Source organism: Lactuca sativa, chromosome 8, assembly GCF_002870075.4.
Source record: "Lactuca sativa cultivar Salinas chromosome 8, Lsat_Salinas_v11, whole genome shotgun sequence".
Taxonomy (NCBI): Eukaryota; Viridiplantae; Streptophyta; class Magnoliopsida; order Asterales; family Asteraceae; genus Lactuca; species Lactuca sativa.
The window spans coordinates 72,596,346-72,668,434 of NC_056630.2; the positions used below are offsets into that span (position 1 = coordinate 72,596,346).

A 72,089-nucleotide genomic window follows, 5' to 3' on the forward strand; every position below is an offset into this window, starting at 1 on the left:
TTTCTACAACTCGAAAAAAAATCCGTTTGGGTTAGCAGAATCAGTGCACTTAGATCTATCATTTGCCATTTTCGAAAAAAACACTAGACTTCGGGATCTTGGTACATAAATATAGAATAGTTTTAATGAGTTTATGGCATTAGTGACATCACCTAACATGGCCACCTTGTTGGCATTAGGAAAAATAAACCAAAGGCCTTCCCTTGGCCATATACCCACTATCTCAACTCTCTCATCACTTCCTCCCTCACCTTCTTGTACAAGTATGGGTTAGTTCTTTGAGTGTTTGATCATCCAAGACAGTATGATGAATAACAAGGTTTTCAAGCTTGCATGGGGTTATAAAAGAGACCCTTTGCTTCTCATTTAATCACAACAAATGATCCATTTAATCCTCTCTTTCCTTCCCCCTTGCTTTCTTCTTTCGGCTGGAAAAACCACCATCGAAGGTGGTTTGAACTACCGGATGTCGAACTATCGAGAACCACCAAAGCCACCGTCGCCCCCACCTTTTTCCTCCTGTGTCCATCGAGCAATAGTAACCCCAAAAACCCTCCGCCATTGCTTCCTCCCTTCCCCTTCATATATTTTGTCGACTACAAGAAGAAGCAGTGAAGAGGCTGCCGGAGCAACCTCCAGCTATCCCGCTACCGCCGATAGCCACCAACGTTCTGGTGGTGCTCCATTTCCCCTCTTTTTTGATCCATAAATAGCACCCATCCCTCCTCATTTTTGTGGGTTAAAAAGCAAAACAATGTTGGTGTTGGAAATGTTGATTAGCGGGTCTCGAATGAAGCCTAGCAAAATCTTTCCGATCTTTGCGTCCAAACACGAAACCATGCATCAAGGATGATTGTTTATGGCCCCCTTTTAAAGCTTTTATATATTGGGGGGTTACATGTACTCACTTATCTCGTTTATGCAAAACAAACACATCTCGTTTACGAAAACTAGTTGTTAAATAATACATTGTTTACTAAAAACTAGTTATAAACTTGATATGTATATATGTTATGGTTGTATAACATGTTACAACTAATCAAAATAACATAAGTTGTCTTATTATAAAATGTTATGATTTTATGTGAAAATGTATGTCATAAATTGTATGTCATGAAAAGTTAACCTTTATAACATTTCAAAGTTCATATCATCCATGCACATGTGTGTGTGTATATATATATATATATATATATATATATATATATATATATATATATATATATATAATGACATCCCGTTAATTTCTATCTTGCAAAAGTCAACCCAAGATCAAACATGCGAAATAAAAGTCAAAGTTATTGTTTTGTTAATTTAATTAAGTTAAATTGATAATATTAGTGTGCATAAACCCTTTAGTAAAACTGTTACAAAAATTAGGTGTGAAATGCCTTAAACCGAAAACCCTCTCAATACTCTTCTTTCTTCGGACCAAAAACCGAAGGACAACAAACTGTTTACGGCCGAGAACCCTCGGACCGCAAACATGCGAGGCAAAAGAAAACCTCGCAACCTTATCTCTTCGAGCCGCAAAGTCCTTTTCCTTGGTTTGTTGTGTTGGACAAAAATCACTTAAATATCAAGATATTTGTCTAGATATTTATGCAAAAACCGCCACATTACACACCTATATATATATATATATATATATATATATATATATATATATATATATATATATATATATATATATATATAAAAGGACCAAAAACACATCGCATTCTCTCATATTTTAGTCGAAATCTTTACCTTTTCTCTCAAGATCATCAAACTGAAAACTCCTCTCTCCTCTCAAGAACATGCGAAACCTCTCATTTCTCATGAATACCATGCAAAAATCTTTAGTATCTTCTTAGAATCTTGCAAGGTATCATTTTTTGTTCTTGATAGCATTCATAAACACCTTCCAATCTCCTTATATTGGGCCAAAAACACTCACGTCTTCTTGGTTTCACTAAGAACACCACTTGAATCATCAAGTGGCCAAAAACTCAAGGCTGCTGAAAACTCCAAACAACCTCACGAATTACTTCTAACACTCCTTTTGTAAGTGATTCTTACATCTAAGACTATTTCATAACATATTTGTCACTACTTTCGTTAATTACGTACTCATATATTGCGTGATATGCTATTAGGACTCGGTATTGTTATAGGATCTTACTTGTGGAATTAAAACTACCATTTGGGATCTTCACTAGAATACTCACATAAGGTGAGTTCATACCCCTGGGTTTTTTTACTATTTTTCACTGTTTTTGAGGGGGGGGGGGGGGGGGGGGAGGATACAAGTCTACACAAATAAATGATTTCTAAATATTTCTAAAATGACTCTAACTTACTGAAACTCTTTCAAATATCGTTAAACTCCTTTAAAATGTTTAATAAACTGTTTTTAAATTATATTTTACAAAAATCATATATATATATATATATATATATATATATATATATATATATATATATATATATATATATATATATAAGATTTAAAGAGCTTAGGACTAATAATTCACTTTATTTCCTTTTCCTTGTTTGGATGTGGGTTTAGGGTAAAGTTATTTGTCCGAATGTTGTTTAAAATTATATTATATTATATTATATTATATATATATATATATATATATATATATATATATATATATATATATAAGTTACTTCAATCATATATAAATTCCCTTTTGTAACATGCCAAGCAGGGGATAATTTCACGAATAATTCATATCAAACAGAATATATATATAAATTATAATAGGTATAATTTATGGAACTTTCACACTATTTTCACTAGTCAGTTATACAAAGTTTAACATTATACGCTCGTACAAATACTTTACATTTAAGTATACTATAAAAGCATCATACTATCAGTACATTTATTTTAGAATAACTTTTCATCATTATTATACACATAATTTTCAATATGCTTTTTGTGAGACAAAGTTCACTCGCTTAATTATTTAAGTAATACTTTTAAAGACCTGATAATTATAACCATAATATCTCGATAGAGAGCGAGACAAATGTGTACAGATCTATACGGGATTGACAATCCCGTACTCAGACTGTTCCTTACAGTTAGGCTGGTATGCCTGTGAGTGACAAATCTAGTTATAGTTCTAACGCCCGTAAAGCGTTGTATCAGGCTTACTAGTCTTAGTATGGTTATAATAACTCAAAAAGTTATGAACAATACGATTAGTGTATAAATAAATAAACCAAAGAGTACAAATACAAAGTACTGGTTTTACAATAATATGATTTACAATATAATACTACGACTTACAATTATAGCTGGTGGAACCAGACACACTCATAATTATAGGGTTTTCATAGAATACAATTACAACATACTAGTTACAACTAAGAGAAACATAAATAATACAGAAAACATTTATTTTTATAGTTTTACTGTGAACTAAAACTATGTTACACTATTTTATAGTACAACAACAACTACACAAAACGGTTTTATGGTATTAAAACTACTTTTCAGTTATATTAGAAAATATTGGATTTTCTGGAACAATAAACATGATTAATATTTCAAGAAACAAATAACAAGCTTCTAAACATAAATACTTATGAACTCACCAACTTAAATTTTGATACTCTCTTTTTCAAAATACTTGTATTCTCAAGGAACCAGTAGACAGGTACATTCCCAGGATTTTCAGAATACGGAGCAGTATAGACATGTCTTCCATCTTTTTTTATATATAACTTTCGATGTAAAAGTTATACATTATTAATGCAATGGTTGTTGTACTTTGATTACTATGATGCATTTGTTGTGATACTTAACATGAAGTCATCCACCCTCGTACGTTTCCGCCGCTCCGGTTTAGGGGTGACACACACACACACACACACACACACACACACACATATATATATATATATATATATATATATATATATATATATATATATATAAGTTATAAATATTATAACTTGGAATTCATACATGTACTTACGTACACTACCATGAGATTTAGTACTTTATTAAAGCAAGTACCTTACACCTTTATGTATATACTTATCGAGCATACTCAACTTTTATAGTCAAACTTTATTCAACGTAAATCATTTTTCCTAGTGACTTATCCTTGTATACGTTAGGGCTATTCATTCTCGATCATTACTCCTCGGATGCTTGTCCACATATAAGATAGGGTGGGTTATTCGTGTGCATTAGTTAATGGCTTTTATAGTGAGACGCAATTCATTACCAACTTATAAACACTTAGTATACCCACATCTCTATAACCATTAATCCTCGGAGCAAGATACGTATGTATACATCTATACAGGTTGACACCCCTACCTACGGTTGCTAGCTACAACCATGACGGTTAAGTCGAAATTGGTGATTATTATCTTTAGTAATTTCTACGACATCCAACAAAGCGTTGTTGGGGGTACTTCAGTCACATAGCTCGGTTATAGGGCTTACTATAAACATTAACTGAATCTTTCTCTCTCTCTCTCTATCTCTCTCTCTCTCTCTCTCTCTATATATATATATATATATATATATAAACCATGGAATTGGTTTCTCTCTCTACAAAACATTTTTAAGTATGGTTTTACTTAAAAGAAAATACTATTTGATCATTTTAAAAGTATCATTACTACAGTAGAAGAAAACCTGTAACTTTCACCAATATTGTGTTGACCCTCAAAACTACATGTATTCTCAAGAAATCACTATAAACAAGCATTACAGATGACAAAATAATCATGGATTTTAGGTGACCTAGTTTTTTACTTTTTGTTATATCTGCCTACTTGTTTAAGGCAATTCATATACTATATTATTATCTATAAAAAACTTTGTATTCAAACTTCCATTCGGAATACAACTATGGTTTTGTTTATGGTTATACTTGTGCTATATATCCAATTACATGTGATCCATGAACTAAGTCACACAACCCGACATGTTCCACATCCTCGGCTGGGGGTGTGACAACCCTAAGACCACAACCAAACAAGGAACAAGAAATAAGGCTAAATCAAACATTTACAGGCTATAAAATCTTAGTTATGTACAACTATGATGCATACACTAAGCAACTATAGTAATGATGTCAATTTCATCTAGCGTACAAGAAGTTCTCTTAGGCTATCAGGGATCATACCTCTATATCATGCAATTCCTAAAGTTCCCTAGCTTACAACTAGCATGCAATTCTATCATCATCATCATCATAAACAAATAACAGTGTGGGTATCTTGGGGAATACTTTCTTGCTACAACTGGTCGTACACATCACATCCTTCCTTGATTACTTTTGAAAATAATTTGAAAACTTTTGCAGATCCTTAGTTTGAGTTTGGATTCACACGAATGTTCATCCAATTCTCTTAAAACACGGCTCTGGTACCAACTTGTAACATCCCAAAAATCAAGGTAATCATTTTTCAAAAACCAATCCAATCCATAAGTCTTAAAAAACATAGTTTCCAAAAGTCGTATACATAAATCAGAGTATCCCAAAATCATAATATCATAAAAATCTAGGATGACGTTGATGTGCATGATCATGCCTTTGCCTTGCCCCTGTCTTCTGAGGTACCTAAAATCATAAAAGTCAAACTGTAAGCCAAAACTTAGTGAGTTCCCCTAAAATACCCCACACAATAGAACATATACAAACATGCATGTTGGGTCCACAGTCATCAGACTAGATTACCCCTGACCCACAATCATCAGACTGGATTTCCTGTACACTGGGTCTATAGTCATCAGACCGGAATGCCATGGTCTGTTGGCTTACATACATAACAGTAAAGCCTCAACCCAACCGCACTATCTCGATATATGCAACAAATAAAACACATAACGACAAACAAATAATCATGTAGATCTAACAGATCACTACATCATAGTAACATCCTATATACTAGGATACATAACCTAGTGATCCGACATTGGTGCCTTCGACCCACAAGTATAGTGAGGAAAACTCACATCACATTCTGAAAATAGTTGAATAGACGACTGCTCCAAAATACCGTCTCCACAGATCACATATACAATTAACAGGGTCAATATACTATTTAGATTTACCAAAATACCCTTAAGTAAAACTTGGTCAAGTTTATGGTCAAAGGTCAATAGTCAAAAGTCAAAATCTCAACCACGCTAAGTACGCTCTGTGTACTCCATCTCTACGCATGGCATACATAGTATCCTACACAAAACATGGGGGTCCAAACCAGTACACCGTGCGTACTCCCATGGTACACCCTACGTACTTGGCCAACCTCCAATATTCTCATTAAGTGCTTATTCCGTTAAGTCCTTACATCCAATTCTAAGATCTAACCCCAAATGACCTCTTAAATCATAATGTTTCCAACTTTATGAATTTGCATGACCAGAAAGTGTCTAAATCTAAAAACCCTAACATAATATAAGATTCTAAGCCCCAATACTCATGCATAGATGAAAGAAAAAGATCAAGTTCACATTTTTATGAATCCATGCACCTTAAAACATCTTAAAAGGCTACTCCTAACGTCCGGAGTAGCTCATACTCAACTAGACCAAGATTATGGGACTAAAATACACAAAACTTAAGAACCAACAAGATCTAGTGAAGCATTCGTCAAGTCTAGAATTGTATACCTTCTGGAGGTTTCTTGAGAGGTGTAAATTTTAGATATATAATGTTTGAAGCTTTTTAAGTGAACTCCAATGATCTTCTCCCTTAAAAGATGACCACAAAACACTCAAATAGCTCAAAAACTATCAAATGGAAATTAGGGTTTGCAAGGGGTCGTTTAGGAGGATGGAGGCTGAAGGTGGAAGGGATTTATGAGGGTTAAGTTGCTTAAATAAGTCTCAAAACCCCAGATTTAGGGTTTGTATATATGCCAAGTACGCCCTGTGTACCCATTAAGTACGCCCTGCGTACTTTTAAACACCCGCGTCCTTTGTTAAGGGCTTACGCCCTGCGTACACAAGGCGTAAGGACCATTTTTGCAATAACTTAATACTTTGTGCTAATAATGGAAATACCTGTTTGGTTGGGTATTACAGTTGTAGCATGTGTATAATATGTAAAAAAATATTAAGGGAGGTTACATTTGGGCTAAACAATATGAGCTTAGGATAGGGGCATATGGTGTTGACCTTAACAACAACACCTACAAATGTAGATCATGGCAGGTAATAGGCTAGGTGTACCATGTTTGCATACAATGTCAATTATATCATACCTCCACAAGTATGTAGAGGAATTTATTGCACCACGGTTCACTACATCCATTTTTGGAAACTGTTACATGGATACTATTAGGCCGCATAACGGAAATTCCATGTGGCCTAAACTTAAACACGAAAAGGCATCAATTTTATTACTTACATATCTTTCATACTAGGCAGTTTAAACTCCATAACAAAACTAATTTAGATATAGAAGTTCAAGTGGACCAAGAAGTATATGTAGATGTGGATGTTCAAGTGAAACCAGAAGCTCAAGGACCCATGAGGTTCCCACCCCAACTTAAGATCAATATGAAGTAGATGCTCTAAATGTGTCTTTCTCTCATATTGTTGAAAGCCTAAGAAAACACTCATAAAGAATCACCAAAATAGGGTTGATCGGTACGGAAGTAGTGGTGAAGGATGGACTTGGAAGTAGTAAAGAAAAACCACTTGCAATGATACACTCTTATAGTTAAATTTTTTGGAAATATGCAAGAAAAATGTTGGTTTTTTTTTATTATGTCCATGGCACATGTGGGCTCAACTTTTGTAATTGCACACCTTTTGTAACCATATGATACTTTGTACAAACTTTTGATATATATATATATATATATATATATATATATATATATATATATATATCATGTAAGTTTGTCGATTAACATTACATTTAGATAAGGAAATGTCATTAAGGGAACTGTGGTTTTATGTCATATATAGCCATTAAGCAATACTATATTCCATGAAAGTTTGTCAAAAAATAAATTTAATAGTCGTTAAGCCATTAAGCCAACTCTCATTAATCCAAAATAACAGCCAAAATATGTTAAGAAAATACTAATAGCCACTTCATGACTACTAACTATCATTAATCCCTAACTTGAATACATTATACTTAACCACAAACATAATAAACAACACAAAGAACATTAATTTATGAGTGAACAACTTCTGTAACAACCAAAACATTTAAAGAATGAACAAATTTCAGGGAAAGATCATAAGCTTCCATTTCATCTATCTTCCTTGACTTCAACTTCTTATTTATGTCTTTTGGATCGACCGACTCCTAGAAGTTATATTTTTCCCTTGAGTCATGGAAAAAAATGGTTAAAGAAGGAACATAAAAAAGAAAAGGGCATAGTTTGATTTACCATGGACTTAATTAGGGCACACATTGAACCTTCTTCTAGGTTGTCTTCGGTCCAAGATGTCCTAAATCGAGAAGGTAATCTATAATTACACATATTTTCAATTTGAATCTTGTATTACTCTTAAATGTCGTTGTAACGACCCAAAAATCAAGGGTAAATTTTTCATTTTTATTATAGCTAAAATATTGATACCATTTATTCCAAACATTTCAAATCATCATTAAGTAAAACATTATTCATAGTTCATCCCAAAATCATTCATTACGGAAATCATAGGTGTGTGCACTGCGATCACTCTGAGCTCTTCGTTTCCAAATCAATGATACCTGAAACTAAAACGGTAAACCGTAAGCACAAGGCTTAGCGAGTCCCCCACAGCATACCCTACACACATAACACATAACCTGTTAGCTATAAAAGCTATCTCTACCGCATACCACATAACATATTAGTTATAAAAGCTATCTCCATCGCATACCACATAACATATTAGCTATAAAAGCTATCTCTACCATGTCTTACATATCAATTAGCTATCAAGCTATCTCTACCATCAGCCACGAAGGCTCTCTCTACCCTTATCCGTGAAGACTATCTCTACCATTAGCCGTAAAGACTATCTTTACCGTTAGCCCCAAAGGCTATATCTACCGTTAGCCACAAAGGCTATCTCTACCGTTAGCTAGAAAGGTCATCTCTACCGCATATTACCACATACTCAAGCCACACTCCTCTACACAACAAGTATACCAACTATCATAAAATGGGCCGGCCTTGGTGCCTTAGACCCGTTGGTATGGTGAGAAGACTCACCACGAATGCAGAAGCTTCCTAAATAAATCCTTAACTACTACCCTGTCCACTTCCTGAACCATCAATATCGATCAATATATCCAATTAGCAATTGGGTCCTATACCATAATCCTGAATCCATGCATGGGGATAAAATGGCCATTTTACCCCTGGCCCAGTATGATCCAAACTAAGGCCCAAACCCAAAACAAATGCCCAACACTGGGTGGACTTTCCAAGTCCACTAGTGGTCCACTAATGTCCCAATTTGCTCAATTGGGCCCAATCCCTCTAATGTGCCTTACCCTAAGCCCTAACATATTCTTGGCCCAAATTATCTGACTTCTGATGGCCCACTAAGGCCCAAAGAGCTAAAGTCCACTGCATGGCCCAAACACATTAAGCTCATAACTGATGAGTACGTTGGGCGTACTCCCATGTACACTAAGCGTACAAACCAAATGATTCGTACGTTGGGCGTACATGCACGTACGCTCATCGTACTCCCCTATTAAGCTACTTTCCCATTAAGTGCTTAATACTCTACTCTAGAAGCTACAATCACAGATCCAAGTCCTTTTTAACGTCTTAAACCATAAAGTTGCTTACTTGATGGCTTTGCATGACCCACATAAACTCAAACTCCAAAAATGATAATCTACTTCCAAGGAAATGGTCTTAACTCATGCATGAACCCATTAAGGCTTCCAAGATGGCAACTTTCTGCCTTAGGGGCTCATTTATCACTGAGAGTGGCAACTCAAAGCCTAAGAATCAGATTTCAACCATAAAGTTTCATCCTTGGGACCAAAAAGATCTAAAAACCTCAACATAATAGATTTAAGCATTCAATGGTCAAGTTCAGGGCTTTATACCTTCATCAAGCTGAAAATGAGTAACAAAAGCCAGATCCATAAGCTTCTTCTTGATCTCCAACTTTGCATCCAACTCCACCTTCTTGAAAATGAGCCAAACACTCCAAAAATGGACTCCATAAGCTCAAAATGCCACTATGAATGGTATAATACGATTTCTGGGGTTTAGAGGGGTGGAGGCTGAAGATATTAGGGTTAGGTTATGAGATAAGGAGTTTAAATAAGGTCCAAGACCCTAAAATAGGGTTCTGATCTGATTGGAGTACGCCCAACATACTCCGGGGAGCATTCGCGACCATCCTGGTCAGTATGCCCAGCGTACTCCAAAAGTACGCCCAACGTACTGCCTTCTTCACTAGTATGCCCAGCGTACTCGGCTAAGCCTGAAACTGCTAAACTTCCAAAGGCCATAACTTCTTCGTTATAGATACGTTTTCGACGATCCTTATATCCACGGAAAGGTAACGAGAAGCCCTACACTTCTATCAACTCATATCTTTCTTAAGACCTTCCGAACAAAAATCCATTTTCCACAAATCCTGAACTGCCACTTTACCGAAATACCCCTAGGCTCCAAAACGTGAACCGAACACCCGAATCACTTCTAATACATCACCCGCACCTAAAAAGGGCCTAGATATTACCTTCCCAAGAGCCATAATCCTTATAATGACCAACCTTCGAGTCACTGCCTCAGACTAGGAATCAATTCGGAACAGAGCGTTACACTCGTGTAGATGTAAATTAGATTTTAACCTATAATAACATGTCGTAAATGTATTTTTTGAACACAAATGAAAGCTTACTATTGTTACAAAATATAGTGAAACGTGAATAAAAATAAAACTTCGCTACCTCTTAAATCTTTTCCCTTAAAACAAAAACGTTTTTCGCTCTAATAAAATGAACTATTGCAATCATCATATACCACATGCTACATATATTCGCCTTCCACCGATGGATTGGCGCATTTGGCAACCATCCTTTATCTAGCACTATACCATGTCTGTTTGCCTAGGGGCTCGTCAATCCCTCTTTATAAAAATGTTGTTTTTAAAAAATAAAGATTACATAAGTGTATTCTCATTGAGCCAATTAAATGAAAGTTTACATATATGTTCATGGGACACTCAATATGCCAAATATGTTGCCCTATATCTTGACCTAGTCAAACAAAATGTCATGTAACACTCTTCTTGTGCTACTGCACTTATTTGTAGCATTATCAGCATATATTTGCTATACATTAGACAAATATGTTCCAACAAATGCTGACGATCCTTACAATACTTACAATACTTCTGCTTGTAATGGCACCATATCTCCAACTCTCCACTCGTACTGAACTCTTATATATACTTATCTGTTAGACACAACTTTATTCATACCCAAAACAAGAAAAAGAAAACCCTAAATTTAAATGATGAAAATGATGAGAAAAAGGAAAGACATCGAGGGAGAAGAGAGAGAAAACGGTGGTAATGGTGAAATCATCTGGGATCACACAAATGGTGGGGCGCTTGCCGGAGGAGCTATCAGGGCACGAAAGAGGTTCGTCGGAGTTCGCCAGCGGCCCTCTGGAAGATGGGTAGCCGAGATTAAGGACACCATACAACAGATAAGAGTATGGTTAGGCACATTTGATACAGCAGAGGAGGCTGCAAGAGCTTACGACGAAGCCGCCTGTTTGCTCCGGGGAGCCAATACACGTACCAATTTCTGGCCATGTAATCCATCGAACAAATCTCCTGCTCTTTCTTCAAAAATCACTAATCTTCTCCTGCAAAGACTAAGAGCAAGAAATGCCGCCAATCTTTCGAATGGCTCATCAATGGCGGCAATCACACATTCTTTCCAACATCAACAACAGTTTCAAGAGGTAACTCAGGTTCAAGATTCGGATTTCCAACAATTATTTGAAATCCCAGATGCTAACAGTGATTGTTTTATAGAAAGAGAAAGTTATGGTTCTAGAAATATCGTAGGCATAGATCATTCTTTAGGTGTAGATGAGCCGAAAGTGGAGGGAAACGCAGAAAGTACTGATCTGGGTTTGACGGATTTACTATTTGTTGATGATATTGGATCGTATATGGGCTATTCGCCATTTGAAATTGCAGAAGAGATAACAAAACCCATGGGAGACGATAACTACAGTGACAACCCATCCATGCTTAGTGAAGCCATGAAGAGAATGAAATTTGAAAGAAATATTTCGGCCTCTCTTTATGCTTTTAATGGGATATCTGAGTGTTTAAGGATGACGATTGGATCGGGAAGTGATAAGGAAAACCGAAAGCCTGCACAATTATCGAATCTTGCTGTTAAGAATGATAAGGTTTGGGAGGATAACAATGGAGAAAATGATTTAATTACTATGGAATCGTTTTCGTCTTCAAGTAGCAAGGAAGGAGATGAGTCGTTTATTTGGAGTTCTCTTGATCTTCCTTCCCTAGATATGTTCTTTAGTGGGTCAAATTAAAGATTTGATCTTTTTAGCACCCTTTGATAGGTTATACAATATGATTCAGCAACAATAGTGGTGTAACTGTATTCTTTATTTCTTGAATTAATAACAGTCATTCGTTGTTCCTAACAATCATTGGTTCAAGGATTATATAATTATCAAGGATTATGTTGCTATGTGTATGTGTAAGAAGAGGTTATACTTTTATGCTTTTATGCCTGTTTGTTTTAATTAGAATCGTGTTTCCTGGTTTAATGTGTGCATTAGAATTTGTGATCAATTTTTTGTATAAAACTTTTTATCATCTGTGGTAGATCTTGATAATTCAGTCAACAATATACAAGTGCTATATTTTATTTTATGATTGTATACTTATATATGCTAACTTTAGACATATGATTTATACATTGCATGCCTTGGATTTACGGTTAAATATCTAACTCATTGTGTAACATCCGGGAATTTTACAATTAAGGTGATAGTGGGTATGCAAAAAACCTAAACCAAAATATTTTTTTTTAAGAAACGCCAAAAACCAAACTGTCTTGAGAAAAACTCGATGTTTCGATTTTCTGTATGTAAGAACCGGAATAACCAGATTGATTTAACATAAAGTGTGATAAAAATTATAAATAATTAAAATACATTTACAACTTTTATTGATAAATAAAGGTAATAAGTAGCATGTATTTACTTCGCTCAGTAATGTTAATTTTAATAAAATACTTTTGCTTTTAGTTAAAAGTTTTCATAATTGTAATGAAAAAAAAAACCTATAATTTTTTTTTTCAAATTAAAAACCGAACTACTACAGAGGATAGATCATCATATTGATATTTCTCGGTTCTAATTCAGAGTTTCGGACGTAAGTCACGTTTAATAGTTGGTAACAGAGAAATTGTTGATTAGGAAATATCTGTCTGGGTAAGAAATCTCGACTAAGTAAGAAACCATTATGTTTGATTGTACATTTGAATGTTCCAAGTGATCGAAAATGATCATTTTACCCTACTCCTTAATTGTACATCTGATTAGATACAAACATTTGATTTCAAACCAAACAAATACGGAAAAATACGATAGAGCAACAAAGGTCCAACATATATAAGATATACTTATCAGTAATATATATCAACAATATTGTTCTAATTCACAAGGTGTAAGTGCAGATTTCAATATATATATATATATATATATATATATATATATATATATATATATATATATATATATACAACGTTATTATATTATTTTTTTTAATTATCCTTGAACTTGATTTTGCAGGTGTAAACCCAAGACTAACAATGATCACATGTGTCATTTGTTTTTGTGTGTGCTGGTAGCAACAAGAAGAATCGCAATAAACTAGATTTTTTTTTAATCTTTTTCAGTCATTTGTGATTACAACTAAAGTATGTTTTTTTATCTTTACATTTTCCTTTATTCATTAATGATTCCAGATGTATTGGTTTTCTATATTTGTAAATATACTTTATACGTTTATGATTACGACTGAATTGAGTTTTTATTTTTAGTTTTTTTTTATGGTGCTTTACTCATTCCATCTTTTATTGTTATATATAATCCTTCTCAATTAACATAATTAAATCAAATAAAATTCGTAAAAAAATAATTTAATGTATGTTTTCGTTCATTTATGAATACAAAAGAAAAAATGTTTTTTCAATCTTTATACATATAATATCTGATGAATGATAAATTAAAAAAATTGACTTTTTTAACAAAAACTTAATAAAACTTATTTTTGTCATATATAATAAAAAAAAATCGGTTATTCTATTAATTTAAGTAACTATAATTAATATTGCTAAAATTTAGGAGATTAAGATTTGTTATAATTTAAATTAAATATGCAATTACTAATATACCCTTGTAAAATAATTGGTCCAAAAGTGTTCTCGCATTCTCAACCTTTTTGGTTTTCTCATTTGATCATTTTCCTATATATATATATATATATATATATATATATATATATATATATATATATATATATATATATATATACCCGAAATTAGGCTAAACCTCTTAATATATATAAAACCTAAATTACCCAAAATGCCCTTCCATTACTAAAGATCTCCCAACTATATTTAGCTCAATTTAATTAACTATTTTTCCATTTTTACCCCTAAAAAAACACACTAGGCTAAAGTGGATGATCCCAACTATATTTAGCTCAATTTAATTAACTATTTTTCCATTTTTACCCCTAAACAGACACACTAGGCTAAAGTGGATGAGTAGCAATTGAACTGATCAACCAAATAAAGCAAAATAATATTTTAGTAAACTACAAGTCTAGAAAAAAAAGCCATTTTGTTTATGCAAAGTATGAAATAAACAAAACAACAAAGAAATAAAAATGAATGAACTAGTCTAGATCAATTAATTCCTATGGAGCAAAAATGAGTTTAAAAGCAATCAAGTTATACAGACAACTAATACACAATACTAAAAGCAAAAAAATCTTTAGAGTATCGTAATCTCAAAGCTTTTTCAGTAAGCTAATTCATGCTCCCAAGGAAAACAATGCTTTTCAGGAAAAAAAACTTTTGAAAAAGCTCATATACTATCTCAACCATAGGCAACAAAGATGAAAGAGAAAAGAAAAACCTTGTGATTGTGGTCAGCTGAAAGTCTGGACTCCAACGCAGAGCAACAACAAGATGAGAGGTATCAAGTATTGGAGAGAGCATCAGGAGGCATTTTGTGATGGAAACTCATGTCCACCGAATCAAAGAATTAATTTCAAGAATCAATTTCAAGGAAGAACGTGAAGACAAGATGGAGAACTTGCGATTGAAGGACATGGTTCGATATCAATCAATTCAAAAACGGATTCGTGAATCAATTTCAAAAACGATTTCATTAATCGATTAAAGAAGAAGAATGGAGGCGATAGAAGAAATCCCCAACAGGAAGAAGCATAATGTAGAGGGATGAAATCGATTTCATGATGATCATATGAGAAGGCGTACCTGATGAAAAGAGGAGAGGCAGAGGCATGAAAGAGGAACGTAGGGAAAGGCACAACCGTAAATGTTTCTCCCTTTCTCAGTCAGTCCGTTGTTTTCTTCTTCCTGAGCCAGACCTTTCTTTCCGAGTCAGATGGAAAAAATTGATTTACCAAACAGCTTTAGTTGACCGAGTCAGCCAAAAATATTTGACCCGACTCGGTTAGACACAAATCAAAGAGGACTGTACCCTTGAGTCATCCAAAATCCTTTTTTGCTTATCTACCCTTGAAGTTTCCAAAGTTGCCAAAATATTATGCTATAAGGAATTGTAACCCTCCAATGCAAACATACTAAGTATAAAAATATTTTGCTTTGAAATTTGTTTGTTACAAACATTTAACAACTTTACAATGGCGTGTCTGAAAGGTGTACTACGTCGGCGATTGCACAGGTCCATCATCATAAGGGAGCCCTATTGTGTTTTACATACACCGAGTCGAACACAAACATCACAAGTTGTATACAAGTTTTATATTGTAACACCCAGAATCAGAAAGGCCAAGAAAGGAAAGGAAAACCCTAAGTCAAGATGGGGTCAACTCGCCGAGTCCAAGGAATGACTCGGCGAGTCGAAGCAGACTCCGTGTCGCAGAATAAGTGGCCGACTCGGCGAGTCGGCGAGTGGACTCTGCGATTCTAGCCTGGGTTGGGAAAGCCCTAATTTCGGGACTTGGTACCCTATTTAAGCATCTTATTCCCTTCCCTAGGGTTCATTACAGCCTCTCTCGTCCAGAACCCCAAAACCCTAGCCACCCGACTTCATTTTTGGAGCTTTTGGTGAATATTAAGGTCCATTGGAGTGGATTTTGAAGGCTTGGAAGAAAGGAGCAAGGAAGGAAGTGTAGATCCAGCCTTCACATCGATTTGGCAATTGTTAGAAGGTAAAAAGTCTGGACCTTGAGCTTTCAATTGATAGATCCCCTTTCTAGCTTGTTTTTGGTCACATTTGGATAATGTCCAAGGTTAATCCGAGTATTAAGCCTTTGAGGATGGATTGGACACAAATCTGGACACTCTTGAGCTTTAGAAGCTCAAAGTTGTTGGCTTTATCCAGCTAAGGTCCCATTTCATGACCTAGGTTTTCTTTGAAGCTTGGATTATGTGTTTTAGCCCCATAACACCTTGCATGCACGTAAAGTTAGCAACTTTACGTGCAATGCTGGCATAAGGAGTCCAGATCTATGAGTTGGAGGTGTTGGGATGGACTGTAATCGAAAAAATAGAGATGTCACAAGATGGACTCGGCGAGTCAGTTCATGGACTCGACAAGTCGGGCCGCAAACCCAAACCCTTTTGTTTATGAGTCGGATCAGTGAGTAGGGTTAGAGAAGGACTCAGCCAGTCTGTGTCCATTTTGGACATGAAGATCATGGTACTCGACGAGTTTAAGGAGGAACTCGGTGAGTCCAAGGCAATCTCCTTAACTTAAGAAGATGGACTCGACAAGTTGAAGAACAACTCGGCGAGTCGGTTGAAGATAGCCCCGAATGGTTAGCTGAAGGAGAACCCATCGAGTTGTTGCTAGACTCGACGAGTAGAGTCAAGGTTGTTTTGACATTTGAGGAGCATGGACTCGACGAGTTGGTAGAACAACTCGGTGAGTCGAGTCAACTGGAAGTTGACTCTGACCGTTGACTTTAACCCTGAGAAGGACCTTAACCAGATTTGACCTAGTTGACTTCGGGAGGACAGTTAGGCTAATTGTTATTATTGGTATTGGTAGCTCGGGGAGCTAGAGGAGCAACGGTTTAGAGGGTTGTCAGATTGCAGCCAGAGGGTTATCAGCAGCTCCAGCTGTTTGAGGTGAGTTTCCCTTTGTGTGAATGGGTCTAAGGCCACAATGCCGACCCATGTAGTTATGAGTAGGAAGACCCGAGGGTTAGCCCTAGGCACTGTTTGCTAGTATGATATTCAGGACCAAGGTCCAATGTCGGCCAGGTGCCCAAGGAATGGTTTGCATGATAGAGTATACTTGTTGTCTGTGTGATACTTGTACATGCCTGGTATAGAGGTGAGTATGGGCGAGGTCCCGTATCTCACCATTAGCAGAGTATGGATGGGGTTCCATATCTCCTCAATAGCCAAACAGGGGCGAGGTCCAAGTTAGGAAATGAGTGAGTGTGGGTTGGGCCCGTATCTCAATATCAACAGGAGTGTGGACGGGGTCCCATGACTCATCAGTAGCAGGACAGGGGCGGGGCCCAAGACAGGCGAGGCCTTAGTACAGGAATGCAGTAGAGTAATTATGGTTTATGTGTTATTTGATGTGTTATATGTTTGTATATGTTTAGCGGACGGGGCCCAGAGACAGGCGGGGCCTAAGAGAAACAGATTTGTACACCGAGCGAGGCTCGAAGCCAGGCGGGGCCTGTTGTAGCGGGCGAGGCCCAATACTTGTAGTATGCAGTTATGTGTATGGTATGTGGTAGGTCGGGAATTCACTAATCTTCGTGCTTACAGTTTTCAGTTTTGGTTTCAGGTACTTCCGGTATCGGAGGGATGAGCTCGGGATGATCGTATGGCACACACCATAGTTAGTCAGCCTGGGATGTTTTACTCTGATAAAATGAATAAGTGTTTTGGGAAAAATACTCTGATTTGCCATATAACCCTTTTTAGTATGTTTGAAATGATTTAATGCTATGGTTTAGTAATGTTTTAAAAGAAATTTTTGGTCATGATTTTTGGAATGTTACATATATGCAAATAAATCAACATTTACTTTAGAATGAATAATAAACTAATAAATATAAAATAATGTATACATACTTTTACGTGTATGTATATATATATATATATATATATATATATATATATATATATATATATATATATATATATATAGGTTATAATGTGAATGATATTTATTATGTGGTTGTAAGGATAATTCTGGACCAATAGATGAATATAATGAATGGTAATGAGTTGAGGGTCTATGATATTATTATGAGATATCATGTACTATATATATATAATCACATAAATCTTAGTATAAGGATATTTTAGTCAATTAAACTACATTTAAAAAAGGAAAATTCAGATTTATAGGGGTAATTAATTTTCTCAGTTTTAAAAATATGATTTTAATAGATAATAATTCTTTGATTAAATTACACGAATGGTCCCTATGATTTAGGGTAATTTACGCGTTTGGTCCCTAACTTATTTTTTTTAACTCGGATGGTCCCTACTGTTTGTTTTGTTATGTGTTTGGTCCCTGTCTTACTTACAAAAAGACTATTTTGCCCTTAATATTTTAATTTGTTTAAATAAACACACCCTCAACCCACCCCCTTACCTTACCTTTCATACCCTATCATTTTTTCTTATTTAAATAATAGTCTTTTTAGGTAAGACAGAGACCAAGCGTGTAACAATAACAAACACTAGGGACCAAGCGCGTAACAAAAACAAACAGTATGGACCTTTCGAGTTAAAAAAAATAAGTTAGGGACCAAGCGTGCAAATTACCTCAAACCATAGGGACCACTCGTGTAATTTACTCTAACTTTTTTTTCGGGCCATTCTAACAGAATATGTTTATGAGTATTTTAAACCATTCCTAAACCATAAAAGAATAAATATTCTGACAAAATACATATTTTGACGAAATGAACTTCTTGAAGAATAACAAATTATTGAACCATCAATTGAAGAATAAAAACAAAAATTACACTAACTCTTAAATAATATGGGTAACAATTGCTAAGTATTACATTTATTGTTAAAGAATAAAACTAAAAACGGTTAAAAATTGAAAAAAAAAACATCAAAATATAACAAAAAGACAATAATACATTCTAAAAGAATATTGCTGCTAAGAATCACTTTCAATTTTGTGGTCCGTTCTTCAAGCATTTGTGAAACCAAATCCAATTGTAGTTTAGAACCCTATAATACATTAGCAAATAAAAAATAAAAAACTAAAATCTTTTGTACAAATCAGAAGACCTGTGAATTACACCAAAATCCATAACCAAGAATTGTAGAAAATGCACAAATTTGTGATGAAATACCATGATTCCATTCCGACATAATTGAAATCCATGATTCCATTCCGACAGAACTGGATTCAATTCCAACAGAATGACCCCTCACCATTATTAACAACTACAAAAATCAATAGTAAACGCATTAGAAAATTTGATTTGAAAAAAAAAAACTAAGATTTTCATTTATTTGTGATTGTTAAACCGGGTAGAAAGGTAAAATGACAATAAACAATTGTTTAGTTAAGTATATCACTAAGATTAGAAAATAGAAACGCAATTCAAGAATTACAATGAATTCTAATTTCTATTGTTTATAGGTTTAATGACTGCAAGTTTAGAGTTTTTTTTCTGCAGCTATTTTCTACATTTATATAATAATTGACTCGATTGGTTATATCTAAGAACAAATTAAAGACACCAAAACTTGGAATTGTGTGGAGATGTGGATGAAAGCACTAAATCAAAAACATAGAAAAAGGAATTGCTAAGATTGTTCTGCTATTTTGCGAAGAAGGAGGTCTTCTAAAGTTATGACAACTGTTATTTTCATTCTCATTGTGTTTGCACCTTCCGTTGTTTTTTATAGTAAATCAAGGACTCCACTTACAGGTTGTGCTGCAGCGCCAATTATACCCTTACCTACCCCCGAAACAAAACCTTCAACACCAGATGCTTTTTCACCTTCTAAGAACAAATTAAATACACCAAAACTTGGAATTGTGTGAAGATGTGGATGAAAGCACTAAATAAAAAATGTAGAAAAGGAATTACTAAGATTTTTCTGCTGCTGGTCAGATATACATATTAAAATAAGCAAGAAACTTATCATCGATAAACAGACTCCTTGGTGTTCGAAACACAAAGAAGATGATTGCTTTATACATTTCGAAGAATTAGAAATGTGAAAACAAATTAGGGTTACGATGATGAAGTATTTGAAGTATTGCAGACGTGATTTATGGGATTTTCCAAAAACAAAGGAATTTGTTTTTGGTTTATAAAAATAAAATAACCAAACTACCCTTATTTATTAATTTAATGATTTAAATTTTTTTCTGAAATCTTATTGGTCCCTACGACCACACAATATATGTCCATCCACATATGAACCTAAGTCTCTCTCTCTCTCATTTCTCTCTCTCTCTCTCTCTATATATATATATATATATATATATATATATATATATATATATATACACTAGTCGTCTACCCGCGCAAAGCGGCGGGCGGCGAATAATTTGATCTCTTTAGAGTTAAAACCATTTTGCGTTCACTTCGAGAAATGAATATTAAATGACATCTGTTTTTCAAGAGTATTACCATACCATATTAAGGGGGTGTTTGGCTAAGCTTTTTTAAAACAACTTATTAGGTTCCACATCACTATAAGTTAAAAAGTGTTTGGATTAAAATAACTTATTCCGGTGGGGAACCTTTAATACGTCATTTTTTCATAAGTTACCCTACACTTACTTATTAACTTATAAGCTAATAAACTAATAAGCAATAAGCTTTTTTGCCAAACACCCCCTAAATGGTTATTACTTCCATTTATACATACCCAAACCACTTGTACTGTTTATCGTCCTCTCTTTTTTTCGTTTTCCATAATTCCTTTATTAATTTAATGTCCTACTAAGTAAAATGCTAAAATATATAAATAATAGTTTATAAAAACAAACCTTTAGAATATCAGGTGTTGTGATTCAAAAGTCGATAAATAGGCCTTTGAGAAGGCCAAAATACTCAGGTGTCAACTTGTTCATTGTGATTTTAAACCAAGTTTGGTCACAAATTATAACATTTTCAACGATGGTATGTAATTCAAGGATTCATATTGATTTAGGTTCTTGAAACCTTAAAATATTGAACAAAATCTATATAGAACCTTATAATAAGGACAATAATCACCGTAATTAGGAAGTCCATGTGATGAAACTTGATAGTATAAGGACCAATGATGAAAAAGGTTTCATTTTTAGACTAAATAAGATGAAAAATATACAAACTACCTTAATCATGTCAAATCTTGTGTTTAACCGTTTTTTATTGCAAAAGTAAGATGCCAAAATATACAAACTAATGATAATACTGTTGGATTAGTGTCTAAGTCCATACTTATTTTGGTATGTACTTGACCCGATGGTGCATGGTCCTTTTGGGTTGCCTTCACCAAAGCAACTTGATAGGATGAATCATGGAGAGAAAGGATTAAATATGATTTATTAATATATTATGAGAATAATATATTAAAGGAGAAATCATATTATTTAATTAATATTAGTCAAGAATTAATAAGAATTAAGTTTGTGGCTAAAAGATATTAATTAAACTTAAGGGACTAGAATTGTAATTATAAGATAATTGCAATTGGGCTATGGATTACCTTATAATATAAGGTTGGACGAATTTTATGGGGAAACCCATTAGAAATCGTCCAAGGGCCTTTAAGGAAGGAGTCCATGGGTTTCTTAGGGCTTAAGCATCCCAATTAGGGTTTCCTTGTTTGATAACCCTAATAGCTTCATTATTTAAAGATCCCTAGAGCACCAAAAATGTGGGCAAGTAATTCCTTAGGGTTTTGGACAGCTTTTGGGTGTCTTCTTCTCTTCTCCTCTTCATTCTCTTGCTCTTGGTGTTTGTGAGCCATTAGAGGAGTGACATTTGTGACTCTAAGCTTTCTAAAGTCAATACAAGAAGGGTTTGAGATTGTTATTACTACATAACAATCAATGTATGATCTAAACCCTAATTCATATGTTATATTGATTATCATATATTAGATCTAGGGTTTATAGTCTTGGATGAATTGCATGTACAATAGAGAAACCCAGATCCAAGCATTAGGGTTTGTATGAGCACATAGGATGTTATTATGGCTAAAACCCATCAAATACAATGCTCTAACTGACCCTCTTGGTTGAGTTCTTTGAACCTGCAAAGCCAACACATTAAAGAAACATAGTAAAAACCTTTTTAGGAACAAACCTGATATAATAAAGCCTTCACCCAATATATTTATAAGATAAAAATATAAAAAGTTAAAAATGATGAAATCAATTACAAGTAAGGATTAAAATAAAAACCTGTTAAGAAAGAGCCATCTGCAGGAGGGATATTTGAATCAACATGTATTTTCTGATGGTTTCAAATTTTGAATTATCTGAAATTCAGGGAAGGAGATAGAATTTGTTGAGAAATATAAGGATCCAAAACACAGGTTAAAATTTAATATTATTTTATTTATGACTACTTGTACTATTAGCTTAATGATTTGAACGTCTTAAAAAATGATATTATTATATTCAATCTATTTTTAGAAATAGTGGAATTTCTTTTATAAGATAGTATATATATATATATGTGTGTGTGTGTGTGTGTGTGAGAGAGAGAGAGAGAGAGATCATTTTTATTTTTCTCATGTAGCCCTCAAAAATCAAAATCAATGAGACGCTGGTGAACACCTTCCATCAAGAAAACCTTCAAAAACATTTTGCATATTTAACTTTTCACATAAAAAGTTATGTTGGTGCATAGTAAAAAACTCGGTAAAAATATACCTAGCTGGTTCCAACATATCAACTTTAATACCTTTATTACCCTTTGTAAGGCCTTGTACTCATGTACCAAGTGACCATTGATTCCTATATGCTTGATTAATTCATGAAATACGAGAATATACTAGACAATAAAGTTGCATATTTATTATCTCAATAAACATCAACAGGTAGCAAATACCTCAATTTTTAATAAGAAATAATATAACATCTCAAAATCTGGTGACAAAAGTTTTCAATTTTAAATTTATCAAACCATACATAATGTGTCTTAAAACCATCATAAAACAAATTTATCAAAAACATCATAGTAAAATGATCATCGATGCGAAAATCATAAGGGGATGATGTGCGAGCATATCGGACATTTCCCTTTCGAACTGGAAGTACCTGAAAATGTTAAACCATAAAACCGTAAGCACTAAGGTTTGTAAGTTCTCCAAAATAACACATACCAAAGAAATGGACCCAACACAACATATAATAAATTGGTTCCACCCAACATATAAATGCACCCAAACCATCATATATAAATGGGCCTAGCCCAACATAATAATGAGCCCAACCTAGCATACATAATAGGCCTAGTCTAACATAAAATGAAGGAGTCACAAAAACAACTAGCACAATCCAGTGGGTCGGAATTGGTGTCTTCGACCCATAAGTACAGTGAGAAGATTCACCTTACTAATACAGTCAAAAGTCAACGGCTCGCAAAATAGGAAAGAGGTGTTAAACGCCACCTAAATCATCACACAAGATAAATACTTAGGCCATCTTTCCAAAACTAGAAATTTGACTAAAATTCTACTAGTCAAAAAGTCAACCCTCAAAGTCAGCGGTCAACGTTAAAGTCAAAATCACCAATAGCAGCCCTCTACGTTGTGGCGTTCCTTGGCCACATTGTGGGCATAATATGCCAAAATAGTCGATGATTCCCCATTCGCCACCTCATGGGGATTGGTCTGAACAACGCAATCGAGTTAAAATTGTTTTCTTCTTATTCAAGAGTTCTAAAGCTCAGATCTGGTCCTTTCCAAGGTCTTGATGGATGAAGTTTTCAAATTTATCCTTGAATACATCCCTTTAAGTCTAGATCTAAATTCTAAAGTCCAAAAAGGCCACTTAATGCATGAGACTAGACCATTAAGCACTTAGTCCATGAAATCTTAATCCAAAACTTCCAGAAGCATTTTAGGGACATTAATGAACCCTAAAAATGTAAAATTTATGGACATGCATGCCCCAATGCATGTCGTTTCCCATATTTAGGTCAAAAAATATAACCTAGAATTCAAGCAATGTTTCTCAATCACCACCATTTTCTATATCTATGAGATAAAATGCTCTTGGGACATAGAGAATCCATAAAGTTGAAAACTTTCTCTCTTCAACCCACACAAACCACCTCAAAAGGGCCATATCATCGACTTTACGCCATAGAAGAAAGAAGACGGTATGGTGTTGCATAAATGTTTATGTAGTATTTCTAATTAGATTCATGACTTTTGGGATTACAAAATTTAAAATACTATTTTTTTTTTCTTTCGTTGATATTTGGATCTATAAATTGTTTATACACCAATCTTCAACACTCACCAACAACATATGTATAAATTATTCACAATACTATTCAAACCACAAGTCTATAACAACTTAGGTATTATGGATATAGACCCCAACAATTTCTCAAGTGTCTTAAGTTGTCTTTTTTCAAATACCACAAATGTCACCAATCAAAGGATTATGGATCCTTCCATGTTGATAAGGTCTAATGATTCACATGATTATGCCCCTTGTAAGGCTATTTGACATATAGAGTCACCGCGTAAGATAAAAACATTGTTAGCAGTGTCCTAAAATGATTTCTCATAAGATAGTGTGGACATTCAAGTTAGAAGTTAAATCCAGATGGAGATATTGACACTTATGAGGGCTAGAAAGGCAAAAATATGTATTTCAATTATGTATAATTACTAGATGAATCAATCATTATACTAGGTATGTAGAGAATATCCCAAGGTAATCAACCAAATATCACAAGAGAGAATCATATTGTTTCATTATGAAGGTGTATCGACTACTCAAAAAATATAATACTTGAAAACCTGAATAAGTGTGTTATTTAACTCACGTTTTGACTATTTAAAGTTTAAAGAAATAGATATAAAACAATCGGTGTACCTTATTAATTATAGATACTTTCCCTTCGTTCATGTACAAAAAAAAATCACAATATGTTCTATTATTTACCTTATGATATTTAATCACTATAAAATATGAGTCTTCGAATTACAAATAACGTATGTATTAAGGAGGGAAACGAAGGTATATAATGAAACCAAAGTGATTAATGTCAGATAAATTAAGCAACCAACCAATATAATGAATATGTATTTCAAGTCAAACAAGCAAGTCGTTGTAGTATAGTGGTAAGTATTCCCGCCTGTCACGCGGGTGACCCGGGTTCGATCCCCGGCAACGGCGTTTTTAATTTTTCGCATTAGATTTCTAAAACATACAGACTATACATGGTTCACTCCAAAATAAACCTAGTTCTCCTTTTTTTTTTTACTTTTTTTTTTTTTTTTTTTTTTTTAAATTTCGTTACAAACCCCCCACAAACGTTATTGACAATGAACACCAGTCTGCATCAAACTCCATTATTGATGCTCTAAGTTTGTGCATATCAAATCTTTGTTTTTTTAGAAATCATGTAACTAGAATTATAAGTTTAAATAATCCAAAAAAAATAACTATCGAAGAATAGTGCATTTAATGGGTTAAAAGAAAGATGGGTGACACATACTTGTCAAAGAAGGGGTAAGGGGTCCACTTTTAGTTTTAGACGGAAGGAGATGCTTCAGTTTTCCTTAAACTTAAAGGTACTAACATCTTATGTTGCTCTGTCTAGCACTTTTGTATCGGGTTCACCTTCAGAATCCCAGAAGGGTATTTTCGACAATTCACAACTCAGAAAATGATCAATCACGAGCATCTTTGATTGAGTGTATGCAGCATCAAAAGATACACGCAAAGTACATATACCTACATACTCAATCTCCTTAATATTGTCTAAAAGGTGAATCAAAATACAAAATGACTTTTCATATCTTAATAAGACAAAAATTGTAATTTTTATCTCATCCAAAAAGATGGGACAATGACTTACTCTCAATATCTCATATATGCAAAAGACAAGATTACCCTCATAGAAAAAAAACTTAGAGGCCATTCCAAGGGTAAGACTTTTAGCATCCTCACTTATACATTCTAGATTACAAATATCAAACACAAACCAAAAATTCTTCAAAAAAGTAGCAAAAATCATCTTTCTTTCTATTAATTTATGGCCTCAACTCCACAACAGATTGTACATCAAGTTCAATACAACTATGAGTAAATTTGCATCATCTGTCATACCACAACAATCAAGAAACAATGTATCTAACTCTAATCCAAAACAAAAACACCCCAAAAGGGACATTTTCTCATCAAAGATCATAAAGTTCCAAGCTTTTCCATGCTACACATCTTCATCCACCTCCATTAACCAATTCATAAAGCTATAAATTCAATACCCCATTTATATATATTCTCCCCTTAATCATACATTTTCACTAACTTTTTTTCTCCCAATAAACTATTGATCAACCCCACCTACAGGTGAAACAGTCAATGCCTCTAAAACCGATTGACATTCTACACTTGAACCATTTTCCAAACTGTAAGACTTGCAACTGAAGTAGAAAACAGTACTCATCATAAAATTAATAAGCACCACAAAACTATACATGATAACTAAAAGTGGTCCTTCCCATATCCTCGAAGACCCATCTCCATAGCTTAAAGTTTTCACACGATGCTCAAATAATCCCTCAATAAAAGCCATTCCGATTGTGGATCCAAGAAATATCATCAATCCAACTTGAGTTTGACCCCTGATTAGAACAGTAGATCTTAGTATCGCTTCAGACCCTGAAATGTCTTCCAATACTGAAATCACCATGGAAAGATCGCAAATGATGATGGCGTTTGCGAAGAACACTGAGAAAAATAACCCGAAGATGATAGCAGAGTAGGCGATTAGATTTGGGGAGAATCCGATTACAGAGAGTAAGCTGCTGACGCCAATGAGTAGAACGAGAAATGAAGTTAAGCAGCCGACTATTACAGTGCATACTAACAAGTATGTGGAGACGATTCGTTTCCAGATCTTCCGTAAGATGAGATAGAATTTGGAGGAATCGAACATCTTTCGTGAGTAAGTGCAATCGACTGAGTAGACAACAGCAGCTTTTGAAATCAATAACAATGTGACGTATAAAGGGAAACACATTGTGGTTGAGATTGCCATTTCGGAGAATTTTTGGCAAGAGTGTTCAACGAAAGGTCTTAGAGGAAGGCCACTTGATTTTGAAACTAACAGAAGTCTGATAGCAAGTCTTTTGACGATGGATGGATCGACTAGAACATTCGATAAAAGAACAGCTGAAACAGGACAGATTAGTAATGCCCCAATTGCCATGAACCCACTGAGATTATACCTTAGAATCCTTACTGTTTCTCTCAAGATTTCTAAAGCACTAGTTGATTGAAAGACGTGATCTGATCGAGTAACATTGTTGGGTAAGTCTTGTTCGAAGGGTTGAAGATCTGGGGTTTCTTTGTGTACTGCGATTGTGCTGAGCCTAGGGCTTGGTCCTTGTGCGGGTTCCATAATTGAACCAGAAAAGAGACCCAATTTGTGAAAACTCAACACAGAAAAATGAATCGCATGGTAATGAAGGTTTAAATCAAGCTGATTGCATCTGGGTTTTGTGGCATACCTGATGGGAATGATCTGTGTGGATAAATATGTGTGTAGAGGGAGTGTTTATCGATGGATTTTGCTAAGGACCGATCTGGGAACTGTAAAGACGAGAAGGTGGAATAACGTGAGAAGGGGGTGTATCTCATGAAGATCGATAGAGTGAGATTGGAAAGGTCATGAAGAGAGAGATGTGTGTCGATTTGAAGAATGATTGGGAACGAAGGAAGGAGATGCGCGTCGGTGTCTTTGACTTTCGTGTGAGTTTGGGCTTGCCTAGGTTCTCGTGTGTAATGGAATGTGTACTTTAATTTTTATGGTATGTGACAAGGTTTTTTTTTTTAAATTTTATGGTGTGTATTTTGTAAATTGCAAAATGGTTAATATGTTGACAAAATTGCAAAAATGGTTCCTGTGGTATGTAAAATTTTGGGGTTTTAGTCCAAACCAAGAGTTTTTTGGAACCATAGTCCTTTTGGAGTGGTTTCTATGTGGTTTTGGTCCCTGGACTTAACTCCCGTTAAGTTGGAACTGTTAAGCCCCCTCACGTGCCTCACACGTGAGGGTAATTTCGTCATTTCATATGTCAGGGACCATTTTTGCATAAACGTTTTTTTGGATTAATTCCTTTTAAATACCCCCACTTCCTGCGATCTTCTTCCCCAACGTCTCTTTTCTTCTACCCTTCTTCTTCTTGAGCTCTGCTACAACAAAAATGGTGTTATGTTTTTGTGGAAAAGTTGTTGTGGTGAAAACGTCTTGGACCCCTCTGAATCCAGGAAGGAGATTTTTTGCATGCCCTATGAATGATTCTGTTTGTGGGTTTATTGGGTGGCTTGATCCCCCAATGTGTGCTAGGTCTAAAGCCATCATACCTGGTCTGCTAAGAAATTTGAATTCAGTGCAGGAACGGTGCAATGAGTTGGTTAGAGGTATGAACATGCTACAGGATCAATGCAATGGACTGATATGCAGGAACAACATGTTGGTGGCAAATATCAGAGCATTGAAGGATGATAATTTGAAGCTGAAAATGTACATGTTTGGAAGTTGGTTTTTCTTTGTGATTGTATTCTTTTATATTTGGTTTGTATAGGGGTATACTCTGAAGGGTGTTTTGGTCATTTTGTTGTAATTTTATGTGATCAAGTTTGTAGTGACTTATGATGATAATGATATATGTACAATTTTATGATGCAAGTGTAATGAATGTTTTACCAAAATGGTATGAATGTATAAGAATTAACATATGAATAGAAATGGTATGAATGTGTTACCAAAATATATATATTAGAACCAATTGTACATAACCAAAATGCACATTTCATTAAGATTTGTAATATAACAACCAAAGTTTCTAAACATAACAACCAAAGATTCTAAACATTACCAAAAGGGACACATTACCAAACCTAAGATAACAACAAAGTTTTCATAACAACCAACCAAAAATTTTCAACAAAATATTGTAAACATAACAACCAAGTTTTCATAACCAACCAAAATCACAGAAAACTCCATACATGCATGACACATTACTTCTTGGATTGATTCCCACCTTGCCCTTTACAGGTCATAGAGTTGTGTCCCTTGTTCTTGCATTCGCTACAAGTAACACTGATATGCTTCCTTGATAGCTTCTGCACTCCATCATTTGTTGGTTTTTGGGAACCTCCTTCTTGTGCAGCATTCACTCCATCACCTTGACTTGCCTTCTGTTTTTTGCTTAACCTTTCACCCTCACTTGTCTTCTCTTTTTCTTAGGCCTTCCCACTTGAGTGCGATGTGGAGGAGGGATTAGCTTTGTGGGACATTCACTTTTGGGCCACATGGATCTACCCTTAATTGGCTCCACCTTAAAAGAATAAGCCTTTTTCCATGTCTCTAGAAAATACACCTTGTGAACCCATTTGTAAATGTCAAGCTCAGCCTCTGGGTCTTTACTCATCTCATTCAGAGTTGCAATTGCATGTCTGCATGGAATTCCAATTAATTCCCATTTTCTGCAAGTGCATGTTTTGTTCCTAACATCAACCACATGTTGATCCTGCAAAGCTCCTGTGACTTGATACTTGTCTCCCCCATTCCACCTAGCAATGTATTGTGAAGCAACTGTTTTTCTTGCAGCTAGGATGTTTGTTGCTGTGGGTGTTAGTGGACCTTTAGCCTTTTTCATTTCCTTCTTGACATTGCATATCCTCTTCATTAGATACTCCCTTATGAATTCTAAACATCCAATGACAGGTTTATCCCTTCCTTTCTCTATCTTCCCATTAAACACTTCACACATGTTTGATATCAACACATCAAAAACTGCTCTTCCTGTGTGTAAATTACCATTAAAAAACATTTAATACAATTCACATACAAGTAAAACAGTTCACTAAGTGAAAGACATAAGGACCAAATTGGAATATATAGATTTACCTGAAAAATGACTCCTTGCCCAATGTTTAGGAGGAATTTGCTTCAACCATTCACATGCCTCCTTATCATACTGACTAAACTCCTTCATCAAATGTTCAAACTCAGGAATGGTGGTAGCTGATGCACACCTCCATAAGTGGTCCCTGTACTCTGTTTGCCTCCATCTTTTCCTCATATTGTCATGAATATGTCTGATACAATATCTATGCTCAGCATTGGGAAAAATTTGCTCAACTGCAGTATGTAAACCCTGCAAAAATTAATTGTCAATCATTAGAATTAGCTTACAACCACACTTTAAATGACCAAATGTATAAAAACTACTTCCAACTTTACCTTTTGCCTGTCACTTATGAAAGTAAAATTTGAGTTTCTTCCAAGGTCCAAGTCATCCCCAAGGTTATCTAAAAACCATTTCCAGCTTTCTGTGTTTTCAGACTCAACAATCCCATATGCTAATGGGTAAATTCCATTATTGGAATCAAGACCAACTGCTGAAAGGACTTGCCCAGGGAATGGTCCTTTCATGAAGGCACCATCAAAACCTAATAAGTCCCTAAGGCATGCCTTGAACCCTTTTTTCAGTGGACCCAATCCCACATAAATTCTTCTAAACTGCCTAGTTGGGGAATCAAGGTTAGGCTCAGAACATACATTTATTTTCACTGTGGTGTCTGGGTTGGTGGCTTGAAGTTCGAGAACATAGTCCCTCAACAGTTCATACTGCTTTGTGTAGTCCCCAGTTATATGCTTTCTTGCCTTATCCTTTGCCCTGAACACCTTGTCCATACTAACACCCACTTGGTAGATCTTTTGAAAGTGATCTTGTATGGCTCTCAAAGGTATATTTGGATTCGCCTCAACTTGATCAAAGATTTTCTTGTTGATTAAAGAAGCAGTACAAGCCCTGAGTTTCCTTGTTTGCAAACATGTGTGAGTTTGGTTTAAGGTCCTTATAAACCAGTCGGATTCAGGATTTGACCTAGATGCATGAATGTACCAACCACATGTTACTTTTTGTGTCTTTAATTCTTTACCCTTTCTTTTTGAAGTGGTAGCTTGACTACCCACTATGCCTTTATTGGTGACAGGTACAACACCTCTACACTGTGCCCTAAGCCTTACATTGTCATTTTTTTAAAGAAAATATTCCTTCTTGATTCTAGTGCATGCAGATCAATTGCCTCCTTTAATTCTTTTTTACTATTAAATTTATCTCCAACTAAAAAAGATTGTTTATGTACTGCCCCAAGACTGCACCTTTTTTCTTTTCTCAAATTCTTGATAAGAGCTCTTCTCTCTCTGTCTTGGTCGGATCCTTCATCCAAAGATTCAAATTCCTCATTGTTAATCACTTCCATATCTTCAGGTTCATGCCCATGAACAACATTTATACAAGAACCTTCCACATCACTTTCAACATTGAGAGTGAAGTCTCCCATGTCCACATCCACATCCTGTATATTGTTGTCAACATCCATTATGTCATCCATATGATCTTCATCTTCTATTTGTCTCTCATCTTCTTCATACTCTGGATCACTATTTTCAGATTCATCATACTCTTCAAAATTTGGATCACTTTCTTGAGATTCATCATCCTCTTCATACTCTTGATTACCCTCTTCAGATTCTCCATCCCCTTCATACTCTTCATTATCATCATCACTCCCAATCAAATTTTCCATAAGGTTATCAAATAACTCATTCAATTGTTCATCAACATTATTAACAGGGGGGGTGTTGTAGCCTTCTTCATCAACAGTTGATGCCTCTTGAACAACATTTGCAGCCTCCCTAACACCATCCATCTCATCAATGTGAACACAAGTTGCTGCCTCCTGAACATTAGTTGAACCATCCTGATCATCATTCTTTTCCTTTGAAATGTGAACAACCTCATCAATATAATCTAAATTAAGCCTCTTGCTACAAGAACTTTCACCTATTTTGGAATTCCCAACCCTACCCCTTCTATACTCTGGTGAGAAACTATCATTCTTACTCCCAAAAAGAATCAGAGACATGAACTCACCAATAGGCTCACCATTACCATGGTTCACATTTTTCATTGGAGAATCTGCATGAACTTGACCCTCAACTTCAGCCCCTTGATCATCATTTTCTGGTAATTCCTCAATGAGAACTTTACCCTTTGCATTTGGTGACATGAAGTAAGTCAATAAATTTGTCTTTCCATGCTCTGTGTACACCTCAATCAGCTTGTTATGTGCAATGTATTTAGAAAGGTTGATCACATCCTGATCATTCCCTAAAGCTCTAAGACCAAATTGAAAGTCACCATTGGGTATCCTAAAATGGTACTATATAACTGGGGATTCATCAGCGAATTCAGAATTCTATGGGTCTGGGTAACCTAGGTCAAGCATTATGGCATCAAGTTCATGCACAGAAAACTCATCAATGTCCACATAATCAACATAACGCACTTCACCTCCAATGTACTTTATATCAGGTAATTTAGTAAATTTCCCACCGTGATGAAGCTTAATACTAAACCATGTGGGTGCACCAGCTAAAAATCAAAATTGTACATATTAAAAGTTAAAATTTTGCATTTTTTTCTTCTAAATCAATAAGAAAATGCAAAGTATAAAAGTTAAAGAAAACAGAGCAGCTTACCATATACAGTTGATACATCAACAACTTCGTGTTTTGGTCTGATATGCCACATTACGAACACCATTTCGTATTAAACGTATGCCCTTATATGTGTAGTGTCGATTATCTTGTTTGGATAAGCAACGAGGGTTTTTTGCAGGTTCAATGGAGCAGAAGCAAGAAGGAGGGAGTTGGGGAGTTGACGAGTGTTGGGGAAAGTAAATGAGGGGTAAATGTCAATTAATCCAAAAAAACGTTTATGCAAAAATGGTCCCTGACATATGAAATGATGAAATTACCCTCACGTGTGAGGCACGTGAGGGGGCTTAACAGTTCCAACTTAACGGGAGTTAAGTCCAGGGACCAAAACCACATAGAAACCACTCCAAAAGGACTATGGTTCCAAAAAACTCGTGGTTTGGACTAAAACCCCAAAATTTTGCATACCACAGGGACCATTTTTGCAATTTTGTCTAATATGTTCTTTAATATTTAAAGATTTTGACAAATATAACTATTTTTTTTTATCTTATTTTATAAAAGTAACAAACATGGTTTATTTTTCAAAAATAACCATCAATTTCATATTTTTGGCATGCCCGCTAGGAACTCCACATATATTTAAGTTACAATTTTGTTTATATCAAGCGGCGATTTTAGTATACAGCACACAAACAGTGGTCATTGCAATCCCTGACCTTTTCGGACATAATTTAAAATTTTTCGAAGTTTTTTGAATTTTTTTTACTATTGTGCAACACGTGACTTTCCCGTGCACCCCTACTATGAAATCCTGCGTACGCCCCACTTGATATCCTTATAAACTTTCATAATTATGTTTACATCTTTGTAAAACTTTAAATTACATGTATATCCTTATAAAAATTGTATACATCCAAATATTTAATTTAATCATAATTGACATATTTTAAATTTTAAAAATTATATTAAAATTAGATTATAACTAAATTAATAAAGCACATTTACATTCAATCTTATAATCGATCTCTTTATTCATAACCATATTCTTTTCACATTCATATTTTGTATATTCGATTAGCAAAATCCGGTGATTCCATATTCCTACTCGATTGTTAAACAATGTATTTCATTTCCTATAATCGATTTAGAAGACCCGCGATTATTCTCTTTTAAATAATTTTGTTCTTCCTCTAGTTCTTTTGAACTGAAAATTTCAGTTACAAATAAAATCATTGAAAAACTAATTTTAATTTGGTGTCAATATATTGTAAAGATTCATGCATTAATAGGTCGAGAATAAAAATGTGGGAGAAGGTAATATAGTTGTGTTACAAGTTAATTATTTTCTTAATAATAAAAAAAAATCAATTTAAAGATGGTGTTTTTTAATAAATTAAATATGATTAACTGAAGTATTTGAATATATATATATATATATATATATATATATATATATATATATATATATATATATATATATATATATATATATATATATATGTGAATTAGTAAGTTTTATAAGGGACAAATTTCATATTTTTGTTTTTTAATCATCACAAGCTTCTCTGCGAACTCATTAATGAAGAACGAGTTTACAGAAGCTTATCTGTGAACTCAATATACTTGTACAACGGACTCAATACAAAAGTACAAAAAAATAATGATAAATCATAATTTATATGGTAGTAATTATGACTTTTTTTCTCATATAAAATGGTAGAACTAAAAAAATTGTTTGAGAAAATCTCAAATAAAGTTCATCTATGATTTACAAAAAATATGTACAAATTCTTTGGTATTGTTGTATATGATAGTCTTGGAAAAGCAATAGATAAAGCATATTTTTGGCCATTAATTACAAACTTTTATATATATATATATATATATATATATATATATATATATATATATATATATATATATATATGGGATTGATAAAATTGATTAAAGTGAAAGACAAATCATTTGGATAATAGTATTATTAAGGTGTATTTCTAACATCTAGAATATAGGTATGTTATGGATATGACTTATAAGAATGATGTAAGACATATGAAAAATGTTATTTCTAATAAGACATTGTTGTGCATATGTGTTTTGGTGACGGTTGGTGATGTTCATGAAAAAATAGTGGTGGATCAATTAAATGTTAGGCGGCGATAAACTGATGATCAAAACCTCGACAATAGAAGATGTTATGGTAGAATATGATTCAACAGAAACCATTCCATTGAAAGAGGAAGCAACAATCTAGTGGGTTTACATATCATTTCTTTAGTTCTTGAAAACATTGTATATAATAGTCCACTAAGAACTAAATAAAATGATTTACCAGAGAATGTTGATTATGGCATTGAAGATGATGATGAATGTGCATGTAATGAAATAGATAAAATGATGGCTCTTACTATTGTTCTAGAAAATAATTTAGTTAACTAAGGAGAACCAGTAGACTTTTGTGAAAAAACATATGACAATGAAGGATCTATTGAATCTGAAATATGTTGGTCGGATGATGAATATGCAAACCAATACAAAACTCAAACGTCGTTCCCATATATAGCTCTCATACCACCTTACCTTGGTTTAGTTAATGCTTTTACACCATCTCACAGTACCAAATTACCTTTAACAACAAGATATTAAACCTGTCCTTGGATTAAAATGTGTGAAAAATGTTGGTGATTTGTTTCCCTAATTGTATTTAAGTGTAATTAGTTGACTTGTTGACTAAAAATCAATATTGATGAATATTAAACAAGGAAGGTGCGGAGTACACATTTTTTTAAGTTTATTCAAGATTAAAAGTAGACTGTTATTTAGGGGCGAAGCCCCTAAACGAATGGAGGTCCGGGGGCAGCACCCCTAGGAGCGGGGTCTAAGGGGCGACAGCCCCTAGCGGGGTCCAAGGGGGAAGAGCCCATGGTTGGGGTAGAGCTGCATTTCATTCTCGGATTTATGACAACTTTTGGCTATTGGAAAACTGTTTTATGACAGTTTTAGATTATATTGTTGTATTAAAAATGCATCAGAAATCTAGATTTTGAATATTTGACCCATTTTTGGTTTTGCGTTAATCGATATAGAAAACTCATATTTATGACAGTTTTTTGACTGTTGGAAAACTGTTTTATGACAGTTTTGACAGTTTTCAGACAAAGGAGGTATTTAACTAAATTTTGGCCAGTTTTTTTAGTACTCACGAAATTGATACATTTCATTCTCTGTTTTGAATCTCTTCTAAGTCTTATCCAATCAAGATTAGGGAGTACCATCCGAATACTTTGATTTGAAAGTGAAATCACAATTCTCACAATATCCAAGTGCATTTATTACCTTGAAATTCTAATAGAAGAAGGGTTTCAAATGAAAGCACACAAATTCAACGAAATAGCGGTATGAGGTTGTTTGTTTAAAAAAAATATATTATAGTTGGTGTTTATATGCGAATTTATTTAAGGAAACTGGGATTTTCTAGGATAGAAATTTAATGCCATACACACTTATTCATCAACACAAGTACACCCAATCATAAAAAAGCAAATAAGAAAGTGTAAGGAACTTTACTGCATCACGTAATGGGTAACAATCATGGCAAAGTTTAAAAGGAGAATGATATAGTTCGAGATCTCAATTCGATGTACAATCTTGATTGCATTTATAAACATACATGACATAAGAAACATTATGTCGTCGAATTGATGAAATGTGTCCACAAAATAAACTTTTCCAAGGCTTCTAATTCATTTCACATCTTGTAGAAACATAATCATGTGATTGTGAATCACATTCTAACAGATGAGGATGATCGTTTCAAGTATTTATTTATAACTCTTGGTTACATGGTATTTTATTTTCATGTCCAATAACATAGAGTGGTTTATTCAATTAACACATTATGTTTTTTGATATTATCATCACTTGTACCTTCAAGCTTTTATAATTGAGAATGTCAAGTGGATATGAACATCAAACAATTGCATAAACATTTGAGCGATACCAAAAAAGTTTAAAAACAATATTTTTCTCTCCTAGAACTATTGGATTAGTGTCTAAGTCCATAACTATTTTGGTATGTACTTGACCCGATTATGAGCATGGTCCTTTTGGGCCTCTAGATGATTTAATGATGACACCTAAGCGCTTGGCCAAGCCGGGACTAAGTTGATGTGTTCAATTGTAGTCTCTTATCAGTCGTCATAAATCAGAAGTCAGGAAACAGTATAGAGAGAATGATTAAAATTCATGTCTTATGTCTATATGATATCTTGAGAATGGAGGAATGTATGATCCCTTATCTAGAGGACACGCTATATGATAAGATCAGAGTTCACAGCGGCTTTTGAAAGCTACGATTGTTGATCAGGTTCTGAAGTTTTACGGAAAATAGTTATTAGACTTATCCAAGTGGGAAACTGTTGGATTAGTGTCTAAGTCCATAACTATTTTGGTATGTACTTGACCCGATTATGAGCATGGTCCTTTTGGGTTGCCTTCACCATAGCAATATGTAGGATGAATTAAGGAGAGAGAGGTTTAAATATGATTTATTAATATATTATGAGAATAATATATTAAAGGAGAAATCATATTGTTTAATTAATATTGGTCAAGAATTAATTGATAATTAATTTTGTGGCTAAAAGAGATTAATTAAATTTAGGGGACTGGACTGCAATTATTGGATAATTGAGTTATTGGGCTAAGGAATGCTAAAGGAATAAGGGGTGAACGAAATTATGATGGAAGCCCATCATATTTTCGTCCATGGCCTTATCCAGAAGGTTCCATGGGCTGCTTGGAGTTTAAGTTGTCCATTAGGGTTTTGATTGAAACCCTAGCAGCCCACACAAGTATATAAAGGACCCCTTAGGCTCCAAAAACGTGGACAACTGATTCTCTAGGGTATCTAGTCATTTTTGGGCAGCCTCTCTTCTTCTCCTCTTCATCCAAGTTGCATAAGGTGTTTGTGACTCCATTAGAGGTGCAACACTTGAGGCACTAAGCTTTTGAAGCCAATCCAAGCAAGGAATTGATTGTTATTGCTATATAACAATCAAAGGTACTTCTATAAACCCTAATTCAGTTTATAATATGTTAGATCTAAGTTTATTAGTCTTGGATTCAAAGCATGTACAATAAAGAAACCCAGATCCAAGCATTAGGGTTGTATGAGCACATAGGATTGTTCTTATGCCTAAAACCCATCAGTGGTATCAGAGCCTTGAATGGTTTCAGTTGTATGTGATGCTTAACTATTTTGTTTGCTTAAAATCGAGTTTTTGGCCTTTGCCCGACTCAACTCGGCGACTCAGTATCTGGACTCGGCGAGTTGGCCCTACTCGGCGAGTTAGTGCGTCAGGCAGAGGGTATTTCGAGATTTAGCTGCTGTTTTGACTTGGATTTGATGCTTAATTCGTTTTTTGAAGTTAAAATCCGATTTTTATCTTAAATTAATGATTATGCTTGCCAAAACAATAGATAATTTCAAATCTTTTAAATATTGGTTGTTTATATGATAAATATGGATTATTTCAAATTATTTGGTAATTATCTAGTGACTAAAATAAGATTAGGTCAAATATAGATAATTATGAAATTAATTGTTTAATTTGAATTATTTGTTATTTGATCCCTAATGTTTTGAAATGTTTCAAAACTTGCCCTCAAGTTTTGGAATTTAAAATTTGACTAAAAGTTTAATTTTGAAATGTTAAATTCTAAAACCCTAGTAATTTGAAAAGTTCAAATCACACCCTTATGATTTTATTAATAAATTTAAGTGCATAATTAAAAGTGATTTAATAAACCCATAAAGTTTTTGGTTTATATTTAATTAAATTAAAAGTTTAATTTACTAAGTTAAACCACCTAGTATTTTAAAAGTGTAAAATACACCCTATACTATATATAACATTAAAAGTCTAGTATTATCTATGTATGAGTAAACAGTTAGTCTTACCGTTAGTAGGCCTCATTCATGAAGCTGGTCTATAAGGGGTGTTTAAGGAAATTGCCTATAAAATGGCGATTGAATGAGTATCCACTCTTACCCACCGCACTCTTGACTAGTGGAGGGTCGTTAGCCGAACGGGTAGGATAGGACAGAAACCTTCCATTATAAGTATAATGAAGTACAAAGTAACTAAATGCTTTTTCAAATTCCCAAATCATAGTTACTTTAGGAAAAATGTGAAATTGTATGCTAATCCATAGAATTACACTTCGTACCCCTGTCAAACGTTAGTGGAGCGTGTGTGGTTAACCGGCACACTAATTTGGGGATGACATTGGTAGCGAAGGGTGACTCAATGTTTTTCATAGATCAATGGAGCGTGTGTGGCTAACTGGCACATTGATTAGGTGATTGTAGCATTGGGTGCACCACGTGATTCGTCTGGTTATTCACACCTTATTTGTGATCCTCGACATCCCAGTCACAAATAGTAGGGCATAATCGAGATTAAACATGCCATTGAAAAGTTCAATGAATCTCAATAAAACTTAAACTTCCTTTCGTTTTTCATGGTGGAAATTGGTAAATCGTCATTTACCTACCTTCAAATATTCTGCAACTAGATTACGGCATCCCTCTTCTAGGTTGTAGAATATTGTGTTGGATCCTAGCCTTAATAACTCATTTGGGTGTTTTATTAAAGACTCAATCAACTTAACTTGAATTTTCTCCCGTTTTGTAGATGTCTGGCTCTAACCGTGGTATTCCCGAATCCCAAGGAAAAAGTGTTCCTAATGAAAGTGAAAGCTTGATTCAAAGTGAAGGATCACTGTGGACTAGCTTGATTTCACTTCCTCCTCTTCCTCCCGTTGTTCTCCCTAACCCTAATGATCGAAGATTTGAAAGGTTCAAGATCACCGAATGCCTATTGGAAATGGAACATCAAGATGGCAAACCCGTGTGTGCTCACATCCTAGGGATGAAATCACACATTGATAGGTTGATTATGTTGGGTGCGTCTATCTCAAATAAGTTGGCTGTGGACTGGGTTCTTCAGTCACTCCCTAAATCATATGATAAGTTCATAAGAGAGTATTATATGATGAAACTTGACGCAGCCCTCATTGACTTGACTTACATGCTTATTGCTGTTGAATCAGAAATGATTTGGCGAAGTAATGGAGCATATTTGTCTGATAACTCAACCAACCATGCTTCCATGGACACCACCTGTTCCTGCTGCCAAGGGAAGGGGTAATGGATACGAAGCTGCCCGAAGGACCTGAAGAATCTAAGAGATAAGAGAGTCGATAAGTAGGGCTCTACTTCAGGTATAAAATCCACTATCTAACTCCATTTAAATTCCTATTCTTTATTCATAATGTGATAAGATTACATTTGCATGTTTTGCAGGATTAGAGAAAAGAGAGGAAGTTTGATGGAAGAGCAAGATGAGTCTGATCACGAAGAAATGGATTTCGATCGCATGAATTCGAAGATCAGATTTTGAGCTTAGGAAGTTATGATAGATTTGTTAGGAGTATCTGATTACATAGTTTTTCATTTGAATTTTGCATTGTAAGGACATGTTTTCCGCTGTTTTTATGAATAAAATAAATTTTGGTTTTTTATTTTATTTGTTTATCCTTGCAATGAAATATATGAAAAATTGATGTTTGTGTACTTCTATTATTAGCAAAATGGATTTGATTCTTAATTATCTTATTTGTGGAAACGTCAAAAGTTTACCAAATAGGGAGAGTTTCTCATCGCCCAAGTTTCAATTGGTCAGAAACTTGGAATCATGCAATGTGTATTGTATGATGAATGAAAAACTTTCACATTTGGGAAACTTAGACTAATTCTTTAGCAAAGTGTCAATTGAAGGACTAGGAGATCAAGTACACTAGGTTGTGCGTTGATCAAGTCCACCACAAGAGTGACAAAGATATTCGTCATGATTTACTAAAGTTTAGTAAATATGATTATAATTATAAGATTGAGTGTAATTCTGAGTTGATTGAAAGAGTTTCAATGAATAGTAGAACGAATAAAGAAGAATCAAGTAGGCAGAAAAATAAAAGTTTCTCCTTTTTAGGAAGAAGGGAGAGTACCTTTTATTGTGTTTTATGATAAGTCTTAAAGATTAAGAACCATGTCTCAATAGATCCTCTAAGTGAGTCTTAGTGCAATTGCATGTCTAAGAAGAGGAATCGAGTATTGTAGAAATGGTTAAATCAATAAGTCAATCATACTTCGTTCCAATATCAAGTCTTAGAGTCAAGATTGTGACATTGAGTGAAAAGTCTTAAGTAGGTTTATAACACTTAACAAATGTGGAATTTGGAAAAGTTTTCTTATTCTTGCACATTTGAAATTGGTAAGTTGTGTTGTCTTGGATAAGACAAAGACCAACTAGGACCAATTATGTGAAGTGTTTTGTCTTGATAAGAACTACACTAACTCTTGAATATTTGCTTTGTCAAGACATGTTTCTTGAAAAGAGAATCTTATATATCAAGGAGTCAGTGGGAGTCTTAATGGTTTTGAAAGGTTTCAAGAACAAATCAAGAATAAACCTTATAGATCATCACTAGCACACGACTTGGGGTTTACAACCTATCGTGCTGACATTATTTTGTTTATATGCCATTCCAATTGAGTTAATTGTGTATGTGAGTTCTATGAGTTCTCATTTGAATGCATACTAGAGCCTTAGTCGATGGAAAGTACATTGATATGTAAGGACAAATTACTAAACTACTTGGAAGACATGGTGGGCACTCGTGTTACCATAAGGCAAGAAATCAAGATTAAGAAAGTTCAGTCCATATGAGGTTGAATTTGTCACAAACTTTGGTTTTGGCAAATTCACATGGATAGGAACTCATACACCATAAAATCTAAGTGTCATAAGATTCCCTCCTTCATGAAAATGACTGTGAGGAAATGCTTTCACTAAGAGAGATCTTAAGAAGATAGCAATTGTGAAAATTGTATTCTCAAATTCGATTATGGTTACGACATCCTTTTCCATAGTTCGAATTGTGAGATTTGGCAATTAGTTTGAAGATTTGGAACTTAGTAACATAAGTTCTAAATTGTTTAAGCACACATATGAGCAATCTAAGGCAAAGGTGTATAAGTTTAAGAAGCTTAGATAAAGGCTTATCGAAGCATCTAGTATTAAAAATATGAATTTCAGAAATTCAATAGGCATTGTTTTTCTGGAAGTTCATTTGTTTTCTGAATACATGTCAAAGCTAGTGGGAGCATAAGTGTTATGCTTATATGATAATAATCATCATGATAGTGGGAGCATAAGTGTTATGATTGTATGATTATTATGGCGAGTATTGCAAGTTAGCAATATTAATTATAGAAAAACAAAGATTCAATTTGCAAAGTTGCATGGGTTGAAAAAATTGTTTTTGCTATAATTAAGGGAGAGAATATTATACTTCGTTTCAAAATCTAAAGCTTAGATTGAGAAATTTTAATATGTTCAGTCAAAGGATACATTGTGTGTTCTCAAATTTCGATTATGATTACGGCATCCCTCTTCATAGTTTGAATTGTGAGAACATGACACATAAAATATTATGGCAAAAGATTGGTAAAGTATCATATCTTTATGTAAGACATTATGCATTGTGTCCCATACGCTTCGGGTATAGGATCGATTGCAAATGCTATAATACTTTACCATTCTAAAATTTTCCAAATGTCTAGCGCATTAAGAGGGAAAAAGGACTAGAATTGGTTTTGACTAAAATAATTGAACAACTATCAAAGGACGATCCAAAGTTCGCTGAGGATTGGTCGCTTGTAAGTAGTTAGAAGTATGGTATTGGATGGACCATATCGACATTATTATGAATAGATAAGATTCTATTAAGAATGAGTTGTCATATGGCAAATGTGGAAATGTTTCCATATTGGGAGTTGCATATTAAGAATCTATGTCTAGATTAGAAACTTTTATGCAAGAAGGATGTTCAAAGGAATATACTTTGAATGTGAGACTTCACGTCTATAGAATTGTCTTGTAACAATTTGCGATAGAGTACTTTGTAATTTCATTGGCCAAGTCTTGGTGACTTTTGTGCTATGACTTTGCGAAAGGATCGTTGCGTAAAATGTTAGAATCTAGCATATTCTAGTAGTGGCAAGAACCTTGTGTTCTTACACTAACAATGGGGATTAAGGAATTGTGAAATGAGCATCATTGAAAAGGTTTATTTCACAAAGCATGGACCATAGGAAACAAAGTGTGCATGCTTAGAGCATGGGACAATTGTTGTTGTAATTCAAGTAATGAGTTGATTATCCGAAACATTAAATGATAAATAATGAGTGATCAATATGGTGGATAAATAGAAGTGTTTTATTTACTCTCACAAGTTTGGGGCCATATAGGATTAAGTATTATTGTTATGTTTCAATTTGCATGTTTTGACTTCCCGAATAACTAGGTTATTCAAACATCCACAGTCGGTCATACGTTGGAAGTAAGTATGTAGGAAGACTGTCATGAATATGTCTGTAGATTGTCTGAAGTGTTTAGACATAGCACAAGTTTGCTGCAGAGTTCATGAGTGCTTTGATAAGATTAGAGTATTGGATTAAACCCACGCTCACTTGGATCACTTCATGGATTTATCACGAGTGATTAGTGAGACGATAATATTGTATATTCTTGAAACCGAGACATGTGATTTGTTATTTGTTGGTCGGTTGCACATTGATAATAAGTAAACGCACCAGTAACTTGGTGTTATAAAACTTATTGTTGTTTGTGATTTGATCGGTAAATGCAAGCGAGCATATGAGTCGAAGTTTATCCATTCCTTTTACCCAAAGTGGGATAAAAGCGATATATGTGGGCCTCTAGATGATTTAATGATGACACCTAAGCGCTTGGCCAAGCCGGGACTAAGTTGATGTGTTCAATTGTAGTCTCTTATCAGTCGTCATAAATCAGAAGTCAGGAAACAGTATAGAGAGAATGATTAAAATTCATGTCTTATGTCTATATGATATCTTGAGAATGGAGGAATGTATGATCCCTTATCTAGAGGACACGCTATATGATAAGATCAGAGTTCACAGCGGCTTTTGAAAGCTACGATTGTTGATCAGGTTCTGAAGTTTTACGGAAAATAGTTATTAGACTTATCCAAGTGGGAAACTGTTGGATTAGTGTCTAAGTCCATAACTATTTTGGTATGTACTTGACCCGATTATGAGCATGGTCCTTTTGGGTTGCCTTCACCATAGCAATATGTAGGATGAATTAAGGAGAGAGAGGTTTAAATATGATTTATTAATATATTATGAGAATAATATATTAAAGGAGAAATCATATTGTTTAATTAATATTGGTCAAGAATTAATTGATAATTAATTTTGTGGCTAAAAGAGATTAATTAAATTTAGGGGACTGGACTGCAATTATTGGATAATTGAGTTATTGGGCTAAGGAATGCTAAAGGAATAAGGGGTGAACGAAATTATGATGGAAGCCCATCATATTTTCGTCCATGGCCTTATCCAGAAGGTTCCATGGGCTGCTTAGAGTTTAAGCTGTCCATTAGGGTTTTGACTGAAACCCTAGCAGCCCACACAAGTATATAAAGGACCCCTTAGGCTCCAAAAACGTGGACAACTGATTCTCTAGGGTTTCTAGTCGTTTTTGGGCAGCCCCTCTTCTTCTCCTCTTCATCCAAGTTGCATAAGGTGTTTGTGACTCCATTAGAGGTGCAACACTTGAGGCACTAAGCTTTTGAAGCCATTCCAAGCAAGGAATTGATTGTTATTGCTATATAACAATCAAAGGTAATTCTATAAACCCTAATTCAGTTTATAATATGTTAGATCTAAGTTTATTAGTCTTGGATTCAAAGCATGTACAATAGAGAAACCTAGATCCAAGCATTAGGGTTGTATGAGCACATAGGATTGTTCTTATGCCTAAAACCCATCAAGAACATCAAACACCAACCCTTGAAGATAGTGTTTGACTAATAATCATAATACGTTATATTTATTATAATTACAATGGTTGGTAGGGAAGGTTTTATAGGTTAATTATTTTTTATCAAGATAAGAAAGTGATTTAAAAATAGATTAATATAAAAATTTATAAAGATGAACATTTTACAAAATTAATAGAATTTTTAATAAAACTAAGATAAAATAATAAGAATGAATAATAAATTATGAGATAAAAAAATTTGATTTTTGCTCACATTTAGTCACCATCTTTTTTATGTATGTAATTTACCAGTGAACTTATTTGTGGTGTTCGAAAGATACATTTATGACATGTAATTAGAGGTGAGCCTAGTGTATGTCATGGTGGGTCACTTAACCCACCTAAATTTATAAAATTTACAACAATTTATATATAAAATGTGATATCCCCCATTTTTAAGAATCAATTCAAGCATTTTTTTTCGTTTTATAAAATTGAGATGCGGAAATTCTCAGTTAAACAAAACATTTTGAGATAACAAATATTATTTCATTTTATTAAAAACCTCGAGGATGTCATGATGCATATCCAAACATACATTATAGAGTAAAATATAAAAGGTCCTTAAACTACTACGCACATATCTTTATTCCACTCAGCATCCTAACTAGACTACTGCAGCTTTGGTTCCACTACCTGTGATGCATAAAGATGAGTGAGTCAGGTTTAGGAAAACATGGTTAGATACATAGGGTTTTCAAGCCCATAAAAATTTAATGATAATAATTTATATCATTCATGCAAAAAATATTATCAAACAATTTTTATATATGGCCTAAGACCAACTACCCAACCCAACTAATCCTCTTAGATCCTAAATGCAACGATTATCGGGAGGAATTGTCCAACCTGATGAATCGTTTGAGCAACTGTTTGAATACACAGCTAGGGGTGTCCTTGACCAATGTAGGTCATATAAGGTGACCAATCTTCATAGATTTGATAAATATGGTATCCCACTTTATCTACGTCCATGTGTTATAAGTCTATGCTAGCAATGTAATTCACTAGACTGTCTGGAATAGTCAAGTGTTGTCCTCTATTCTAGTCGATGACCCGGACATACTTGCTAGTTGTCTGATCTGGACCACCATTTTTTGTCATCAAAGAAAGTGGAGAAACACTCCACTATGATCTCACACACTCTATCCCAATCAAGAGACCTAATCGATATCTAACTTAATTTCAACTAAGTATCCTTTAAAAGTCTCATTCTTAACCTACGGCAAGACTTATAACTAAAGGCAATCGATTTCCAATACAATTTCAAACTCAATAGTATTAGCCTATTTATACACATAACATATAGCACATATAATACATGCAAACATTTAATGTCTCATATAAATAATAACTTTATTTTAGATTATGATTTTGATAGTAACTACGCACTCACCAGACAAAGTGTATGGTGATTGGTGAATCAAGCAGAGCTTCGCCTTACACCTTTTCTAAAAGACCTAGATGTACATAATGCTAAGTCTTAGTCTATTATTTCAAGTATTTAGATTCCTCAATAATCTCAAAGTCTACTTCAAGGTCTAACTAAGGAATAACCAGGTAGGATCATATCGGATGTAGGGTTCATTTGGTATACAGAGTATACTGTTTGGAAACCCCACATTAAACACCTTACTAAATCCAGCTCAAGAATTACTCCCATAAGTAGATCAAGCAGTATAACGACTTGAAATCATTGATAAACCTTACTTATAAGTTCCTAGTAACGACTTATAACCATAATTATGAATTACACGGAAGCAGAGTAAGTGTAGCTCACTTACAGAGTACTATAGACGAGAACCAGGATCTATGCGGGTAGAATACTGACTAAGAATCTCCTACTCAAAGGCTACTACTCAAATGAGTAATCAGGAGCGTCGTAGGGCTTCACCACAGAGCAGAAGAAAAGGAAAAATGGGCTAAATGTCGAGAATTTTATAGAGAAATCGATTTAGAGGTGTGAGGAAGAATGAAGGAATGAGGTGTTATTTATAGACTGAATCCTTGGGATGTGCATCTTGCAGCATGGGGGCACACCGCGCTCTTGGTCGGGACATAGTGACGTGGCATGATACGTGTCGCAAAGTGGGTGGGGATGTGTGGTCTTGTCGGGCGCACAACGCTCCTGACGTGCACACTTACCATTTTCAGATTTTTGAATTGCGTATCTCCTTCAGACAAACTTCGTTTTTTACGTTCTTTATATCCTTGAAAAGTTCTCGACGAGATCTATAACTTTCATTTAGACTCCGTCGACTAACTTTGACTTTATATTTTTCACACATGCTTAAACTGTTAAAGCCCGTACAAAAAGTATAACTCTCTCATCAAATGTCCGTTTTCGACAGACTTTTTATCGTTGAACTCTTATTAACGAGATCTTCAACTATCGTTTAGATTATTTTGGCTAAAAGTCAACCAATCTAAATTTCGATTTTTGAGCAGAATATTGTTAAGCCGAATCTTAGAATAATAATAACTTCCTTTCACGAAGTCAGATTTAGACGCTTTCTATGTAAATGCTCTCGGTTAAACGACTACTACAATTTTCGTTTAGATCAATAAGGCTAAAAAGTAATTTAACAAAAATCTACTTTTTATGAGATATGGAGTCGTGCCGGTTAAATCGTGAAACTTCGATGAAGCATAACTTCTTCGTATGAATTCGGATTTGAACGCTCATTATATCTCTGGAATCCTTATGACGTACACTACAACTAGGTTAAGATTATTTGTCCTAAGTAATGTTTTCTCTTCAATGCGTATTTTAAATCCTATTTATTTTATTATTAATTACACTTAATATTTTGTAGAACACATAAGCATATAAATATATGAATAATCTTTTATTTTTCATTCACATAAGATTACAATGGTTGATCAAAGCGATTCCAGAAAATGACCTAATCTAGCAGAAAATGTGGGCGTTACATTAAATATTTAGGACATGCCTGAAATATTTTGAAGTACCTACCTTATGGTGTTTGGAAAAAAATGAATATATATATATATATATATATATATATATATATATATATATATATATATATATATATATATAAAAGACATCATATTTTAATGGTACGAAAAAGTCTCACACCACTCCAAAAAGAAAATGATAAGGAGGTTTCCATTGTAAATTGATGATTATTCTTTCACACTTTCACACGCTAGTTGAGCATTGGTTTAGACTAGCTTACTCAAAGTCTAAGTTAATTTTATTCAAACATATAAATAATTTATGGAAGGACCGTTTGGGCTCTACCATTTCACCACCAATGTTTATACATAACGAAGCAATTATTTTTCTGGTTGAATCCACCGGCACAGATGAACTAGTTTAGGAACCGTATGTTTTTCTATTTTAGACTTACTATGGCCTGCAATAGCCACTTATACTGATATTTTTTTAGCACAAAAAATAAATGAACGTAATGGTATACAAAAAAGGAAAACGAGTAAATATAAAACCATAAATTATTTTCCATAATATATAAGCATGGAGCCATAGACTATTTATTATATGTGCGTGAATATAGGCATGATTTTTTTTAAAATGTACACTTTCGTATATTAAATTTTGGTGGGAAAAAATACATAAAAAGAAACGATTTATTACATATAGATAAATATAGGTACGATTCTAAAATTGGCAAATTCTATATACAGAAGTTTTGGGAAAAAATTACATAATAATAGACAATTTATTGGACATGATGACATGAATGTGAACATAAATAAACATAGGTATACGATATTAGAAAATTTCAATTTTATATATTGAGTTTTGGGAAAAAAAATTACATAATAATAGACAATTTATTGGACATGTGAATAGATATAGGTACGAATTTAGAGAAGTCCAATTATATATAATTATATATAGTTAATTTTGGGGGTAAAAATACATAACAATAGACAATTTATTATATATATGAATGAATACTTGTACAATTCTAGAAAAGTCCAATTTTATACGTCTAATTGTAGGAAGATAAATAAATGAACATAAACGATTTCTTATACGTGTGGAAAAGTCTCATTTTTTAATGCAACGATAGCGAAATTTAAATTTTCCACAAACAACGGACCCACATGTGACTGAAGAAAGCAACTCCGACGACGCGATAATGATCATGGTTCGTATATAATTCTCTCTGCCACCGCCGCCACCACCATTTCCTGATTTCCACCATTGTGATCTGCCACTTCCATGAAGATAACACAGGTGCACACCGTGAACCTTCGCACCATACTCTCCGAGACAACGAGGATCGTGAAAGCTAACAACACCGACTTTATCGCTTTATACATCTTCTTCCTCCCTCTCGCCTTCTCTCTCGTCATCACCCCTACTCTCCACCTCCACCTCTCCGGCAGCTTCTTCACCGTCGATCTCTTCCACAATTCTCTCGCAAATAATCAGACTCTTGTAACATGTCATCTTCTCTACATCCTAATCGTGTATCTACTCACTCTATGTGCCATAGGGACAATTGGCTACAGTACATACAATGTTTTCATAGGTACACCGGTCAATTTCTTCACATCCCTTAAATCCTTAACCTTCATCTTCTTCCCAATCGTTTCCACCGCCATTATAGCTCACCTTCTGCTACTTTTGATCTCGCTAACTTGCCTCCTGTTTGTTGGAATGATTGTTATGCTGGGGAAAAGCCTAGGGATACTTGTAATCGACTACAACTCGATTTACTTCATGTGGTTTTCCATCGCGACAATAATCGGTATAACAATCTATTTCCACATGAACTGGTGTTTGGCTTTCATGGTCGTTGTTGCAGAATCTAAATGGGGATTTGCAGCTTTGATGAGGAGTTGGTATTTAGTGAAGGGGATGAGATCGGTTTCATTGTCCTTGTTGTTGTATTATTTGATCTGTAATGGAGGTATGGCGTGGTCATTTTCACATACTGTATCTTTTTGTGTGTTGCGTAGGGAGACCCTGAGCTTTGTCTTGCTTACGATGTTTGGTTCCTTCTTCCTGATGTTGTGTTTGGTTATGAACACCGCTGCCAACACTGTGTTTTATATGTACTGCAAGGCTTTCCATGGTGAATTGGAGCTTGAGATTGGTTATGGGTTTGATCATCATTACATCAACTTGCCTTCTTCCGATGATACTGTTGTTGGAGCTTGATGATCAAAGATTATAGCCTGGTTTTTCGGTCCTGTAGATGTTTATTTTGCTCATATGGTTTTGTTTTATACATGTATACATATACAAGTGCAGAAGTTTGTGTACTTGGTATAGAATTTTGTAAAGACATGCTGAATATCCTATTAAAATCATAAGCATGTAAAGTTTGTTTGTTTCTTTTAAAGACTGCAATTTGTATCCATGATAACTTTATTATAGGTAGATCGTTTTTCTAGGTTTGTAATAGGAGGAAGAAATGTAAAATGACTTGGGGGTCTTACCGTAAACGTTTAACTTTTTCTTGCTCAATGGTATGTTGTTTTTAATTCCAGTTTGTCGTTCTAAAAAACATTTGGGTTTGTTTAAGCAATGAGTCTCAAGTATAACTTTGAATTTCCATATTTTCATGTTTTTTGTATCCTCTTGTCAATTGATTACTTATTTTCTTGAATTTTTATATTTTTTTTATGTTCAAGTCATCTTGAATTCATCTTATAATTTGGTATGAAGCGTTTGGACAATTAAGTTGTGTGGTTTGAATTCATTTATAATTTGGTACAAACTCCTATAAACTGAACCCAAGGAAGGATATCTAGAAAAACCAAACCAAACCAAAAAAAAAAAAAAACAGAACTAAAACATTTCCAAAAACAAAATGGGATTTTTTCGGTGTATGTTTTGTTTTAAATAAAAAGTAAAAAACAATCAATATTGTAGTCGGTATATAATATACGTGGATGAATATAAGCATGATTTTAAAAGTAAAATGTAATGTTAAGTCAAAATTTTCATTTTTATTTATTCAAAACATAAACCTATTGTCATATATTTAATTATGAAAGAGAGTTTTAGCAAAAGTCTTAAAATATTATTAATGCTTTCGATGCAGGTATAATCATGTGTGAATCTTTCATCAACCCGAAGAACAATCTGAAAACAAGTTATTCAACAACTGTAAACCAAGTATTAGTGGGTTCCTCCAAGATACCACATACCACAACATATATGCAATGCATACATATAATGGACTTCAGCTTATAACTGGTCTACACTTTGGCCTTTAACATATAGTTGGTTCGCCCCCACTAGCCTTCAACATGTAGCTGGTTCACTTTCCTTGGCCTTTAGCATAAAGCTAGTTCGCCCGAGTCTATTGGTCTTCAACATAAGGCTGGTCCGCCCTCAACTCAATGTGTGTTTATGTAAGTGTGTATATATACACACACATACACACATATCAAACAGTCTCACATAACATGCAACTAAGTAAGCTAGTCTAATTGCCTAATTGCATACTACCTGGCAACTATATATTGACATACAATGGATATATACTGGAGTATAAAATATAGTGAGAAGAACTCACCTTGACAATTTATCAGATGGTTATCAGATATCCAGGTAATCCAATTGGCGAGCAAGCGCGTAACAAGTATTAACATATAATACTATAGCTTATTAGTCCTTATGGCAATCTGCTATGTAGGCTAGATATTGCACTAATCATAACGAATACTGATAGTTCTATCAAATAAAGATCAACCAGGCAAGACAGTTGGGATGAATGATCATTTCGGCATATAGGTTTTCTAAAATCCAACAACCAAGCCAAGAAACCCATTCTAGACACCTCTCCTTTAAGTAGATCGATGAGTATTATGACTGTAATTACTGATAAATACTATTATTTATACATTTATAACAATGACTATGAATATAAATATAAGTTACACTTTAAGCATAGTAAGTGTAGTTTAACTTACAAGAATATCTTAGTGAAAAACGGGAAAATCTCAGCTATCTGATGGCGTAGGGCCTCGCTAAAGTACTCAGGAATTAGGAAGTAAAGGGTCTAGGGTGCAGGAAGGTTTCCAAAGGTTTTAGTGGTGGAATGAGTGAGCAATAGTATAAAAAATACACATATATAGGAATTCAGTATGAGTGTGTCGCGCCTGGTGACGTGACTAATTCTCTTGCTGCCACATGAATTTTAGATTTTCAAAAAACAAAATCGGGGCTCCCCAGGGTGAACTGCTCAGTTTAATGAATCCCTTGTCTAACAGCTCTTGCAGCTGTGTAGACAACTCCTGCATCTCAGGAGGAGCCAACCGATACGGTGCCTTGGCTATCGGAGCCGCACCAGGGACCAAGTCGATTCTGAATTCCACCTGCCTTTTTGGAGGTACCCAGGGCAACTCCTCGGGGAATACGTCCTCAAACTCCCGTACTACAGGCACATCGCCCACCGTCGCCCTACCCGCCTCCCGGGTATCCATAACATAGGCGACATAACCTGCGCAACCTTGCTGAAGGTAGCGCCTAGCCCTCGCTGCTGAACATAAAGTTGGTCCTCGTTGTGGCCTTTCGCCCTGAACCACCAGCTCTCCCCCACTAGGGGTCCTAATCCGCATCGACTGCTGCGCGCAGTCGATCACTGCCCCATTGGGGCTCAGCTAGTCCATACCAATAATGACCTTGTTCCCCCCCAAAGGTATGAGAACCAAGTCCACCAGGTAACGTTCCTTGAACAGCCTCAATATACAATCCTGGTAGACCTCTGATGCTCGTACTGACCGATCGTCCGTAATCTCGACCTCTAGAGGGCTATTTAGCAAGCCTGAAGACTCCAGAAACTTCTTGCTAAGCGCAAGAGAGACAAATGATCGAGTGGCACCCGAATCAAACAACACCTGAACTGGGATACCGTTCACATGGAACGATCCTAAACAAGGCACATAATATATCAAAATCACAGCGACATAACATAAAAGCATAAAATAAGAAATCATACTCGTCACCACATCGGGTGCAGCGCGTGCCTCCTCGGCTGTCAGCTAAAATGCTCGGCTCCGAACCACTGGAGCCTCCAACTTGGCCTTCCGGTCATCCACAACCCGTGCTGTCACTAGAGTCAGCGCCACTGCCGACGCCGCTGCTGCTGTCAATCTAGAGCAATTGGACTTTTTATGGCAATTCTGATTGCAATGAAAGCAAATCAGGTTTGATATTTGAATCGCAGGAGTAGGGGCAGTACAATCTCTGCCAAAATGCCCAACCTTGCCACACTTATAGCAGCCCAAACCCGACCCAGTGCGATAAGCTCCCTCGTGTGACCGACCATATTTCCCACAGCGGTTCCGCCCTGGCTGGCCTTTCGGCCTACCATCGGATCCCTTGGGCTTCTTCCCCGAAGCCCCCATCGTCAGCCCCTCCTTTGCCTTCCTCTTCCAGATGTACTCCAGATAAATCTCCCTCTCCCTAGCCCTGGAAATCAGGGAATCCAGGGTAGGGCAAGCTAAGAAACTAACATGCTCCCGGATGTCAGCTCGTAGCATGTCATGGTAGCGGGTCCTCTTCATGTCTTCATCGCCCGCATACTGGGGCACCAACAATGCCCTCTCCCGGAACTTGGCGGTGATTTCCGCTACAGTCTTCGTAGTCTGTCTCATATCCAAAAATTCTCTGGCCAGCTGCTGAAGTTCCACAGCTGGCGCAAACTCCGCCCTGAATCTGGTCATAAAGTCTGACCAGGTCATAGCCTCAATAGCCAAGGCTCCCAGAGAGTCACCAACCGACTCCCACCAATCTCTGGCCCTGTCTCTCAAACACCCTGCAGTGAAATGGACCTTCGACCCTTCCGGGCAGAAGCTCATCAGTTGCGCAGACTCGATGTCTGCGATCCATCTCCTAGCAGAAATGGGGTCCTTCACCCCATGGAAATCCGGCGCACCCCTCCCTCTAAAGTCCTTAAAGGACTGTGTGTGTGGCCCTGACTGGCTGGTCGCCATGTCACTCATGAACGCCCTGAGGCGGTCCTCCATTAGCTCAATGATCCCCTCCTTGATCGACCCGAAGATAACCAGCGTCACATCAAGGATACCTCTCGTGACCTCAGACGCGATGAACTCGCGTAACCCATCATCCACATGCTCGGATCCTGCGCCCGAGCCCGATCCTGACCCAGATCCTGAAACTCCTGCTCCATGTCGTGTGACCACCATTCTGAAAATAAACATATGAATGTCAGGGTCACATATACTTTTTAGCGGTCTCACACACTTTCCAAGTTTCTCGGTTCCATCTAGGCCCTCCTTGATTCGAGTATGGATCCTCTGCTTTCAGTAGTACGGGCCCATACTACCTTCCACATCTATCCGTACTTTCCTCAAGGATTGCCTTGACTTCACCAAGTCCCTTTTACCAATACCCTTTCCACTGACCCCCTCCTAGGTTTTCCTAGGGCACTCTCCGACCTACTCTCCGCCATCAGCTGCACTAGGAGTCCCCACCACCTCCCCCTAACTAGCTTGCGGATACTGTTACATATCCGTTCCTTAGTTAGTTGAAGTTGGCCAGAACCCCCATAGCACAAAGCAAGTAGCATTCGTGCATTGAGTAACCAAACCAGGCATAACCTACACAGACCATCCTATTGCTGAATAAACAGTCCTAGCATATAGCTCATATAACAGGCATATACGGTATCCTTCCTAGACCCTTAGCCTTATCTAGCATGCAATTTTCAGAATCATATATCAGGTACACAAGGCATCCTCCTAGATCCTTAGTCCTATTCTAGCATGCAGTTCTCTGAATCAAAACCATATAACATAACATAGCAAGTATGGGTATCTTTGGGAAAACTTACTTGAGCCCGGCCAGTCGCATGCATCACACACTTCGTCTTTCTTAAAATCCTTCCATTTAGATTTTAGAAAACCATTTTCCTTTTAAAAATCTTTTAGTCCCTTGGTTTGAGTCCAGACACCCCCAAGGGTGTATCCGAATCCCTCAAACCAGGGCTCTGATACCAACTTGTAACATCCCAAAATTCAAGCCCGAAAATTTCATTTTTGAATTAATAATTTAATAAACATTTTACCAAGATATGGTCAAATAAACAACACGTTTCAAAATCATAATGTTGTGTCCCAAAATATTACATCAAAAATAATGAAAATCAGAGTACAATCCCAGAAACTCAATGCGGAAACCATGTGTGTGTGTGTAACGCGCTGCTACACTGCCGGCTCCTTCCCCTTCGACGAAGAGGTATCTAAAACCAAAACCAAAACTGTAAGCACAAAGCTTAGTGAGTTCCCCTATCATACCACATACCATACAATATCGTCGGTATTTTTCAACCGGTAACCTTCATCGATATCTTTCAACCGGTAACCATCATCGGTATCTTTCAACCGGTAACCGTCATCGGTATCTTTCAACCGGTATCTGGGGACTATTTCACCCCCTACTATTAGCATACAACAATAGATATAAGCATGCAGTCAGGCATATCCGGGTACTGACTTACCCTTTTGTCCTAAGGACCATTGTCAGGGAAACTAATCCCTATTATGCACATAACATATCATACAGATAAATCTCATGACCAAAGCACATAACCAGACCAAGATAATTATCACAAAGACAATCATCTTCTAAATACCCCTTTTTGGTGGGCCGGCATTGTGGCCTTAGACCCACCCCTACTGGAAGGTAACTCATCTCAATGTCGTGCATTGTTTGAATTATCCTCGGCGCACAAGTCGACTACTTTCGACTCCTCAATCCCTTCAATGAACTATAGAAGGTGCACAAACTTGGGTTCCCTTGGTCTCTACTCGCTTCCTCAAGCTTTTCTCCTTCCTTCTTAAGACCACAAGCACCAAAATCCACCAACAAGGCTTAGATTACTTCAATAACGGCTAGGGTTTCAACGAGAGGTGTTCTGAGAGCATAAGGGACGTTGTGGCCGACATAACATGGTTTAAATAGGGTGCAAACCCTCGGATTAGGGTTTTTGTCCAGACAAGGTCTACTCGTCGAGTCCACCGCTCAAATCCCGTGTCCCATCCTGCTTCTACTCGGCGAATTGGTCCTTCAACTCGCCGAGTCCAAGGCCAAAAATGCAAAATACTTAGATAAAAATAAAAAGAAATACGTACCAAAAACCAAGTGCTACACTGACGGCTAATTCTCACTTTATTTTTAAAGTTATATTTTTACAGACATAGAATATTAAAGTCTGTATAAAAATCATAAGTCTCTCATGTAATATCCATTTCAACTGTCTTTATATCGACGAAATCTTCAATTCTCGTTTTGATCATTTTCCTAATAATCGACCAATCTTAATTTCAGTTTCTATATCGCACACCACTGCACTGAAACTTAAAAAGATCATAACGTTCTCACAATAAGCTAGATTTAGAAGTTGTAAATATATACACTCTCGCTATTACGATTATTACTATTTTTATTTACATTCTTTAGGCTAATAAATAATATATTTCTATTTCGAATTTATAATAACCATTTTGTAACACTTGGATTTGAGGTATGTACCTTTTAGCTCTCTTATATTGAATTTTGGCATTTTAGTCCCTAGAGTAGTATGCGGGGCATACCACATGGTACGCTTGGCATACTAAGGTGGAGCTGGATCACGGATGCGAGGCCTTATATACTAGGCGTACGAGGGTTACGCTTAACATACTCAGAGGGTATTGAAACCCTAATTTAATGGTGTTCTACACTATATAAATACCTTAAGTCCCTAGGGTTGGCCTCTTTACCAACCTCCATTGCTCTAAAACCCTAAAATCGACCTTTAGCCTCCATTGTTGTGCTTTTGAGCTTTTGAGAAGAACTTGTGCTTGTTTTCTCATTTTGAAGAAAGTGAAGAAGGGTGAAGGTGCATAGCTTGGTGGGAGGCTTAAAGATCCAGAATCATCACTCATTTTGCAAGCCTATTGAGGTATCAAGTTCATACATTGGCTTTTGAATGGTTAAAATCTCTTTATGTCTTTATTTTTATGATTTTGGTCCCTTTATGGGTTGGTTGATGAGTTAAGACTTTTGTAGGACTTGTCCTTTTAGATCTGAGCATGTTATGATGTTCTTAAGCATAAAGATGCAAGCTTTATGGGGTTTATGGTCACATGTATACATTAAGTCACTTATTAAGTCCTTTTTGGCTTTAAGAGCTTCATTAAGCCATGCATGCATGTAAAATTAGCAACTTTACATGATAAACCAGCTCAAGGAAGTCATACTTAGGTTTTGGAGTAAAGTCTTTATGGATTAAGAGCTGGAAATGAGTTTTGGCTAAATGGGTGAGTACGTTGGGCATACAAACTCATATGTACCGCATACAAGCCCCAAAGCGTGTATGCTTAGTGTACAAGATGAGTATGCACCACGTACTCAGCCAATTAGGCTTCGTAATTGGTGTTGGATTACGTGTTTAAGCCCATAACTATAATTGATACATACTTGATAATATCACAATCCTTTTAGGTTGCCTTCAAGCCTGGCAATTGAATAGGATGATTGTTAGGGAGAGAAGAATGATTTATTAATTTATTACTTGGTTAATAAATTAATTAGAAATCAAAATAAATGATTTATTAATGTATTATGGAGAAATCATATTATTTAATTAATATTTAATCAGAAATTAATTTGGAATTAATTTTGGGATTAAATGAGTTAATTAAAACCGTAGGGGCTAAAGGTGACAAAGTTCAATAGTTGAGCATTGGGCAATTTTAGAACCTCCCTAAAGAGGGGAACGAAATTTAGAGCATCTATAGGGTTTCGTTGGGCTCTAAGGGTGCCTTGTATGCCTTAGGAGTTAGGGAGGAAGTTAAGGACTTAGGGTTATCTTGGATATACCTGCCTTATCCAATACCTTCCTAACACATATATAAAACCTCATTAGGGTTAAATTTCGATTACGACTTCTCTAAGAGCCTATGGGCCAAAATTTCTATTCCATTACTCTCTCTCTCTCTCTCTCTCTCTCTCTCTTTATGGTATTCCTTGGTTGCTTGAGTTTGTTTGTGAACCATTAGAGACGCAACACTTGTGGCACTTGCTACCAAAGGTCTTTCAAGCAAGGATTCAAGATTTTTTACAATAACAATCTTAAAGGTATGTATTATAACCCTATTATTTGATTATTATCCATAGATATAGGGTTTGTACTATGTTGTTCATTATTGTATGTTCAATTAGAGAAAGCATAAATCTTTAATTAGGGTTGCATGCACACATATGATTATATGTTTTGCTTAAAACCCATCAGTGGTATTAGAGCCTAGATTTAGTTCTCTATCGAATTGATACTAATATGAACATGAACAAGGAGGAGAAAACAGAATCTTCATTGTATTCTTCGAACTCATCGAGTTGTTTCCTCAGACTCGACGTGTTGGACTGCAACTCAGTGAGTTGGTCCTCCAACTCGACGAGTTTGTGCGTCAGATCCTAATTTCCGATTTTCTTGCCTAACTTGATTTATTTGGTGGATATATGGTAATTATCTTTTATTAAATATGTAACATCCCGGGTTTCAGGTATTTTCGAATCCTTCCCTTGGTATTTTAATATGTCATTTTTGGTCTTTGATGTTGGGTGGATTTAGCCCTAAGAAGCCCTAATGACAAATTGGTAATTCCTAGGAGCCTGAGTTTTACGTTGGGTGTATATGTGGGTATGCTAAACGTACTAGCGCTCGCCCTAATATGTTGGGCGTACACATATGTACCCAGGGCGTACGCGTGTCCGAGTGAAACCCTAATTTTTAGGGTTTGTAGAGTATTTAAGCACCATTATGGGTCATTTTGACTCACTCTTTCAGCTTCCAAGACCCTTAGCCATTTTGAGAGAACCCTAACCCCCATAGTGAGCATCTTGAGCATATAGTGTGACTTTGTGTGCCAAAAGGAGAAGTTATTGCATCAAAGGAGTCAAGGAAGGAAGTAAGCTTGTAGATCTGGGATTATCACCTTCTTAGGAGGCTTCAAAAAGTATAAAGCTTCTACATTTATGCTTGGATTGTTTAGATCTTGCTTTGGCTGCTTTTTGGTATCCTTCTTGTCCCAAGAGTCCCAATATTGTGCATGCTTTGTTTTAGACGTGATGGGATGTCCTTTCAGACGCTAGGATGGGTCCTAAGGCATAAAAATGAGGTCCCTTGAGCTAGTTTGGTTCCTTGTTCTTTGTAGGAGGACTTAATGGATTAAGACCATGTATTAAGCCCTTTTTGGATGTTCAAAGTCTTAAAGTTTGAGACTTTATGGTTCTAGAGTGCCTTTGAGTCTTAGATATGAAGTTTAAGCTTAGGTGCTTAATCCATTAAGCACTTATAAGGATTTTAAGACTTCGATGTTACTCCCCGCGTAATTGATGTATGCCCTATGTACTGAGTTAACCACCACGATGGTGGTCAAGACGAAGCGAAGTACACCCAACGTACCGAAGGAGTATGCCCCGCGTACGACTTCTGTGTGGATTTCAAACTTTGGGCTTCAGGTATTGGGTCATCTGTTGGGCTTTGATACTTGGGCCCTAATGGACCATCTGGATAAGTGTGTTTTGAGCTAACTAGAGGATCAGACCTTTAGATGAGGCCCGATAAGGGATTTCGGCCCAATTTGGAAAATTGGGCTAGTAATGGGCCTTGAAATAATTTGGACCTTTTGGATCAAAGATTTTGGATTTAGGCCTTGACCCAACTAGGGAAAAGGGTAAATGGGCATTTACCCTAGGTTTGGATCCTTAGTCAAGAATAGTATTCCAATTGTTAATTGGATGTTTGTTTGTTGTGATAGTTCGGGATTTTCCGTGAGTCAGCAGTCAGGGATTTCAATGCAGCTTGACATTTGAGAGGTGAATTTTCCTCATTGTACTTTCAGGTCGAAGGCACCAAGGCCGACCCATTGGTTTGATAACCTAGTATTTGCTGATATGCTGAGTATTAATTAGATATGTATGCTAGTTTGAAATGCTAGTCTGGTAGATCTATAGGACTACCTATGATATTGCCTGTTTATCTGTATATGATATTATCTGTTACATGTTGACATATTGTATGGGTGGGTTAAGGTAGTATTGCTTTGTGTTGTAGCCAACAAACCCTGGAGTATGCCAGGTATGAGTTGAGGGCCATGGAGGGCATGCCAAAATCATACTGAGGACTTATGAGCATTCTAGATACGAGTTGAGGGCCGAGCAGGGCATGCCAGACTCGCACTGAGGGCTTAGTGGTATTCAGTTTGTTGACTAATCAGGTCGGGGAGCAAGCTAGACATAAGCTGTGGGACTGTGGAGCAAGCAAGACTTATGTTGTGGGCTCAGGGGTAATCCAATATGTTAAGCTGTGGACCCATTACATCCTATTGTTATATTTATGCTATTTGTTATGTATCGGTATTTTGGGGGAACTCACTAAGCTTTGGGCTTACAGTTTTGGATTATGTTTTTGGTACTTTGGAGGATCGCGGGAAGGCGAAGGCGTGATCATGCACCTCCTCATATTTTGTTTTACGATTTTGGGATTTCTTTGATGTGAAAACGTATTTTGAAAACAATTTGTAAACAATGATGGGTTGGGGTTTATTTAAAAGTTTAAAATCTTCAAGAATTTTATTAATGTTACAAGTTGATATTAGAGCCTTGGTTTGAGTGAATTGGAGGAACACTTGTGTGAACCCAGTCTCAAACTAAGGAAAATATTTTCAAAATGGTTTTCAAAATACTCAAGGAGGATGCGATGTGTACGATTAGCCAGAGCTAGTAAGTAGACCCCAAAATACCATACTGTTATTTGAGATTATGATATGTTAGAACAACATGCTAGTAATAGGCTAGGGATCTTCAGGAATTGTATGATAGAATTGTCTATTTATATGATTCCTGATAACGATTTGAGATTGGATCCGGATCGAGATCAGGGGCTGACAAGTAGATGGGATCAAATGAGTTTGATGCCATAATTAGGGGGATTCTCTGTGAAGAAGTTGTGGCCATTGTTCGGGATCAGATACCGGAGCTATTTGGGTCTATTAAGACCATGATGATGGAGTATTTTGATGACATATACACATACGTTGCTGAGACTGCTGCTGATGCAGCCTCTACAGCCGTGGCAGCTGCGGGTGTTGGACTAGGCCGAGTTTTCCAGTATCGAGACTTCGATAATACGAAGCCCCCGAATGCTGACGGAGTGTAGGACCCAATCATTGCCATGAGGTGGTTATCTGATGTGGAGGGATGTTTCTTCACTTGTTTGTGCCTTGCTGACCAAAAGGTCATATGTGCCCTGAACCTTCTGAGGACCGGAGTCAAGGATTGGTGGAGGCTCGCTACCAGTTCCTATTATGCTGAGCAGAGAGCTGCTGTGACTTAGGAGCAGTTTTCTGAGATATACATATCTGCAATACATACGCCCTTTATCAAGAAGGCTGTTTTCCATAGTTAACAATTACTTGTTTTCTAGAATACGTATATGTTTCATGTTCGAATCATCCACTCATTTTGTAATTTGGTATGAAGTGTTTACACAGTCAATGTGTCCAATTTGAAACATAACAAGGTAAAAAAAACTCAAACCAGACCGACACTCACCTCAGAAGATATATTATATGTGTGGTTGAATGTAGCCATATAGGCACAATTTTATTCTATTATTTTTTTTTTTGAAACGATAAACTAACTATAATCTACTCCTAAATAATCACTTATGTTTGCATTTTATTTTTAAATGTAGTTTTGTAGATTCAACTTTGGTGGAAAAAATAAAAATAAATGATACATTAAATATATGAATAAATATAGGTACGAATTTAGAAATGTTCAAAAGTTCAATTCTGTATATTGAACATAAAATATAGAAAATTTATTATAAATGTGAACGTAGAAAAAGTCCAATTTTAGATATTGAATTTTTTTTTTAAGGGGGGGGGGGGGGGGGGGGGGGGGAGAGGGGAGATACGTAGATATAGAAGATTTATTATAAATGCGATTATGCGAATGAATAAGGAACGATTTTAGAAAAGTCGAATTTTATATATTTAAATTTGGGAAGAAAAATACAAACATAGACGATTTCTTATACGGTGTAGAAAAGTTCAATAGCAAAAATATAACATTTGACCGAGAGAGCAAGTTCTTTGACTTGGTAAGTATGCCAAGTGGCAGATTACTAATAGTTACAAACACCTTAACTACACCTACACCTACACCTTATATAACATCAAAAGACATCACTTTTATCAATATATCCCTTTGCCACCGCCGCCACCACCATTCCCACCATCGCCATCTGCCGCCTCCATGGAAACAACACCGTTGCACACCGTTAACTTTAGCACCATAGTCTCTGAGTCACGGAACATCGTAAAAGCTAACAAAGGCCACTTCTTCGCCTTATCCCTCTTCTTCCTCCCTTTCTCAATCTCCATCGTCGTCACCCCTACTCTCCACTCTCATCTCCCCGGCAACTTCTTCACCGGAGAACTCTTCCACAAGTCTCTCCTAAGTCATCCTATCCCTGTAGTTTTACATCTCCTTTACATCCTAATCGTTTATCTCCTCATTTTCTGTGGCATAGGCACGATCTCTTACAGTACATACAATGTTCTCATAGGTAAGCCGGTGAGTTACTTCGCCTCCCTCAAGTCTTTAACCTTCTCCTTCCTCCCGCTCATTTCAACCGCCATTCTAGCTCACACTATCATGTTTCTGATCTTGCTAACATTCCTCCTGTTTGGTGGAATAATTGTTATGTTTGGTGAAAGCGTAGGTTTTGTAATCGGTTTCTTCTCGGTTATCTTGATAAGTTTTTCCATAATCATCGTAAAAATAATCTATCTCCAAACGAATTGGTGCTTGGCTTTTATGGTAGTTGTTGCTGAATCTAACTGGGGGATTCCGGCGTTGAAGCGGAGCTGGTATTTAGTAAAAGGGATGAGATCGGTTTCAGTGTCATTGTCGTCGCATTTTTTAATATTTTTTGGGTCGTATTTTTTGATATTTTTTGGGTCTTTGGTGATGCTGTTTTCGTACAATGTGCCTGAAACTGTTGATGCGTGGAGTATTCTGAACATGATCTGGTTGACGATAACTGGTTCCTTGATGCCGATGATGTGGTCGGTTGTCAACGCTGTGTTGTATATGCACTGCAAGGCTTTTCATGGTGAATTGGCACTTGGGATTGATGAGGGGTTTGATCACCATTACATCATCTTGCCTTCCGATGATGATAAGATCCATTGTGTTGACGTTGTCACTGTTGTGGCAGCTTGATGATCAAGGATTCATGGTTATCGGTTCTTTCTTTCCTGTAGATTTTCACTCTACATGCTCATATGATTTTGTTTTATATATATACGTAAATGTGTAGAAGTTTGTGTAATTGATATATTTTTCTTTAGGACATGTTGAACGTCGTATAAAGATTGTAAGTGTGTAAAGTTTCCATTTTTTTGAAGTATTCTTTCAATGAGTTATCAAATTCAGAATACATTTTAGAAAACACATTGTAATTAAACACCTCTCACCTTCATTGTAATTCAGATGTACTCTCATCCATTTTAGATATAAGTAATTTCCATTTTGTCTTTGTCGGTGACGGATCATCTATTCCTGTAATAGCCATCTCGATAAATCACTAATATGCCATTTTATAACTTTTAGGCAAAATAATATCTCAGTTCAACTTACATACTTTCATAATAGATTTAAATCACAAGTTTTAAAATTTGCATGTTACCATTATCTCTCACACGTTAAAAAGATTTGTCCCTGAAATCACCAATAACGTTTATACAAAGCTTTCATGGATTATATATAATTATCATACAAGTACCTCTATTTGTTACCAATTGTGTCTTCCATCACAAAATTTGTATTTTCCATTATATTACTTCCGATGGATATTAATAATAATTTTCGTATGGACTCACAATGACTCATTTTACTTTTGAAGAGTATGTACTCACAATAAGGTTGATGGACTTACAATTTTCTTATACAATCACCATTTTTTATGATTATCTTCAACCTAACCGTTTGAATAATAACATTATTCTTGTATACATTTTAGCTCTTTTGCGCATATATTCTGATACACATCAACCTTTGACCAATAGTTGCATTTGATTCACCATCCATCAACTTGAACCAACCTGGTTATTTCCACCCTTAAGTTCTAGTCCCTTATTTATATACGCATGCTTAAATGTTATTTCCACCTTTAAGTTCTCCCTTATTTATATACGCATGCTTAAATGTTAAATCATATACTAATATATTAGTTTTTCATAAGAAAATCTGCAGAAAAGTTTTAAATTTTTTAAAAAAGTTTCAAAAAGTCCTAAAAAAATTTAAAAAGAAAATTCTCATATTTTGAGAAAACCACATTATACGTCGTTTATTATTCAAATATAAAAATGACTTTTTCGTTAACTTTGACAAAATTTTAAATAATTGTGATTTTTCTGTTAAAAAAAAAACTTTTAGGATTTTATTTAAAAATTTCCTAAAATAATAGGATTTTTCTGTATTAATCACTTTTCCTTATTATAAGTTGATATGAGAATCATCTTTTAATCATTCTAATTTATCCTCTTCAAAATTTTAGACCAAGTATCAAAGAATAAGTCTATCTCACTCTTTGGAAAAATTGCAACAAGCTTTTATTCTTCAACTAGATACATCATTGTACAGTAAGGTGCATCTACATCATCATATTCTAACAAATCCATACATACTATTCAAATGTTTTGCTCTCGTTTCTTCATCTTCATCACATATTTCCAAACCAATTAATGGAAATCTAATGCAATGTTATACATGATCCAATAGATATAGTATAAAACATTTCCTGAGCATGAGAACTTCATTAATACCTCTCATTATGTCATAATGACATCACTTCATAAGGTATCATTCAAAAGGCATCTGGCATACTATGATCTAAATGAGTTCATCAAAACATACAATCACCAACCATGACGTGTTCACCATGCATGGGGATAAAATCCGTATGTGATCACTTTAGGAAGTTAGTTTAACGAACTTTTACCTTACTTTTGGTCTATAAGCACCTTTAATTTTGAACTTTTACCAACTTATTAAGGGCCTCCTTGGGTATCTTAAACTTCATGCTCATGAATTCTAATAAAATATATGTTATTTATTTTTTATTTTTTTGAAAAAGCAAACATGATATAAATTATTTTATAACACTAGTAAATGAAGTAATATCAATAATTCAAAAATAAACAACAAATATTAAAAGGGTTAATATTATAAAAGACCTAAATTTTAACACGTAATTGGAAAAATCCCTGATATTTTTTTTTATTATTATTGTTGTGGCCACAACTTTCTCGCAGAATTATCACTCTAGCCCACTTAACGAGTTTCATGGTGTAATTTTTTTCAAACCTCAGGGACTAAATTTGAACTTTTTAGGATTAATTTTGCAAAAAAGTTAACTAACTTAAACATGAAACTCGTTAAGTTGGTTAAAGTAATAATTGTGCGAGAAAGTTGTGGCCACAACAATAATAAAAAAAAAATATCAGTACTTTTTCCAATTACGCGTTAAAAATTTAGGGCTTTTATAATATTAACCCTTAACTTTATTTTTCGTTTTTGTATACTTTATTTATTTTCGTTTTTTTTATAAATATATGTACATTTTTATTTTCTTATATATATATATATATATATATATATATATATATATATATATATATATATATATATATATATATATTACTTATTTTTATTTTTTAAATTTATTTTTCAACAATTTTTTTAAACCTTTTTACCTTTTTTTTTTTCTATTTTTTAGTGTATATATAGAGTATATTAGAGTTTTTTTTAGATTTTTTCATATTTCTTTTCGTATTATATTTTTTTTTTCATCTTTTTATTGTTTTATTTTTTTCTTATTTGTTTTCCAATTATTTGTTTTTTTTGTTTTTTTTTTTGTATTTTTATCTTTTTATTGACATTTTTCAAAAAATATAAAATGTATTCATATATTAGAGTATATTACAATTTTGATAATTTATGGTTTTTGTAATTGTTTTTTATTTTTATTCAAGTAAATAAAGTGGTTATGTTTATATTTGTAATTTCGGTCCAACTTATTTTTTTTTTCTTTATTGCTATTATATTTATGTTACGAAAAAAAATGAAAATTAAAAAAAATAGTTTGTTTACTAAGAATTAGTGTTTCAATGTGTTATATAACTTGCAAATTAAATCATATTTCTATATGTGATATCAATAGATTAAATTCAAAATAATATTTTTCAATTTAATAATAGACTAAAAAAAAAAAAATAGTCGATCTTCATAAAAGAAAAAACTTGTTATAGTAATTTATATTGAATTCAAGTTCGTTACTTGAATCAAAGTAAATAAAAACATTAGAAAAACCATAAATAACTAAAATAGGAAAAAAAAAATAGAAAACAAAAATTGTAATATGAAAAAACCTTAGAAAAATATTAGAAAAACCATAAATAACAAAAAATATAAAAAAATAAAAAGGTGAAAAAAATAAAATATAATACAAAAAAAAATCTGAAAAAACCTAAAAAAGAAAATCTAATATACATTATATATACACTAAAAAATAGAAAACAAAAGGTAAAAAGGTTTAAAAAAATAGTTGAAATTAGAGTTAAAAAATGAAAAAAATAAAGTATATATATAAAAAGAAAATAAAAAATGTACATATATTTATAAAAAAACCGAAAATAAATAAAGTATACAAAAAACGAAAAATAAAGTTAAAAAACCATGTGGTGTAATTTTTTTTTTCAAATCTCGGGGACTAAATTTGAGCTTTTTACGACTAATTTTGCAAAAAAGTTAACCAACTTAATCATGAAACTCGTTAAGTGGGCTAGACTGATAATTCTGCGAGAAAGTTGTGGCCACAACAATAATAAAAAAAATATCAGGGCTTTTTCCAATTACGCGTTAAAAATTTAGGGCTTTTATAATATTAACTCAATATTAAAAATAGCAACTTTTTAAAACATTTATTAAAATAAAAGAAATTCTCAAATCACGTTACGTGATTATAGATACATCGGGTTCAGATCGGTTTAGATCAGATTAGACCGTTTTGTGAAAGAAACTATTGTGTTTGTCTTTAAACAGACAACAAAAGTATCTTATGATTTAAAAGGATAACCTATTTATTTATTTATTTAAAATGATAACTAGCTCATGTTTTATATATATTTACCTATTATCTTAGAGAGTGAATATTTTGGTCTTAATATTTTAATTTTACATTTTTATATCAAATTTTAAATATTATTACTAATTTGGTTCGAACAATTTACGATTTTATCTCAAAATTTAGTTTAATTGACAAGTTTTTTTTTTCTAAACCTTTTTTAGGACTTTTTTAATAATTTTTTACAACCTTTTTAATGATTTTTTTCTTAACCTTTTACAGGCATTTTAAAATTCTTTCACAAAATGTTTTAAAAGTTTTTTTATATTTTCATACAACTTTTTTTATAGCCTTCATGTAACTCGTAAGAAAATGTAAATAAGTTTAAAAAAAAAAATTGTAATGTTATATTAAAACTTTATTACAACGTTTCACATAGACTTCTTACAGAAGCATGTTTCATAGCAAATAGTCAATACAACTTCTTAAATTCGTTGTACATTTTTTTTTTTAACTTTTTTTATATTTTCATATGACTTATTTTAACAGAATTATTTTAAAATGTTATAAAAAGAATAAAAAGTTAAAAAAAAAAAATCTATGAAACTGTTTATAAATATTGTATTTTTTCAAAGAGTTGTACGAAAGTTATCAAAAAAAAAATTGTATATGAAATATTAAAAAAAAAACGTTGTAAAAACAATTTAAAACATGCTATAAAAGAATTAAGAAAACCTGTAATAAATTAAGAAAACAATTTTTAAAAAAGGTGTAAAAAATTATAAAAGCGTCTTAAAACAGTTGTAGAAAAACAAATTTCTAAATTTAATTGAATTAAAATTTGGACAAAAATGTAAAATTAGACAGAAGTGTGGTTATGGGTTTAAACTTTAAAACATAAAATATATGTATTGAAAAATTAAAGTGAAAAAAAAAAAAAAAAAAAAAAAAACAATAATTTTCTTTCCAGATAACGATCTAAACCCTGATGCAAAGAAACTTCCATTTCATCGTCTTTCTTCATGACCTTTTCGATGATTGAGATCGATTCATTAGACAATTTCTCACACCTGCGAATTCAAATAGTTGCCATTGACAACAACGTTTTTTCTTCTTTTTATTCTTATTTAAACCAATGAAAAGTCCAATTTTCAATGCGCGAGATCAATATTCCAACACACAACGGACCCACATTCGATTGAATACAGGTCAACATACCACGTGGCAGACAACTACTGGATACGAGCACCTTAACTATAACGAAAAGACATTATTATCGATGTGTATATACCTCTACTACAGCCGCCCCCACCATCGTCCTCTGCCGCTTCCATGGAAATGACACCGGTGAACACCGTTAACCTCTGCGGCGTACTCTCCGAGTCGCAGAGGATCCTGAAATCTAACTACTGGCACTTCTTCGCCTTAGCCCTCTTCTTCCTCCCTCTCTCAATCTCCATCGTCTTCACCCCTACTGTCAACCCTCATCTCTCCGGCCACTTCACCACCGACCTCTCCCACAAGCTTCCGACAAATTATCAGAACATTATAATTGTTCAGCTCCTTTACATCATAATCGTATATCTCCTCGCCCTATGCGCCATAGGTACGATCTCCTACAGTACATACAATGTTCTCATAGGTAAACCGGTGAATTACTTCGCCGCCCTCAAGTCCCTAATCTTCAACTTCTTCCCGCTCGTTTCAACCGCCATTGTAGCTCAGATACTCCTATTTTTAATCTCCCTAGCTTTCCTCCTGTCTGTTGGAGCAATTGTTATGTTGGGGAAAAGCCTAGGGTTTGTATACGATTTCAACTGGACTTCCTTCATGTGGGTTTCCATCGCCTTAGGTGCGATGTTAATCGGAATACTAATCTACTTCCAAATGAACTGGTGTTTGGCTTTAACGGTGGTTGTTGCTGAATCGAAATGGGGATTTGCGGCTTTGAGACGGAGCTGGTGTTTAGTGAAGGGGATGAGATCGGTTTCATTGTCATTGTTGTTGTATTATTTGATCGGGAATGGGCTTCTGGCATGGGTGTCTTCGAAGCCTGTGTATGATCATCATAACTCTGTCTTCATAACAATGCTTGGTTCCTTCTTCTTGATGATGTGTTTGCTTGCAAGCACTGTTGCCAACGCTGTATTGTATATGCACTGCAAGTCTTTCCATGGTGAATTCGCTCTAGAGGTTGCAGAGGGGTTTGATTACATCAACTTGCCTGTTGATGATGAGAAGGTCATTCATGTTGTTACTGTTGTGGAAGCTTGATGATGAAGGTTAGCGGGTTGTTGTTTTATTTACCTGTAGATGTTTACTGTGTTTATATTGTTTTGTTTTTAACATACAAGTCTAGAAATTTGTGTAATTGATGTAGAATTCTGTAAAAAGTACATCTTGACTTGTAAAATTTCTATATTTGTCAGCATTATTGCAATGAATTTAGAGAAAATTTGTGATATAACCAAAAAGAAAAGAATGTTCGAAGAAAATGACCAAGGAAAAATGGATTTTGGAAAATAACCAAAGGATCCGTAGAGCACCTTTTGCGGATCTATTAGTTGCTCTGCAGATCCGCTACACCTCTGCGGAATTGCTGTTTTTTTATTTTTTTTCATTTTTTTTTTGTTTTTTTTTCCGTTTATTTTCGTTTATTAATATTTTTTTTAAATACACTAATACCTTATGTGATTATATAAATAATTTGACAAAAAAAAATGTTAAAAATAATGAACTTATGTTCGATATCAGTCCACATAACTGTTTGAGAATCCACATAACCGTTATCAGCGGATCAGTGTACACCTCTGCAGATCAGTGTACACCTCTACAGATCAGTGTACACTCTCTGCGGAACCATTAAATGCTCTGCGGAATTGCTGTTTTTTTATTTTTATTTTTGTTTTTTTGTTTTTTTTTTCGTTCATTTTCGTTTATTAATATTAATTTTTTTTAATACACTAATACCTTATGTGATTATGTAAATAATTTGACAAAAAAAAGTTAAAAATAATAAACTTATGTTTGATATCAGTCCACAGAACTCTTTGGGAATCCATTCTCAGCGGATCCATTAAAGCCTGTGTGAATCTAGCTACAGCTCTGCGGAATGTTGGTTTTTTTAATTTTTTTAATTTTTTTAATTTTTTTAAATTTTTTTAATTTTTTAATTTTTTTTTTTTGCGTTCATTTTCGTTTATTAATATTATTTTTTTTAAATACACTTATACTTTATGTGATTATTATGTAAAAAATTTGACCAAAAAAAAGGTTAAAAATAATGAAATATTTTATGTAATACGTTTGCTGCTAATGTATGTTTTTCATATATTTGTATTGTTTTGTATTTTATGTTTTATGGAATAAAGTAAAAGTTAACTCAACTGATTTTGTAAATAACCTAATACAAACGAAATACATATAAATAACGTAATACAATAATCAGTGTACACCTTTGCGGATCAGTGCACACCTCTAAGGATCGGTGTACACCTCTGCGGATCAGTGCACACCTCTAAGGATCGGTGTACACCTCTGCGGATCAGTGCACACCTCTAAGGATCGGTGTACACCTCTAAGGATCAGTGTACACCTCTAAGGATCAATGCATACCTCTAAGGATCAGTGTACACCTCTAAGGATCGGTGTACACCTCTAAGGATCAATGCATACCTCTAAGGATCAGTGTACACCTCTGCGGATCAGTGCACACCTCTAAGGATCAGTGTACACCTCTACGGATCAGTGCACACCTCTAAGGATCAGTGTACACCTCTGCAGATCAGTGCACACCTCTAAAGATCAGTGTACACCTCTGCAGATTAGTGCACACCACTAAGGATCAGTGTACACCTCTGCGGATCAGTTATAGAAGTTATAGACGCATTTAAGTGGTTATTTGTGAGTTTGTGAGTTTCAATTACTAGTAGAAGTTGTTTTTTCGTTGTGTTTGTAGAGAGTGATTTGTAAAATGAGTTTTGTTATTTTGTGTACGGGAGGGTCGTGACAGTTAGTTAATGGAGTTGAGGTTTACGTTAGAAATAATGTGAAAAACTATGGTTTAAATCTTCCTCCTAACATTGACCATGAAATGTTATTACAAATTGTTAGAAGTAAGGTGAGTGTCTTAAATAGTCATATATGTTTGTCTTTTAAACACCCGGAGCTAGGATATGTCATGGAGCTTGGAGATGAAACTGATGTATTTCAATTGAGACATGTAATGTCTGAATCAAAGAAGACGGTGCATTTGTATTTAACGGTGGTAGATGAAGAACAAGCAGTGGTTAACAACCAGTTTAATCCAACAAAAACTAATAGATGTCGTAGAGAAAGCCAATGTGATGGAAACCGTTCAAGGGGAAGAGGAAATGACACTTTTGTATCAGATAATGATAAAGAACCAAAAGTGGGCAAGACTGAATTACAACGTGAAAATTTGTTCGAGTTTGGAGAAGTTCCTGAAATTGATGATCGAAGATGTGAGGAAAAATCAAATGAAGGGTGGTCGGATGATGAGTACACGCAACGAAAAACTGCTTTTAATCCATGGTATTGTATTCCTTCTATTCCTGGTTGTCCAGAATCTATTCTTGAACCTGGACCATTTCACAGTTTAGGTCCGAATGATAAATTAATTGTCAATCAAACCTATAACACCAAAAAAGAGCTAGCATCTGCTGTTAAATTCAAAGCCGTTAGAGAAAAATTTCAGATAAAGGTTGAAAAATCTTCAAAATCTCGGTACCAGGTTGTTTGTATGCAAGAAAACTGTCATTGGCGTTTATACGCATGTATCATTAAAGGAACAAAAATGTTTGAAATTAAGACGTTTAATGACGAGCATACATGTTCTTCATTGCTTATACACCCAAATTATAGGCAAGCAAATAGCGAAGTTGTGGGAACCAATGGACACAACAGACCGAACATCAGTGGCAGCAGCATCCAGACAACCAATGAACACAACAGACCGAACATCAATGGCAGCAG

General features: G+C 34.8%; 8 protein-coding genes and 1 non-coding gene across 9 annotated transcripts; 5 read left to right on the forward strand and 4 right to left on the reverse strand.

Annotated features, from left to right (window-relative positions):
* The first annotated feature begins 11,472 nt into the window (after window positions 1-11,472).
* Window positions 11,473-12,525, forward strand: LOC111906333 (ethylene-responsive transcription factor ERN1). The gene has a single exon (XM_023902097.1). It carries the CDS (start codon window positions 11,473-11,475, stop codon window positions 12,523-12,525), a length of 1,053 nt encoding a protein of 350 aa, XP_023757865.1.
* Window positions 12,526-25,515: 12,990 nt separating this feature from the next.
* On the forward strand, window positions 25,516-25,587 carry TRNAD-GUC (transfer RNA aspartic acid (anticodon GUC)). Its single transcript has one exon. It is a non-coding gene; the product is annotated as a tRNA-Asp (tRNA).
* Window positions 25,588-26,418: 831 nt separating this feature from the next.
* Window positions 26,419-28,196, reverse strand: LOC111906294 (uncharacterized). Its single transcript, XM_023902051.2, has one exon. It carries the CDS (start codon window positions 27,818-27,820, stop codon window positions 26,744-26,746), a length of 1,077 nt encoding a protein of 358 aa, XP_023757819.1. The 5' UTR covers window positions 27,821-28,196; the 3' UTR covers window positions 26,419-26,743.
* A 1,440-nt stretch (window positions 28,197-29,636) lies between these two features.
* On the reverse strand, window positions 29,637-30,260 carry LOC128127729 (uncharacterized). Its single transcript, XM_052766408.1, has one exon. It carries the CDS (start codon window positions 30,258-30,260, stop codon window positions 29,637-29,639), a length of 624 nt encoding a protein of 207 aa, XP_052622368.1.
* Window positions 30,261-30,293: 33 nt separating this feature from the next.
* Window positions 30,294-31,126, reverse strand: LOC111906331 (protein FAR1-RELATED SEQUENCE 8-like). Its single transcript, XM_023902096.3, has 2 exons — window positions 30,674-31,126; window positions 30,294-30,587 (listed from the first exon to the last, which is right to left on the reverse strand). Exons 1-2 carry the CDS (start codon window positions 31,124-31,126, stop codon window positions 30,294-30,296), a joined length of 747 nt encoding a protein of 248 aa, XP_023757864.2.
* Window positions 31,127-31,421: 295 nt separating this feature from the next.
* Window positions 31,422-33,428, reverse strand: LOC128127619 (transcription elongation factor SPT5-like). The gene is made up of 2 exons (XM_052766263.1): window positions 32,981-33,428; window positions 31,422-32,873 (listed from the first exon to the last, which is right to left on the reverse strand). Exon 2 carries the CDS (start codon window positions 32,506-32,508, stop codon window positions 31,459-31,461), a length of 1,050 nt encoding a protein of 349 aa, XP_052622223.1. The 5' UTR covers window positions 32,509-32,873; window positions 32,981-33,428; the 3' UTR covers window positions 31,422-31,458.
* Window positions 33,429-49,150: 15,722 nt separating this feature from the next.
* On the forward strand, window positions 49,151-50,095 carry LOC111906293 (uncharacterized). Its single transcript, XM_023902050.2, has one exon. The coding sequence runs from the start codon at window positions 49,151-49,153 to the stop codon at window positions 50,093-50,095; it is 945 nt and encodes a 314-aa protein (XP_023757818.1).
* Window positions 50,096-62,782: 12,687 nt separating this feature from the next.
* On the forward strand, window positions 62,783-63,190 carry LOC111906330 (uncharacterized). Its single transcript, XM_023902095.1, has one exon. The coding sequence runs from the start codon at window positions 62,783-62,785 to the stop codon at window positions 63,188-63,190; it is 408 nt and encodes a 135-aa protein (XP_023757863.1).
* A 5,236-nt stretch (window positions 63,191-68,426) lies between these two features.
* Window positions 68,427-69,368, forward strand: LOC111906329 (uncharacterized). The gene has a single exon (XM_023902094.1). The coding sequence runs from the start codon at window positions 68,427-68,429 to the stop codon at window positions 69,366-69,368; it is 942 nt and encodes a 313-aa protein (XP_023757862.1).
* The last annotated feature ends 2,721 nt before the right edge of the window (window positions 69,369-72,089 follow it).

Bases quoted from the DNA above. Each gene is read 5' to 3' on its own strand.
- LOC111906331 (XM_023902096.3), bottom strand. From the start codon at position 31,126: ATGGACAAGGTGTTCAGGGCAAAGGATAAGGCAAGAAAGCATATAACT. The intron at 30,588-30,673 runs GTAAAGTTGGAA...TAATTTTTGCAG, and splicing joins TCATAAGTGACAGGCAAAAG to GGTTTACATACTGCAGTTGA.
- LOC128127729 (XM_052766408.1), bottom strand. From the start codon at position 30,260: ATGTTTTTTAATGGTAATTTACACACAGGAAGAGCAGTTTTTGATGTG.
- LOC128127619 (XM_052766263.1), bottom strand. From the start codon at position 32,508: ATGTCACCAAATGCAAAGGGTAAAGTTCTCATTGAGGAATTACCAGAA.
- LOC111906333 (XM_023902097.1), top strand. From the start codon at position 11,473: ATGATGAGAAAAAGGAAAGACATCGAGGGAGAAGAGAGAGAAAACGGT.
- LOC111906294 (XM_023902051.2), bottom strand. From the start codon at position 27,820: ATGGAACCCGCACAAGGACCAAGCCCTAGGCTCAGCACAATCGCAGTA.
- LOC111906293 (XM_023902050.2), top strand. From the start codon at position 49,151: ATGAAGATAACACAGGTGCACACCGTGAACCTTCGCACCATACTCTCC.
- LOC111906330 (XM_023902095.1), top strand. From the start codon at position 62,783: ATGGTAGTTGTTGCTGAATCTAACTGGGGGATTCCGGCGTTGAAGCGG.
- LOC111906329 (XM_023902094.1), top strand. From the start codon at position 68,427: ATGGAAATGACACCGGTGAACACCGTTAACCTCTGCGGCGTACTCTCC.